Source organism: Anastrepha ludens, chromosome 3 (assembly GCF_028408465.1).
Source record: "Anastrepha ludens isolate Willacy chromosome 3, idAnaLude1.1, whole genome shotgun sequence".
NCBI lineage: Eukaryota > Metazoa > Arthropoda > Insecta > Diptera > Tephritidae > Anastrepha > Anastrepha ludens.
The window spans coordinates 27,451,794-27,523,708 of NC_071499.1; the positions used below are offsets into that span (position 1 = coordinate 27,451,794).

Genomic DNA, 71,915 nt, shown 5'->3' on the forward strand with positions numbered 1-71,915 from the left:
CACGTTTCGTGTTTTGTTTCAGTGTCAAACATCTTCAGTTTGGTCTATAATTTAACCATGAATCGTCTTACAAACTAACAACGCTTGCAAATCATTGAATTTTATTATAAAAATGGGTGTTCTGGTAAGAAAGTTTAAGATCCACTTTTTTATCGAAAAATTGTGTTCACCGACGAAGCTCATTTTTGGATCAATGGGTACGTAAATAAGCAGAATTGTCGATTTTGGAGTGAAGATCAGCCAGAAGAATTACAAGAGCTACCAATGTATCCAGAAAAGGTGACAGTTTGGTGCGGTTTATGGGCTGGAGGTATCATTGGACCGTACTTCTTCAAATATGCCGCGAATCGTAACGTAACTGTGAATGGTGAGCGCTACCGTGAAATGATATCCAACTTTTTTTTGCCCAAAATGCAAGAGCTTGACTTGCATGACATGTGGTTTCAGCAAGACGGTGCCACATGCCACACAGCACGCGTAACAATGGACTTGTTGAGAGGCGAGTTCAGTGAACATTCTATTTCACGTTCGGGACCTGTCAATTGGCCACCCAGATCGTGGGATATAACGCCCTTAGACTAGTTTTTGTGGGGCTATGTTAAAGCTCATGTCTATTCAGACAAGCCAGCTTCAATTGACGCATTGGACGACAACATTAAAGCATTTATATGTGAGATACCGGCCGAAACATTGGTAAGAGTATGCCAAAATTGGACTAAGCGGATGGACCATTTGAAGCGCAGTCGCGGTCAACATTTGCATGAAATAAACTTCAAACATTAAATTATATGGACTGTACTATCGATTTAAATAAACATTTCATGCATTTTTCTGAATTTTACGTGTGTGTTTTTTTTTAACTTTCCTATATCTCTTAAAAAATCAACCTTTACATACAACATTTTTTAATGGGGAAATCAAATATTTCATTTGATATCCTTTTACCCTGTTCGGTGTGAATTCTATCTCTCTTTTACCAAAAGCAATTTCATATAAGTAAAAAACATATCTACTGTACTTTAAACGGCAAGGGAACTCATTTGTATGCTCTGAATAAAGGACTAGTGAGAGATTTTGCTGTGTTTGTTTAATACAGATTTGAAAATTTTTCCACATGTGAAAGGAAAATTCACGCAAATATTAAATTGACAAAATTAACAAATAGATTTGAGAAAATTGCAAAAAGATGTTTCTCATCTTATTGGCACCAAATGTCTAAGGAATTATTTCGCGACTAATTTGGCTTCCTTCAGAGAATTTTTTCTCCCTGCACTTCCATGGCACGTTGCAAATGCCAGAGTGATAGCAAATGACGTGTGGCGAATGGAAGAGGGATAATAGTTTTGATTTCATTATTTACCTGTTATATTTTGAGGAAAACTCGTTCTTGACTCTCTCCTCTCTCTCTCTCTCTATATTTTCTCTTTATCAGTAAATTGTTTTGCTCATAGAAATTAAATAAATCAAAAGTGCCCTTCACAGGCTTTGAACTTGGACCGTATGAATGCCAGCAGCAATGCTAAACACACTCGGCCATCAAACTAACAGAAAATATTGTAATATTTCTCAACTTCAACACAGCAGTAAAAATCAATTTTGTGTTTGTGGTGAATTTTATGCCAATGAAAACAAAATCTCCAAGCATTAAATCGACATACAAATGGTACATGTCTTAAATCAGAAATTATCATTTTCCTCAATCGTCCTCTTCGCCGCCAGATGTCGCGTATTAACAAACGACTCTCAACACTACCGTCCGCAAAGAACGTTGATTACTAACCCAGAGAACGTACTCCAGAGAACGTAAATTCACGTTCTCTGCGTACTCTGCAGACGGTTTGACATAACTGTATTATCTGGTATAACCAACGTTCTCTGCTCTATGTGCTTGACATTTTGGATTCTACAGTTAAGCAAAAAAATTGCAAAATTATGTTTCTATTCGGCAGAATGCAGTAAAAAGTAACTATACCTGATATTTTACAGTAAAAGCAATTTTCTGTTTGCTGTATCTAATCGTTTTAATTACATTTGTGCTTTATAGGTATTTCACGTTGCATTTACTTGCAGATAAGTACTGGCTCGAACACGACGACCACTGCGACCATCGATTTGAAACATGGCGAGGCACCGCCGCAACGCTAGCGGTGCTGGCAATAGGAGGAATTCCAATACAGGCATTAATGCCGGCGGCAAGACTAATAAATCCAACGGGAACAATCCCCAAAGCCCAAATAATGCTGACAATAAAGGCCACAGCAAAGGTAGTAAAAGTTCCATAAAGCACAAAAAGAAAGATTTACATTCCACGAATAGCACCGCGGGCGGCTCTAGTTCGAGTACAATTTCTTCTTCTGGCTCTGATGCAAATAAACTAAATGACGCTCAAAGCCAGCGCATGTATTTCTCCCGTTGGCCCAAATGTATACCGGACAAATGGGCGTCGTTGATCGGTATTGTATTGTTGAGTGTGGCGTCTTACTTTGGCTACGTAGGTTACCTGGAAACGCGTGTTAATACGCCATTCGACAATGAGAAAATGGTAATACGCGCCGGATTGGATGAACCCGAGCGGTATTGGGGTTCATATAGACCTTCTGCATATTTTGGTTTGAAAACGCGCGATCCGCAATCTGCAGTAATGGGCCTGATGTGGTATAGTCCGTCCAATTTGGGTTACGCTGGCAAGGGTATACGGCATTGGTGCGAAATCAGTGACCATTTGGAAAAATACGGTTGGACACATCATGATGGGCGTACATTTGGTGTGCAAGAGATAACTGATTATCCATTCGAGCTGAAAACTTCATTTGTAAAATATCCGGATGGGCGACGATTGGGAGGCGATTGGACTGCACGTATATCTGTACGAAATCTCTCGCAAACATGGGATCGTACTATATCGTTAATTTGGTATGTGGCGCTTGATGAGCGCACCAATGGCCATATTACGTACGTATCCAACGACAATAGCCCTGAGGCGGGTGTCTCTGGTGAGACTCTTGGCCTGGGTGAGTTCAAGGTACGTTATATTAATGGTTTTTTCTTTTATTTCCATGCCAACTAGTGACATATTTCCCTATCTCAACAGGTGCGTTTTCATCCAATTAAAGGGAAGGTTCTGCATAAATCATATTTGAGCACAGTGGTACCTTCACTTAGCAAACTGAGGGAAACAGTGTTTTCGCACTTTCGTGTATTCTCCGACAACCAAGCTAGGCGTTTCATTGGTCTACCAGGTGAAATGATATCACAAAATGGTGGTCTGCCTGATGCGCCCAACTTTATTGCCATACAAATCACCACTGAAGTGAATTTCACAATGGATATCACTTATGAATCGACTTCTGCATTTTCGCATGTGGAGAATTTCTCCAAACCGCCCATAGGTAGAGAGTTTACGAATTCTATGCATGAAAAATTGCTCGAATTCGATAACCGTTTTGAGGAAACATTCCACTTGCGCGCCAAAGGCTATTCAACTGATGAAATAAAGTTTGCAAAATATGCAGTTAGCAATATGATTGGCGGTATTGGTTACTTCTATGGAGCAAGTAAAGTGAAATCAGTGCATACGAAAAAACCTGTACCTTATTGGAAGGCCCCACTTTACACCGCCGTGCCGTCGCGCTCCTTCTTTCCGCGCGGCTTCTTGTGGGATGAAGGTTTTCAAACTCTGCTCATATCATCATGGGATTTGGATATTGCACTAGATATTATGTGTCATTGGTTCGATTTACTCAACATAGAAGGTTGGATACCGCGCGAACAGATTTTAGGCGTAGAAGCGCTGGCCAAAGTACCAGACGAATTTGTCGTTCAACACAACACCAACGCTAATCCGCCCACATTTTTCCTTACACTGGACAAAATACTCACCCATCATAAGAAAGAGCTTTCGTCAAAGGGACGTCTCGACGTGTTGGAACGTCTCTACCCGCGTTTGCAAACTTGGTTTGCTTGGTACAATACCACACAACGTGGTGATGCATTAGGCACATACTATTGGCGTGGACGTAATGCTTCCAGCGAGATTGAATTGAACCCCAAAACGCTTACCTCAGGACTAGATGACTATCCACGTGCCTCTCATCCCACCAGCTACGAACGGCATGTCGATCTGCGCTGTTGGATTGCACTAGCGGCAAGAGTAATGAGTGATTTATCGGACGTACTCGGCAAGGATGGCATCAAATACTATGAAACAGCCTCTTTTCTGGCGGACAACAAACTGCTCAACGAGCAGCATTTGAGCCCACTGACTGAAACCTATGCAGATTTTGGCTTGCACACAGATGCAGTAGTACTTAAACGTCCACAGGTGACCAAGCAAAACCTGAAGAAATACCAGCAACAGCAGTTGGCTTTGGTGCGTGTCACCTTAAAACAGCCAGAACGTAAATTTGTCGACACCTCCTATGGCTATGTGAATCTATTTCCATTTATTTTACAAATACTTGACCACGATTCAGAGTATTTGGGGAAACTGCTGCGCGATCTACGTGATCCAAATGTATTGTGGACCAATTATGGTCTCCGTTCGCTATCGAAAACCTCGCCGTTTTACATGAAACGCAACACGGAGCACGATCCGCCATATTGGCGTGGTCCGATATGGATAAACATAAACTATTTAGCAATAAAAGCATTACACCACTATGGCACCGTTGAAGGGCCATACGCCGCACTTGCGCGCGAAATCTACAATGAACTGCGTGATAATGTTGTGGGAAATATATTCCGTGAATACCAAAGAACCGGTTATCTGTGGGAGCAATACGACGACACCACCGGCCAGGGCAAAGGCTGCTATCCATTCACGGGTTGGACCTCACTCGTTGTACAAATTATGGCAGAGCAATACTAAAAATTATATTTACATATATCTGTTCGTACACAAGCATTTTACGATGTAGTCATAATCGATAAGTTTTTATTGTTCTAGCGTAACTTGAAACTGCGTGAAATGTCAATTTGAAACATTGATATCTTCAATCTAAAAGCATTTTCTGCCGATTTCCATTATATTTCGAAATATGCATACAAATGGATTTGTGTTGTGCGGAAATTCAGAAATGCAGAATTAGAAAATAAAGCCAAAACAAAAAATTGTGTAACGAAAATTAAACAATAAATCAAGCCCTTGATCAAACCTTTAAGTGTGGCTAATTGCTTTTTATTATAAATAATTTGTTTATTTGATAAATGAATATTGTAGTAGAATTCGTATAAAGTTGAATATAAAGAAAATTTATGAGAATTTGTGCTGTTTTATTTATTTTTTTGGCAACAATGTTGATCGTACTAAATTATGAAATGTCGGTTGTTGTTGTTATAGCAGCATTAACATGTCCTATTACATGAACGGTGAGTGGGAAGTGCTGCTGGAGTGACGGTCCATGCTCGGCTATATAAAGGCTTTTTTAATAAGAGGTGTTATTTTGATATTCAAAGAAAAATGTTAATTTTTAACCCATTAAATCCCAACCTTATATAAAACAATTTTTTTTTAAATGCGTTTATAAAACGTTTATTGAAATAGTGTAATTAAGCTCCTTAAAAAAGAAAAACACGAAAAAAAATAAAGAAATGCATTTTTTGGGCTGTACCCAATCGAGTACAATGGGATAATATGTACAGTGGCTCAATAAAGAACTCGGACAAACCTTAGTTAAAACTTTGTATAAAAAACACTGCTAAAATAAAGGCAATTTGAAACAATATTTTTCGATTTCTAAATGCTTTATTTATATAATTTAAGAAATAACAAAAACATAAGATAAGTCGTGTACACTTCTTTTACAATAACAAAAAACTTTCAAAATGAGGAGAATTCACGCCAAAAAAGAACTCGGACATCTGGCATCACTTCGTAATTTCTGACAGATTAAATGGGGGAATCCCATTTTTTAAATTATATATAGTCAATTTAGGAACGACCGACAGTTTTGGAAGTAAATTGTGTCAATAAAATTGTGTCAAGTACGCATTTTCTTTTTTCTTTTTTGTAAAATGAGTCGACAACGTGGCCAAACTTCGGTGGAAGTGCGAAAAATAATTATTGAGCAACATAAAAATGGAAAAACCATGCGTGAAATCGGCAAACTTGTAAATCGACCGCGAACAACTGTATGTGACACCATAAAACGCTTTAAAGAAACAAAATCTGTAGAAAACGAAGTGAAATCAGGACGGCCAAAGCTTTTTACGGACGCTAACGAGCGTTGGATAGTAAACCAAGTCAGGGCAAATCCTCATTTAAGTGCTCCAAAACTTACAACACAAGTCAAAGAACATCTTGAAATTGACTGCAATGCAGAAACTTTGCGATTAGTTCTAAGAAAAAACTATCTCAATGGCAGAGTCGCAAGAAAAAAACTCTACATTAGTAAGGAAAATAAAAACAAACGAATTAATTTTGCAAAAACCTATAAAAATAAGGACATTGAACTCTGGAAAGATGTGATATTTTGCGACGAAAGCAAATACAACATATTCAGATCAGATGGGCAGTCGTGTGTATGGAGGAAGCCAAATGAGGAGCTGAAAGAGAAAAACCTGCGTGCCACTGTTAAACACGGTGGCGGTTCAGTGATGGTTTGGGGATGTATGTCCGCCTCCGGACCCGGAAATCTTTTTTTTGTTGATAGCATAATGGATCACAAGCAATATCTTTCAATTTTAAAAAGAAATTCAATTCAAAGTGCTGAAAAATTGGGTATAAAGGAACAATTTTATTTTTACCAAGACAATGACCACAAGCATAAGGCGCTTGATATTCGCTTGTGCTTGATGTATAACTGCCCGAAAGTGCTCGAAACTCCACCACAGTCCCCTGATATAAACGTAATTGAGCATTTATGGGCGCATTTGGAGAATAAACTCAAAAATCACAAAATTTCAAACAAAAAGGACCTCGAAGCTGCTAATAAGGACGAATGGCCTAAAATTGATCCTTCCGTTTGCAGAAATTTGGTGGAGTCAATGCCGAAACGACTAAATGCTGTTATTAAATCCAAAGGGTTTCCCACAAAATATTATTTTTTATTTTTATTGGCTTTTAAAGTAAAATTAATTTCCATGTCCGAGTTCTTTTTTGGCATGAATTCTCCACGCAAAGAGCTACATTCATAACTCGCAAATCCATCGAATTCTTTGGTGACACTCCCTGCACCTCACCTGATTCGATATCCTTTTGGGAAAATGGTTATATGAGGAACCAGCTATTGATGCCGTTGTCGATCGTTTTGAAGATAGGTGCCGGATATTATAATTGCGTAAATAAAATCGCACAATTTCACGTTGGTATTGCAACAAGTCGCATTGACTCTTACTTGCCATTTTATAAAGCTTCCATGCGTTTACTACGCACGAGCTTATCATTGTGGTGAAAAGAGGCCACCACCATTTCTTTCCTCTAAACTTTATATAGTAAGTATTCAAAGCTTGGTCGTGGAGGTCAACTCCACCCATTCCTGAGTTGTATTCCGCTATCAACTTCGGCTGATGGGCATTCACCTTGCGCCTCTCTTGTCTTGGCCATTGTTTGACGGTATGTAAAGGTTCAATTCTATCAAAGTTTGCTCCCACTGTCACAACGCTATTGTCATTCCACTTCACAAAAAGTATTCCTGAGTCAGAACACCTACAAAATTTGATACAAAACAACTATTCAAACAAATCATTATGATAAACTTACATAAAATCAAACTCTCCCCGTTGGTTCTTTTGTAGTTCTTTGTTCGTTTTCAGAGGACATTTTTTGGACCGCCGTTTACGAACAGTCCCAGTAGCCTTAAATCCTTGTTCCTTCAAAATTCTAAGAAGGTCATATGACGTAAAGAAGTTGTCGAAAAATACGATGTGATCGGTCGGATGTGGAATGTTTGACAAAAGATCAAGGATGACCCTTGAACCTAATGGGAGACTTTCTTTCTGATCCTCTTAAGAACCTCCTCATTGAAACAAAAATCATGCTTGTTATGCTGCAAGGCATATATTTTCGTTTGATCGATTATTAATTTTACCACCTCATCGTCAAAAATAGTTTCAAAAATTTCAACTGGGTTCTTAGTTACCAATAAAGAACACGCTTCAAGTTGGGATTGTTCGTAAAAATGCGTTTCTGGAATTTCCGCACTTGTTATTCTCTTTCTCCATTTTGGATTTAAATATTTTGACAACTTTTGCCTTTTTTGTAAGCTTGCAAGAGGAATATCATCATCACTGTCACTGTCACTGCTCAAAAATAAGTCAACTTCGCCCGGAACATCCCTTGGAATACCATCACGCAATATATTATCCTCTTCAATGTCCTCCTCATCTGTGTCCCAGTGGGTATTTGGCGGTATAATAGCGAAGTCGAAGTGACTACGGTCGCTTGATTCAATATAGTCGGTGGCCGCAGAAAGGTTGTGAAACCTCTTTCCGTAAAATTTGTTTACATCCATTACCAAATCTACATGAAATATGCACACAAAATATACATACATACATATATTAATGTTCCCACTGTACCCATGCGAGTACACTAGAATTTAAACCTACCGAAATGCACTTTTCCACAACTTTTTTCGTATTTTTGTTATAAAGTATACAAATTATATGTATTATGAATATTTCAACACTGAACTTTTTCCGTGATAACTTAGATTTTGTCAAACAGAGAGCTTATTGCAAACTAAACTATGAAAAGAAGAAAAATAGCAAACGTGCACGCAAAGACAAGTGAATAACGGATAACGGGACTCAAAAAAAAGAAGGAGAAACATGTGTATTCCTTTTCAACATTGCTCTGTATTATAAAGTGGCGAGTACATTTAAAAATTTGTAAGCGTTGGCTTTTGACGTCGTTTCGAAAAAGATGCTTTTTCTGTACTCAAGCGAGTACAATGGGATCAAATGGGTTAATATAAACTAGCTGACCCGGCGAACTTTGTTCCACCCTAGAGGCAATAAAAAAACAGATTTTTGGTTTTATTAAGTTAATTTTTTTATTAATCAAATATTTCCATGAAGCTTTAATAGATTGCACTCTTCAGTTAAGCACCTTGTGATACACGCCATTTTTTGTTTTATTATCAGGTGCAAGAACAAACAACGCAGATGGTTTTCCGACCCGTGAACATGCCACATATAATTGACCATGTGAGAAACATTGATTTTCTAGATTCAGACCACAAACTTTCAAGGATTGGCCTTGTGATTTGTTAATGGTCATGGCGAATGCACTACTAATCGGAAATTGAAGTATTTTAAACTCAAACGGTAGATCGGTTGGGATCCTCGGAATGAGAAATTCTTCACCTTCGAATTGTCCTTTAAGTATCGTCGCGTAAATCAGATTATTCATCAATTTATTTACCACCAAACGCGTACCGTCGCGGGAGGCTTATGTTTCGAAGCAAGATTACTACGGAGCCAACTTTTAGGCGTAAATTGTGCGGTGGTAAGCCAGGCATATCCAAGGAGTTTAAAAATTCAATTGGATAGTTGGTGGCTTCATCTTCATCTGTTACACAGTCAATGGATTTGAATGAATGCATTGTTCCAATGGTATCATTTTGAATTACAGTGAGTCAGTCAAAGTGAGCCACCAATTCCTTGAAGATATTTGTTTAAACAACTTTTGTAAATACTTTCAAACACCCATTATTTTTTGTCAACTTTATCAAGTGAGCATGTAACTGTGTAATCTAACTGTATTTTTTCTGTTTGTTTGCTGCCGAAGTAAGAGTAATAATGAAGAACAAAAACAAACGCACAAACTAACGTCACACTCAAAGTGAGCCACCTAACATTGTTTCTTTTAAAATAACGGGATATGTATTTTTGGATATTAATTTTCGCTTGCATCTTATTCTTAGTGTTTTAGTTGTTTATTATCAAGCGGGTTATAAAGATGGGTCGAAAAACAAGTGTTGAAATTAGACAGTTAGTAATTGATCTTTTTAAAAAAGGAAAATCCCAAAGAAAAATTGCGGAATATGTGAATAAAAGTCGAGGAACTGTCCAGCACATCATACATCGCTTTACTAGAGGAGGAAGAGTAGGAAACAAGCAGAAAGAAAGCAAAAAAAGGCGTTTTCAGAAAGGGACGAGGCATTTATTTTGCGGGAAGTGAAGAAAAATCCTCATCTTAGTGCTCCAAAATTGGCGAAGATGGTTGAGGAGTAGCTAAATATCCGCGTTAATCCCGAAACCTTACGAAGAGTTCTAAGAAAGCATAGTTATAATGATCGTACGGCCAGAAACAAGCCATTTATTAGCAGCAAAAATCGGAAAAAAGGTTGGAGTTTGCGCTGAAATATGTCTACAAGGATATGAGTTTCTGGCAAAAGGTTCATAACGGTATAATGCAACGTAGAGGCTATAATAATATTTTTGTAGGTGCTCTTTACAGCCGAAAGTAAATTTAACTTATTTGGCTCTGACGGTAAGAAGATGGTATGGCGACAAAAAAACACTGAGTTTCAGCCGAAAAACCTAACTCCCAGTATGAAGCACGGCGGTGGCTCCGTCATGGTTTGGGGCTGCATGGCAGGTGGTGGAATTGGAAATCTTCAACATATTCCACGCATAATGGATAAATACGTTTATATAGACGTCTTGAAGCAAAATCTTAAGCCAAGTGTCGAAAAACTAGGGAGCGAAGGCGACTTCTATTTTTACCAGGACAATGATCCTAAGCACAAGTCGTTTGTTGCGCGGGAATATCTATTATATAACTGCCCCCACGTATTGGAAGTACCACTGCAGTCTCCAGATATAAATATAATTGTAAACTTATGGTTCCGTCTTGACTAAAACCTGCGGAAACATAGCATTTCTTCAAAACAAAATCTTTTAGATGCCTTACAAGACGAGTGGCGTGCAATTCCTTCCACATATACCTGTAAGTTATTAGAATCAATGCCCCGACGTTTAAAAGCCGTTATTTCCGCCAAAGGTGGCCCAACAAAGTATTAATTTGTTATTTAAGTTCAGTTCAGCTAAGGTGGCTCACTTTCACTGTGAGATAGATTTGTGAATTATTTTAGTTTTTGTTCATTTTTTTATAATAAACAAAGAAAGTTCTTCATGTAAGCGATGAATTATTGAAGCTAATATTCAAACAATAAAAACACGTGAACCTTTTTTCCAATCTGTGGTATTTTTAAACAAATTTCTACTAAATCTGATGAGTAGGAAGTGTGGCTCACTTTGACTGTGACTCACTGTATGTAGTTTAGGTCATCTACATCTTTATTCTTAGCCGCTAAAATTTTTCGCTCACTCAACCATTCATTAATTTTGTAGTTATTAATGATGTTTTGGAATACTTTATTGATAAGTTCGTCTTTCGATGAGACAAAGTTACAGAAATTCTGAGGAAATGAAATTAATCCGCTCGATTCGTCGACAGGTATTCGACCATTACCGATAGTCAGTAATTGCTCAGAGAAATCTTCAGTAGATGTATCATTAAGTAATACAACTCTCATGTGTGTTGTCAGCTGATGTTTTTTTACATAGCGCCATAGATTCGATAGATTGCCTCAAGCGTTTATTTCGTCAGCAGCCGTTGATATTGGAATTACTGGCAGTGTTTGGCGGAAGTCGCCAGACAGTAAAATCATTGCGCCTCCAAAACATCGCCACTCATTGCGTATATCTTTCAATGTTCGGTCAAGTGCTTCTAACGCACGTTTATGCGCCATTGTGCATTCGTCCCAGATGATGATTTTCGATGCTGATAAAACTTTGACCATTGCTGAGTTTTTTAAAATATTACATGTTGGTTCTTCAATTTTTTGAAAATTTAACGGCAATTTTAGTGCAGAATGAGTCGTACGGCATCCTTCTAATAATGTGGCTGCTATTCCACAAGAAGCAACTGCAAACACAATGTTGGATCTCGCACGAACAGTGGCTAAAATTACTGGCATGAAGAATGTCTTACAAGTTCCACCAAGGACATCAAGGAAATATAAACCACCATTTCCATCATCAATTGCTTTCATGAATGTATCATAAACTTTTGGCGATTCAACAGTGGTACATTCGTTTGAACTACTAAATCTAATTCCTCGTGATCATATTCACGTTCCCGTTCCAACTCTCGATTAAATGCGTCATTCATTTCACGATTTGGCTCATGCATTCCTAACCTGACTAATAGACTACCGCACAAAAGGCAACACATGGGTGTGTTCCAGCCACAAATGTTGCGGCAGTGTTACTTTTTATGACAGAGCATCACGTTCTTCGATAAAATTTCGACAACACTGGCAACGTCACGCGTTAGTTTAGCGAAATGTTGATAATCTGTTGCTCATCACTAGCTAATCAAGCGCAACATACAAATTTTCAATGCGCAATCGAGTTATTTTTATGTATAAAATTAAACGTTGTGGAAACCAAATTACTGGTCAGAACTCGATTAGACATGGAAAATGCATTTGGTAGCGGGAGGAGGAAGAAATGGGTCCTTTGGGGCAAAGTACTGAACAAAATGAAAACCGATGCTCCAGATCTTAGCGCTACAAGAGATCAGTTGCAACGAACATTTTTAAACACTCTGTATACAATAAGCGTCTTATCATCTGTCTTTTCCTCCATGTTTCTTAAAAAACTATCCCCACCCCTTTCCATTAGCTCATCTGCTATCAAAAATGTTAAAAATTCCATTTTTTAAATAACACGTTCGACGCAAAATAAAGTCTGCAATATTGCTGCACATTATCAGCTGAGTATCAGCAACAGAGTATCAATAAAGCAACAGGGTTGCAGTATTGCGGTAATTATTGAGCGGCTCGAACACACCCCATGTCTTCGATCAAGAGTAAAGCCCGATTATGTATCTCCTCATTCATCACATAAAATATCTTCTGACATATTATCCTTGTATTTATGTCATAGGTTAGATGGGTTCGATGGAAAGCATGTCGAAATGATGATAGCAAATAATGTGCGTATCTGACTTGGAGATGCAGAGATAATGGCTTCAACGATTGTCGTATCCCAATGGGTATCGTTTTCTATATTAGTAAATTGAGTTCTTCACATGCAGCACGATATGTTGGAAATATTGTACCATTAACAGTCCGTAGTGACTCAAATGACGTTGGCCCACGCACATTTACCAGCAACAGCCGCAAATAGAAGCATTCATCATTCTTTGGATGAACTGTATAAATACGATCAAGAGCATCAGTAGAACACACATCCGCAATGTTTCGTATCCTTCTTGCATTACGGCTTTGTCGGGAAAGATTCGATCGTCTTGGTCGCGGCATTTATAATGATGATTCAAAGAGAATACAAATTACTGTGATTATACATATGTATATTTCTGACAAAATTTATATTATCAAATTTTCTACTTAACCATTGACAAAATTAGGTTTAGTTGTCATTTGCGTTTTGTTATTCCATATCAGATGCGTTTTTGTTATACCACATTTTATAGTGACTTCACGGAAACGCGTTCGAATGGGATAAAAAGTATCCTATGTCCGTCTCCTGGTTCTAAGCTACCTCTCCACCAATTTTCAGCCAAATCGGTTCAGCCGTTCTCAATTAATAAAACACAAACGGTTAATTATTGTTCAATTTTTATTTTATCTCCTTCAAAGTAACCACCATTGGAGGCGATACACATATGCATTTCATAATCATCATAGCATTTCTGGAAGGCCGATTTCGGTGTGGATTTCAGTTCCTTCTTCGAATTCTCTTTTATGACTTCAATTGTCTCAAAATGTTTTCCACGGAGCGGCAACTTGAACTTGGGAAACAGGAAAAAGTCACATGGAGCCATATCAGGCGAATACGGTGCTTGCGGAACGATATTACCATTATTTTTGTTCAAATAATCGCGAACAAGATGTGATGTGTGAGCTAGTGCATTATCGTGATGCAAGAACCATGACTTGTTGTCCCACAATTCCTTCCTTTTAAGACGAATGTTCTCGCGCAAACGCTTTAAAACGTCTAGCTATCTCTCTTTCGGTCACACGGCGATTTTCAAGCACAATTTCCTTTACTTTTCCGATGTTTTCGTCGTTTACTGATGTTGCTGGACGACGTTCATGAGGCAAGTTTTCAACCGATGTACGGCCCTCTTTGAACGATTTGTACCACTGGAAAACACGTGCACGCGATAGAACAGAGTCCCCATAGGTTGTCTGCAACATTTTTAAGGCGTCTGAAGCCGAAATTTTGTTGGAATAACAAACTTTCAAACAAATTTTTTGATCAACTTGAATTTCCATTGTTAAATTCGAAGAACACACTCGAGCTAGACTTGTTTACAGTAGCACAGAAAACAAACTATGTGACATATCACGCTGAAATTTGCCATGTAAGCTTATAACAGTCCTACTAAAAAACAAAAAATTTATTTTTGCCATATGTCATCCGCGGACCGTTTTATTGATAAAGTCTCGTTCATATTTGAGCAGAAGTAAATAGTGTAACTAACATGACTTTCTTTTATATATATAGATAGAGGATTTACATTCCTAGCATTTTTGCATTGCTAAATGGACTCTTGTTGTGAACTTATTTATTTTTAAAGCAACCTAGTAAGTACTTCCGCAACCTATATTTGAAAGGCATTGGACTCAGATTGTCAAAATTTCCATCTTCCACACGCATTGCCCCAACAAGAATCGCTGTGATATCCTGATTTAAGCCACATATCAGGGTGTACTCCATATTGTTTTAGTCCTGGACGTATCGAGCAAGTTCTTGCTCATAACACATCCTTTTGAAAATGAAATGCTTTTCTTATAAATTTTACTCTTCCTCCACTTTTACTCAAAATTTCTAGAGTAGCAACCCAGTGCCTTGCTAAGGGAGCCGATTTGTCAAGAGGAAACGAGAAAGCTGGTTACTGAGCAAACCTTATATTATTGAATCATGCGCTACTGCTACTACCTATTCAATGCCCCCTGACCTTTAAATCTTCAATAAAAAAATGTTTTCTTTTTTATTTCCTTTTTAAATTTTTAATTTTCACACGCCATTTAATTCCACAATAAATAAAGAATACATTTTTCATACAACACAATACATATTTTCATAATTCTAATCATTTACTCACACAAGTATTTGAATACCGTTATTTTAATGCATACATAGTAAAATGTATTCAATACAAAGGAGAAGTATGTGTACACAGAGTATCTAAACATATTCTTGGAATACTGTTTTGCTATGAAATTTAATTATTATTATTTTTTTTTTTAATAGATGAAAAATTAAGTCTATGACTTTAATAATTAGATTATTTATAAACAATTTGTTTCAGTTTACTCGCAAAAATCTTCCCATTACAACCAGAATCTACAGAAACATAGTTTCATTCATTTCATTATAAAAATATAAATGCAAAATATCAAACAAAAGCCCACTGAGCACTTGGATTTATGCTATAATCTAAGTGTTGTAATATTTATTAATAAATTAATAAAAATTGTTTAGCACTACGCACTTGGAGCTTAACACAAAGCATTCTTAAGTACACTTACGGCTAGGCAGGCAATCTCATGGAAACTTTGCTCCAATTCAAGTGCCGTCTTGCAAAATGGATGCGTGGTGATAGTGAAGGAATTTCATAATTCTATTATAATAATAATGATAATAATATGTTTTGATCTTACTTGGTTTTTAGTTTTCGGTTTTTATCAACTATTGTAAACTTTTTTGTTTGTTTTTTGTTCGTTTTGAAAGCAAAACTCTCGAGATAAACGCACACTAAACTATTTGTATAGTTAGCAGAAAGTCTTTTGCGTTTCCCTCCCCTCAAAAGAAATGAAATACGAAAAATTAACACAGTACAGTATCTAGAGTTTTTTCAACGCCAGCTGCTGAACGGGAACACCCACATTCCACGACCATTTGCAACTCATTCGGACGCTTTTCTTTTGCTACGAAATGGTGGCAAGCGATCGAGCAGCGCATGAAATATGCTGCCAGGTATGCGTTGGTGCTTATTTATCAACTCCTCCAATGCTGCGGCCACCTACAAAAAGCAACAAACCAAAAAATTAAGTGTAACTGTAAACTACTCGGCTGCTTACTTACCTTCAATTGCAGCTCCTCTGGCGTCAGCGTACCATCGTATGGTATCGGCCGACCAACAAATGTGCGAAATTTCACCGGAAACCCACCGTAAATCGGATAGACGGGTATGCGCACCGCATTGTAGAGTTTCAGGAAGAATTTGCGAAAAATGCCCAACTGTCGAAAGCCTTCGCGTAGATTCTGCGTGAAGCACGGAATAATCGGCACCTTCGCCTCCAGCGCGACTTTCGCGAAACCCACGCGATTGCGCCACAGCAACTCGTAGTATTGATCGCCGAATTGTGCCTCATACACGCCACCCGGCGAAATGGCCAGCAAATTGCCCTCCTTCAAAATGCTAACGCACGACTGCACTGTGCCGGGACTGATGTGAAATGCCTCGGATATTGTACCCCAGCCGGGCAACTTGAATAGAAATCTATCGCCGATGGAGTATATGAGTCGATCTTTTTGCAATATTATGCGCGAATTTAGGTAGTACATGTCAATGGGTATGGCCCCATGATAGTAGACAATCAATGCCGGTTCCGTCTCTGGTATATTCTCCATGCCGATTACTTCGTAGCCATGGTAAATGCGCGCGTGTGCATCCCACAAGGCGGCGACTAATTTCCGACCAAATTCCCAGAATTTGCGATCCGTACGCACAGCGCGCATGATTACCTCTCTGAAAAGATAGAAGAGTGTGTAGAAATTAAATATTCTCTCAGAGCTAACAAAGCGTTAAGAAAACTATTTTTTATGATACTCAACATTAATAGGGTACTTTTATTTTCAAAATAATACAAAGGCAAGCGTAAAAGATGGACCATTGAAATGTGTGAGAGAAGCCAGAAAACGCCGGCTTCACTTCATCATCAGCAGTAAATTTCCTTCTTTAATTAAAAAAACAAAAATGATAATATTAATAACCCCTATAAGGTTATAAATTTCGAAGTCATATTTGTTTACAGCAGCCATCCATAAGAAGGGGGATCCTGCAATCTGTGCCAATTACCGCGGGATTAGTCTTCTAAATATCGCCTATAATGTTCTTGCGAGCGTATTGTGTGAAAGGCTCACCATCAACCAACTGATTGGACCTTATAAGAGTGGCTTTAGACCTGGAAAATCCGCCATCGATCAGATATTCACAATACGCCAAGTCTTAGAAAAGACCCATGAAAGGAGAATCGACACACACCATCTTTTCGTCGACTTCAAAGCTGCATTCGGCAGTACGAAAAGGAGTTTCCTGTATGCCGCGATGTCTGAATTTGGTATCCGCACAAAACTAATACGGCTATGCAGGATGACGTTGCTTAACACCGGCAGCGCCGTCAGAATTCGGAAGGACCTCTCCGAGCCGTTTAATACCAAAGGAGGTTTCAGACAGGGTGACTCGCTGTCGTGTGACTTATTTAGCCTGATGTTGCAGAGGATCGTGTGAGCCGCAGAACTTAGTAACTCAGGCACAATATTTTATAAGAACGCACAATTGCTGGCGTATGCCGATGATATTGACATCATCGGCCTTAACAACCGCGCTGTTAGTTCTGCCTTCTCCAAACTGGCTAAAGAGGCAAAGCGAATGGGTCTGGTGGTGAACAAGGACAAAACGAAGTACCTCCTGTCTTCAAGTAAACAGTCGGCGTACTCGCGTATCCTCACCCACGTCACTGTTGACAGCTATGATTTCGAGGTTGTAAAAGACTTCGTTTATTTAGGAACCAGCATTAACACCGATAACAATGTCAGCCTTGAAATCCAACGTAGAATTTCTCTTGCCAACAAGTGCCGCTTTGAACTAAGTAGGCAATAGAGTAGTTCAGCCCAAACTAACACTCTACAAGGCTCTCATCATGTCCGTACTAACGTAAGGCGCCGAAGCTTGGACGATGACAACATCCGATGAAGCCACGCTTGGAGTGTTTGAGAGAAAGATTCTACGCAAGATTTTTGGACCTTTGCTCGTTGGCGACGGTGGATATCGCAGACGATGGAACGATGAGCTGTATGAGCTTTACGACGAAAAAGACATAGCGCAGCGAATAAAGATCCAGCGGCTACGTTGGCTGAGTCATGTCGTCCGAATGGATACAAACAGTCCGGCTCTGAAAGTATTCGTTGCGGTACCAGCTGGTGGCAGCAGAGGAAGAAGAAGGCCTCCTCTGCGTTAGAAAGTTCATGTGCAGAAGTACTTGGCTGCACTTGGTGTGTTCAACTGGCGCCGGTTAGCACGAGAAAGAAACGACTGACGCGCTTTTTTAAACTCGGCCAAAATCACGTAAGCGGTTATCGCGCCAATTAAGAAGAAGAAGAAATACCAATGAAAATGCTAAAGTTCCCTTCTCTTGCGTCCCCACGTCAGTCGGTTCTACGTAGCCGGAACGAGCCGGATTTATATCCAGCCAAGGACTGTCACTTCAGTAGCATTCCCCCTATATATGTATATGGGGAATATTTATGCTGCTAAAACAACAACAACCCCAACTCTTGAGAAGAAACTCAAGGAGTATACCTTGAACTGGTATATAGACGGCGCTGGATAGGATAATTTTGCAATAATAGGCACACCGCACGATACTAATCACCCATTCACATGCCCTCTTAAACTAACTCACCCAACAACCCTCTCTCTCTGGACCCAACCGGTCGAATCAGCACGTTTCCTGGGCCTACCATTAAATGAGTCAGACGATGACGATCGGTGACAACATTGCACTAGCAGAGCTTAGTAAACCGCTACAACAACAACATAATTCTAATTCATACATAATTCAACACAATCATATTCCAGCCGGAAGTGTATGTCATCTGCCTATGCGCATTTTGAGCGACAGTCAAAGCCCTGCTCTCAAAGCCCTGTCATCTTTTGCGTTCAAGTTCTCCTTAGTCCATAGAAAGATTAAACTTATTAAGAACATGCAATCGTATTCGGTTCATATGGGGTCTGGGTAATAAGGGCATGTTCGGTAACGATGTGGTGGATGCAGCGAGACTAGGGAAGCTGCAGCCACGAAAAGCACAATACCTGAGTTTCTCCTGGCTATGAGGCAACATACCATGAAGGAAGCTCAAAGGTGAAACGCTAAGGCTATGAAAGTTGGCACCATGCTGTGGGGCTCAGGCAAAACCATTACCGGAAGGGTATAATTCCTAAGCGCAAACTGATCATTGCAGACTGCGCAGTAATCTACATATGCTCAGGATCTGGTCTAACGACTCTTATCGATTCTGCGACCTATCTCCAGACACCCCATTACTCTTGCTTTTCGACTGCAATGCCATATCGAGGATAAAAAGTAAACATCTGGGCTTAGAACTGCAGATTTGGTTGTAGCCCCAAATTGTTAACTGGAGCCTTGCTTTCACCAGATTCAATTGAATATTTTTTGGCCAGGTGCTTAAAAATGGCTAATTTATATTCTCCAACCCAGTACTTGATTTATTAAAGAACCTGGGAAGATTGATTTCGGGCAACGAAACAAACCTCCATTTCATGGTTTCCTTATCCCCTTTGAGATATTTTAAAACCTAAAGCATGGAACATTTAAGTATATCTCATTACAGCACAGATCTTATGACGAGGAATTTTATTAAAGAACAATAATTTTTCTACCCCTCTTGGCAAAAGCTATTTTCGAAGGTAATCAGACTTTCTATGACAATATTTCAACCTCGCAGGTGCAGTGAGTAAAATTCCTAAATAGGCTAAAAAATTTTGATTATTTGGCCAACATACAAAAGAAAATCTTTACACCGCAACTAACTTAATTTGTCAATTCTTCTACGTTGTATCTAACACAAAGTAAGCTTTGAGGAGGATTCACATATTTCCATAGTTTTTGCACTTTTCAGCCGAAATATCTCGAAAACTTGACGTGCTGGAAAGGTAAGTATTCATTCGATAGAACTCACTTTTGAAGGTGAACGATCGCGAAACCAGTCGTGAATTGGAGGAAAACATGAAATGCAATCATAAAAGGATTATCAATCACCTTCATTCAATAGGATTTACCGAAAAATTGGGAGCCTGTGTGCCTAACGAGCTCAACGAAAAAAACAAAGAAAATCGCCTTCGAATTACTTCTCAGCATCTCACCCGTCATCGAGCAACACGCGGTCATAAACGGCGCTCTTTTACCGAATTGTCCCGGGAGATGAGAAATAGTGCCTGTATATCAATATGAAACAAAGAAAGGAGTGGGTGGCTCCAGAAGATACGCCAAAGCCGAATCTTCAACCAAAGAAGATCATGTGTTTGGTCGCACTGGGAGGGTGTCGTGCACTGGGAAATACTTAAAAAGAATGCCACGGTCAACAAGGAGCTCTACATTGCCCAGTTACACCGCGTAAATGAGGCTATTCGACTGAAAAGACCTGATCGACGTGGTCAAACCATACTCTTTCACGTCAATGCTTGGCCCCATGTTGCATTAGTTGTCAAAGCCGCACTCCAAGAGCTCGAATGGGAGATCCTTCAACATCCGTCGTATTTAGAGGACCTTGCACCGACCGATTACCATCTTTTTCGCTCCCTGTCAAAACATATGAAGAGATTTACCATCGATAACAAAGAGGTCCTTAAAAACTAACTCAACAACTTCTTCGACACCAGACCAGGCGATTTTTGGCGGGACGGCATCAACAAATTGGTCGAGAGGTGGGAAGAGGTTGAAAACAGCAACGGCGAATATATAATTGATTGACTTATTGATATAATATAGTTGATGTTTTTTATTCAAATAAAAGTCTTCGGTAAAAACGCTACGAACTTATTCCCCAACCCAATACATTTGGCGCTTACAACCTTTATTGGATATTTGGCCGACCTTGTATTCCTATTTGCGTCCTGATATTGTTCCATAGAAATAGACGGGCCTACAGTTTTAGATCGACTCCGAACGCCAGATGGTTTTTATGAGGAGCTTTTTCATGGCAGAAATACACTCGGAGATTTGTCATTGCCTGCCGAGGGGCGAACACGGGCACTTCCGAGTGGTAGGTAGATTGGTATGGTTGCCCAAGGAATGAGCACACTTGGACGAAGAAAAATGGATTCGTCCTTTGTGGTAGTCACGCACCAACCCATTCGGATTCAGTTCGTCAAAAGTCTACAGAAAAGTGTTGCCTGGTTCTTGGTTCAAAATTTGTATCGGTCTGTAAAATTCTTAATAAATTTTTTTTAAAACGGCTGTAGTGGGAAATGTCGTAGAATTTATTTCGACGCTATTCGTCATATAAGGCAAAATAAAATGTCGAAATCGCATGTACCGTTAATCTGTCGACAACAGTTGCTCAGCACTAAAAGTTATCGATTACTTTAAATCACATAAATAAATTGAAACGTTATAAAATTGTTTTTATTGCCCTCCTGCTAATCAACTTGCGTAATTTAAGTTATTTCAAAAAGTGCAAAATAGTTAATCTGGCGCAAAAATTAGTTCTTAATAACATTGATTTAACAGCATTTTTTTATAGCAATGCTCAGTCTAATTGAGAATCGGCGCATTGTCGTACAAGCATTAGTAATAAAATTATTTATAAGAAGTATCATTTAGGCAAATACGCCATAACTGATAATAAACAAATGAAATATTACGTATGAAGGTGGACGATACAACAACTATAGTAAATTCAAAATACGCAATTGGCGTGGATTTCTAGCAAATGAAAAGTGGTGTTGAAATATTGATGACTAATAATTTAAATTTGCTTTGGAGACTTCGAGCCGGCAACACAAATCATATGAACTGAAGTTTTGGTGCACTAGTAAAAAAAGGGGAAAGAGTGTTGGCAATTGAGAGACAAATTGTATACTTTTACACTAAGCGCACTTCAAAGTTGAGGAAGGGGAACGACGGTGGGAAACTGTTAGCAATTTAACATTAGTTGAAGTTCTCCCAGTAGTGCAATATTTACCTTCAAAATGGTATTTACTAAACTTTTTAACTTTTGCACATTTCTCGAAGTACTGCGTTTATGCACCAGCTCACACATCACATCTTGTTCGCGATTATTTGAACAAAAATAATGGTAATATCGTTCCGCAAGCACCGTATTCGCCTGATATGGCTCCATGTGACTTTTTCCTGTTTCCCAAGCTCAAGTTGCCGCTCCGTGGAAAGCATTTTGAGACAATTGAAGTCATAAAAGAGAATTCGAAGAACACACTCGAGCTTGACTTGTTTACAGTAGCACAGAAAACAAACTATGTGACATATCACGCTGAAATTTGCCATGTAAGCTTATAACAGTCCTACCAAAAAACAAAAAATTTATTTTTGCCATATGTCATCCGCGGACCGTTTTATTGAAAACGTCTCGTTCATATTTGAGCAGAAGGTATGTACTGTCAGCGTCAAAAGAAAGTGTACACCACATTTAAGGCACCTTTCTGGTCTAGAGACGTGAAAATTGAAGGCGTTGAAAATTGAAGAAAAACAATCAGTACGAGTATAATTGAAAATCGTTTTTATTTATTAAATCAATTCTTTATTTACAAAAAAAAATTTTTTTTTCAATGACAATAATAAAAAAAATTGCTTCCCCTGACGCAACACATGCCACTGGCGTAACTGATTGGGCTGCTCAGGTACGTCTGAAAACAAAATTCGGTCGATTATTCATACAAAAAATGATTTTTTCACGCTCTCGCTCTTAAAAAAAAAATAGAAAAATTTATTATAAAATTATAATTCCGCGAATTAAACTCAAATCAATCGGTTCAGTACTTTTTGAGAAATTACCAACGCCAACACGGAAAAAATATCAGGTCAGTCTATAAGTTCGTGCGTATTTTACCCATAATTTCACTTTTGTACGATTTTTGCATACAAAAAATTTTTCGCGGAATATAACGGAGGAACTATTTATATTTTCTTTGATATATTGTGCATTCAGCAAGTGATTTTAATCGCGGATAGAAAGAAGCACGTGTTGTTAAAAAATAAAATGGAATCTTCGAACGTGTATAAGAGGCATATTTTGTATTTTTTTTATAAAAGTGGTAAAAATGGAACAACTGCTGCTGCGGAAATAAACACTGTTCACGGAGAGGATACCGTGAGTGTAAGCACTGCGCAAAAGTGGTTTTCAAAATTCCGAAGTGATAACCGCGACGTGGAGGATGCCCCGCGCGCTGGTCGTCCTGAAGTCTTTAACTCCGACGTCTTGCTCGAACTCGCGGAAGCTGAGCCAAATTTGACAGTGGATATGATAGCTCAGAGGTCAAATTCATCGCATGGAATAGTTCACAGGCACCTGATTCAGTTGGGAAAGCTTTCAAAGCTGGTGAAATGGGTTCGGCATAGACTTTCCGTCGCCAACCTTCAGCAGAAAGTGAATGTGTGTTGTCAGCTGCTGCAACGGCTTGAAAATGAAAGCTTTTTGAACCGTATCGTTACTGGTGAGGAAAAATGGGTCCTTTACAATAATCCTGTTCGCAAACTCCAATGGTTAGATAAAGATGAAACACCAGAACCGACCCCTAGAGATGGTTTTCACCCCAAGAAGATTCTTCTGTCTATTTGGTGGGTTATGGCCTATATTGTTTATTATGAACTTCTGGAACCAATCCAGACGATAACTACTGATTATTATTCCCATCAGCTATCAAACCTGAATGGGGCACTTAAAAAAAATCGACCGTCTTTAGTGGATAGACGCAAAGTTTTGTTTCACCACGACAACGCAAGACCTCATACCGCAAGGCAAACATTAGGCAAGCTGAACGAACATGGATGGGAGCTTATGCTGCATCCACCATACTCTCCGGATATTGCACCTTGTGATTATCACCTTTTCCGTGGACTTCAATCCCATATGAGTAACAAGAACTACTCCTCAAAAGAAGCTATAAAAAGGGATATCGAAGCGTATTTTGGCTCCAAGGAAAAACAATTTTTTGAGCAGGGAATTAAAAATGTGCCTAAACGTTGGGAAGACATTGTAAATAATGAAGTAAAATAAATTATTGATGAATAAATACTTTAACAATCTTTTTTATTAATTTTAAAACCACCTTTAAAAAACGCGCGAACTTATGGACTGACCTGATACTACAAAAAGAACCATACAAGATTTCGGAATTTGTGTAATATTTCAAAATTTTCACTCAGAATTTTTAGCAAAATTTCGGGTATGCAGTTTTATAGATTGTTAAATTTTGGTATAATAATTTGCAAGTTTCAAGTAGTTCGAAAATCACGTTGATTTTTGACAATTTTTTCTGCTGACGGTGCTGCGGTGTTTTCTTTCACATAAAAAAATGTGGAGTAGGCGTTAAATGGAGAAAATGCACAACACCGCGACCAAAAAAAATCTCAAAAATTAGTGAGTCTTTTGACCTAAAATATGGACACGAAAAAAGTTGGTCGTACAGAAAGCGTTATAACATCAAATTCATATAAGCTATTAAAACCAATTTTATTTTATTATCTTTTTCATTAAGTGTACAATGTTAAACAAAAAACACATATAAATTCTCTTTGTTGTAAACAAAATGTCTCCTTTAATCAGGCGATGGAGATTAGTTTTCGTTACGGCATCTGCCGCTCTCTGCCAATTCATTTTAAACTGCTGCTCATTCTCAATTTCTATTTTCGTTTTCAGCAATTTCTTTCTTATAATTGCAAAATATTTTCTAATATAGTAGGTCGCTATTGTGGACAGTTTGATGGGTTGTTGTCCTTTTGAACAATATTTACTCCGTGATTTTCATACCAGTTCATGGCAAGACGGCTATAATGGCACGATGTTAAATTGGACCAGATTAGAACTGAGCCTTTTTACGTTGTTTTATGAATGGCAGCAAACGTTTTTGCAAACACTCCTTCATATAAATTTCTTGATTTTTAGTGCCCATAGTAGAGTTGGGTTTCGGGAATTTCCCGACGGGAATTCTCGAGAAATTCTCGATATTTTTCCATCCCGAATCTCGAGAATTGAAATTTTTAGCATTTCGGGAAATCCCGAATCTCGAGAATGTTTCAAGATTTCTCGAGAAATCTATTTTTTTTTTTTAAATTTTTGTTGTCAAATATTAAGAGAAAAAACAATTCTTTCAAAAGTAAAAGAATACACATACATATGATTAATACCTGGAAACACCAAACTGTAACGGCCATTATGTTACAAAGAATCGCACACTACATACTGTTTCTCAGAATCACATACAATTCACACCATAGTTTCAATTGCTATGTGAAAAGCCACAGCAGTATAACTGTTTCATTTGTTTGTTTGTTTTTTTTTTTTTTTTGTTTTAGGGTGACTACAGAGTAAATGCTAGATGCGTTGCTATGCTATGTCGAGGGAAAGCACTGTAACATCAAGCTAATGAAGTTTAGTTTTATGTGTCTCTTATATGTAGCAGCAGTTAAGCAATTAGAAACGCTTTGAAAATAGTCAAGCAATTTCAATTTGTTCGCAGACTGCACAGACGACGTTTGTAAATTTATTTTTTGTAGTGAGCGGGTGCATTTCATTTTGTGGTACCTGATTAAGTATAAATTATACACCGTATAATAAAATATTTTGTGGTCCAAATATTACTTATTTTTAAGTTTTGAATCGACGTATCGTTGACTGTGAGTACCGGTTAGTTCTTCCTTTAAAAAACAAAATTTAAAACAAATTTTGAATTTTTAGCATTAAAAATCATGAGTTCAGAATACGAATACGACCAAGTGTGGCAGCTTTTCAAGCGATTTGACGACGAAGCAAAATGTTTGAAATGCAAGTCATCGTCAACATCTGGACTTCACCGTCACATGGAGAGGATACACAACATGAAGCTAAGGGAACATGGGGTTCCAAAAGAACAGCCACCAGCCAAGAAGACCCGAACTCTTCACAACTTTTTCAATACTTCTTCCTCGCCTGAATCGCTTGAACAAATTGTTGCAAAATTGGCTGCAAAAGATGGAATTCCAATAAACGCGATAACAAAAAGTGAGTTCATTCGTAATAGTATCAGCCGCTTAGGATTTCATCTTCCAAAGTGTCACAAAGCTGTTCTGGGTTTGGTTATGAAGTACTTCACGAAAATAAAAAGCGATTTGAAGATCAAAATTGAAAATTTTAAATCTGCACAGCGTAAGTTCAGCTTGAGCATCGACGAGTGGACAAGCGTGCGCAACCGACGTTACATGAACATCCATATATATTATGACGATGGACAATCTGACAACCTTGGCCTGGTTCGCATTCAGGAATCATGTCCCGCTGAAAAAGTATATGAGCTCGTAAATGCAAAGCTTTCAGACTTCAATATAAAACTACAGTCCGACATCGTGGCTATTACAAGTGATGGTGCCAGTGTCATGATCGAATTTGGGAGACTATCACCAGCGCATCAACAGATTTGCTACAAACACGGCATACATTTGGCGGTCATGGAGGTAATGTACCAGAAACGAAAAGTCGCAAACAGGATATACGATAGTGACGTAAGCGATGGAGACGATTCGGATGATAGAGGCTCCGATGAAAATGAAAACAATGCAGCCAGTACTTCATTTTCCGACATTAATGCGGAAAACGCTTCCGATGACGAGGACGACAATATCGTATTTGTTGCTGACAAGACGGTCACTATAAAGTCTGCATTTGAAATAGTAAAAAAGGTTCGCAAGATAGTTTTGAAATTCAAGAACTCGCCTGTACGGAATGCCATCTTGCAGAATTATGTTAAAGAGGTCGAGAAGAAAGAGCTTTTTTTGCTGTTGGATTGCAAAACACGTTGGAATAGCCTGGAAACTATGCTGGCCAGATACATTTGCATCAGCAAGCATGTTCGTAAGGCGCTCGACACTCTTAATTTAAATTTTATGGCCACTACTGGCGCAGAAGAAAAGTATTTCGAGGATATCATAAATGATCTTAAACCTATACGTGTTGCTGTAGAAGCACTTAGTCGCCAAAATGTGAACTTACTTGCTGCGGATTCTATTCTCAAATTTTTGTTCACAAAATTGGAGAATCAGCACACCGAATTGGGCAATGAATTCTTATCCAGCCTAAAAAAAAACTTAACAGCTCGTAGATCTAGCCGTTTGTTATCGGCCTTTAAATATTTACACGATCCAGTTAACAGCTCTAGTGACAAATCTGAATTTTTCCACACCTGTTCTAAAACAGAATTAATAAAAGAAGCCGAAAACTACTTGGTTCGTCTATTTTCTACGAGCATTCAAGAAGACCAAGCAGTGTCTAGTTCTGACGATGATGACGTATTTGCAACCAACAACGTCGATGAAGAAGATATGGCGAAACCGCTTGAAAAATACGTTCAGCAATGCTCAAAACCGAAAGCAGACATTGCGCAACATGCGGCGAACCAGATGTTTTCGTCGCTTAGAAATGAGCTAAAACTATATGAAAAAACTGGAGAGAAAACACAAAATGTTGAAAGACTGATCGGGGCTTTTAACACTGTTAAGCCAACATCGACTCAAAATGGGAGGAATTTTTCTACAGCGGGTAATTTTGTGTCCAAAAAGCGTACGCGATTGTCAGACAAAGCCATTGACAGTCTGTGTTTTTTAAAACACCATTTTGGGAAATAATGTTTACAATCACTTTTTTCCCCTATTTTAATAAGTATAATCTTGAATTTTTTTTGTTTTGAATTTTTTTGTAATTATTTTTGTTTCACTTTTTTGTTTGCAATAATTGAAATAGTAAGTATTGTAATATTTTCAAATATTTTTTTATGTAATTTATACTTTAATAAAAATAATATTTTATGAAATTCATTGCTCTTACACTGGTTTTAGATTTTTTTTTTTTTAATTTTTTGGAATTTTTCCCGAATTTTCGAGAATTCTCGAGAAATCTCAAAAATTATTTTCGGGAAATCCCGCATCTCGAGAATTGAAATTTTCGTTATTTCGGGAAATCCCGATTCTCGAGATTGGGATTTTCTCGGGAAATACCCAACTCTAGCCCATAGTAATGGGCGTTTTGCTTTTCATACTGCACTGGCAGATTGCTTGCCAAACCAAATATTTTTTAGGAAACTTGTCCAACATTTTTAGTTTAAAGACACCTGGGACTCCTCTTCTCTGCTTAAAGTCTACTTTGACGTAGAAAAGAAGTGAGAACCAAAATGCTTAAAACTTTGTCCTGCGAGAGCGGGGCAGCTAAGAAGCAGGTGCTGAGATGATTCCACCTCATCCTCCATGCAGATGACGCAGAAAGGACTCGAAGTAATTCCGAGTCCGACGGCATGTATACCCCTCGTGAGGATACCCACAAAATTTGAGAGCTGAGATTTTGTCATCCTCCGATCTAAACGTGACCAGAAGGATTTCGCGACTTTACATGTTCGTGTACAAGGGGATCCTGATCCCCTCTTTTCGCAGGCCCACTACCTTACAGATCCCTTGTCTGTCCAGCTCGTCGGCTTCGCAGTATTTATGGATGTATTGACTGCATAATTTTCGCGCAAGTACTGTATTTTATCACTCTTATTGTGTTTATCATTTCGATTGGGTGCTACGTCTTTTTTTTTTTTTTGAACGTAAACTTTCATTTTTGCGTACTTTTTAGACCTAACCTTTCGCCCTATAGACGCGTTTTGCAGCCCTTCGAAGGTTTTTTCGAAATAATGGCACCACACTTCCTTGGCTTTTGACTGCGACAAAAATTCTTTTTCTTCCACTTTCAGGCCTTTGTTCAACCGACAAGGTTTCATTAAACTTTTTTAACACATAAGTTTCCATACTTTTCGGGCAATTTTAAGATTTTGCTTTGGATTTGTGCGTCAAATGACCATTTTCTTGCCTTTTGCGCGCAATTTTCTGCGCAAGCTCACACTTAGTCGAACACATTTTGAAGAATTCGTAGAAGATACAAAAAGTGAATAAGGCAAATTAATAATGACAACTAACACTACGAATATGTGTACTTATTTTGTATTTACAGTTCATTTTACGCAAGTGATGAGTAAACACAAGCGACTAGTTTCTTTCGTGCTCATTGAAACTTGCACTTTACTATACTAAAATTTAATGAGCTACAAAATTGGTTACATGAAATTTTTTCAGAAATTCTGATTAACGTGAAAATGTGATGAAAATTTGCTGAATTTTTGTACAAAATTAATTAAAATGAAAAAATAAATAAATAGTCAAAACTTGTCAATAAAGGGTGGTTAAATTTCAAGGCCCGTATTGAATGTGAACCACACTTAAAGGTCAAGTTTTTTTCTGCATTTCATTTGACATTTTTCAGTTTCAGACTAACTCAATTTGAAACACGGAAAGATATACAATCGAGCAACGCGTTAAAGTTATTCAGGCTTATTATGACAATGGGCGTTCAAATCAAAGTGCATATCGCGCACTTCCTGATTTTTTCGGTCAAATTAATCGTCCAAATGGGTGTCTGTAGGAGATGTGAAAACACCAGTGCATGCTCGTACAACTCGTACTGCGGAAAATATTGCTGCTGTTCGCGATAGTGTGGTTGAAGAGCCGTCCATCTCAACTCGTCGTCGTGCCCAACAATTGCACCTCTCACGCTCGTCGTTGATGAACATTATGCATAAAGGCTTGCATTTAAACACTTACAAGGTGCAATTGACTCAAGAACTAAAGCCTCTTGACCATTTCAAGCGTCGTCAATGGTCAGAATGGTGGCAGGAAATGGCAACAGTGAATGACCAATTTTCGAAGAAAATCATCTTCAGTGATGAGGCACATTTTCACCTCAGTGGATTCGTCAATAAGCAGAATTGCCGCATTTGGGCGAATGATAATCCAAGAGTGATTGTCGAAAAACCAATGCACCCACAAAGAGTGACTGTTTGATGTGGTTTATGGGCCGGCGGCATCATTTATTTATTTATAATTGGCGCGTACACCCTTTTTGGGTGTTTGGCCGAGCTCTTCCTCCTCCACAAATGGAGGGACCTACAGTTTCAAGCCGACTCCGAACGGCAGATATTTTTATGAGAAGCTTTTTCATGGCAGAATTACACTCGGAGGTTTGCCATTGCCTGCCGAGGGGCGACCGCTATTAGAAAAATGTTTTTCTTAATTTTGGTGGTTTACCGAGATTCGAACCAACGTTCTCTCTGTGAATTCCGAATGAAGGTCACGCACCAACCCATTCGGCTACGGCGGCATCATTGGGCCGTATTTTTTCCAAAGTGAGGCCGGTCAAGCAGTTACTGTGAATAGTGTTCGCTATCGTGAGATGATAACGAACTTTTTATGGCCCGAATTGGAAGATATGGATGTGGACGATATGTGGTTTCAACAGGACGGTGTCATTTGTCACACAGCTAACGAAACAATGGCTCTTTTGCGCGAAAAATTTGATGACCGAATAATCTCACGTCGCGGCGATGTCAATTGGCCGCCAATATCATGTGATTTGGCACCGTTGGACTTCTTTCTTTGGGGTTATTTGGAAGAAAAGGTATACGTCGATAAGCCAGCAACAATTCACGAGCTAAAGGATGAGATAATTCGGCACATTAACGGCATAGAACCTCAATTATGCCTTAGCGTCATCGGATGGAGGTGTGCCATTTGGCCGATATTTTGTTCCATACGTATTTGAGCCATACCAATATTATCATAATAAAGATAAATGACAATAATTTCCTAAAAAAATTGTATTTTATTCAAAATCAACACCGGCCCTTAAAACTTAACCACCCTGGTGTACATTTTCTTTTGACGTAGACTGTAGATAAGTAATTGTTTTAAACCGCGATTATCATAGAAGCAAAACGTAAACGTAAAAAATAAGTTATTTTTTTATTCTTTTTTAAGCCTATTCACTTAGCTATGCATACATACATTTATGTATTTACATTTACATATGTATATGTACGTATGTATGTACGTATGAGGCGTATATTTGCATGACCGCACTGAAGGTCGCACAGCAATACATAGTACAATTTAACTCGAGGAATTATTGAGTAAAGGGTTAACAAACGGCACATTTTAAATAGACGACGAAAAAGTACTGCTGTACAGAAACAGGGTTTTCAAAATAGAGTACAAAAATGGGTGAGAAGGATTTAATTGATTTGAATAAAATGTTATAATAATTAAACAATGGTAAACAACGATTAAATTAATAAAACAAACATTTTTTATGTTTACCTTTGCCGATATGCCAATTGAAATAGATTTGAAATCATTGAATCATGAATTGAATCAATAAACTGAATGAGCGGCGTATCGGCATTAAAGCTCCTATTATCTGTTCAATAAGCTTTACAACTTCACTATTACTACATTTTTATTTACATATGTAAATATTACGCTATTATAAAATTAACCTTGATGGAAGATTGGAACGCACATATCAAAAATAATTAGTGTAAGCGTTAATATAGGCGATAGAGAACAGATGTTCAGAAGAGAGCAATTAGATTATATTTGTTGGTGTATGTTTCATTCTATGAATACAAGTATTAATAGATTTGTTAAAGGAAACAAATGATTTGTAGCAATCGTTACAAATTATCAAGTTTTGGTGTTCACGTATCCAAAATACTTGCAAAGTAGGGGAAAGTGGGAGAGTAAAATGACATTTCATTTTGAGGGGAAGTTGCAAGTTTTGACTGGATATGTTTTTACTTGTATGAAATTGTATGTGAGAAAAACAGCTGATCTCAAAGTAAAAATAAACGCGAATTGAATCAAAGTTATACAAAAAGTTTAAATGAAGAGTTGATAAAAATGGCAAATATAAGTAAATATATTTTTATCTAAAATCTATCTTATAAAGTTTAATTGAAGTCATATATTAAATAGGCATGTACTTCTGAACCACATCCTCCAGTCATCGCCGCTGCAGTTTCCGAAATACAAATCGAAAGCATTGAAGGTATCTTTTGCATTTTTTACTTGTACTTCTTGGTTATTAATTATTTTGGCAATATATTAATAGGACTATGAATAAGTTCGTGCGGTTTTTTTTCGAAATTTGAAACTTTATTGACGTAAAATGGTTACAAATTTAATATTCAAAATATTGTCCATCGCTTACTACTACTTTTTCCCATCTTTCTGGCAATTCACGGATTCCCTTTGTGAAAAATTCGGTCGGTTTTGCCGCAATCCACGAATCGATCCATTTTTTGACTTCATCGTAATTACGGAAGTGCTGGTCAGCCAGGCCATGTTGCATCGATCGGAAGAGATAGTAATCGGATGACGCAAGGTCTGGACTATACAGCGGGTGGGGTAGGACATCCCATTTGAGCGTTTCTAAGTATGTTTTGACCACTTGTGCAACATGTGGCCGAGCATTGTCATGTTGCAAAATAACTTTGTCGTGTCTATCGGCGTATTGCGGCCGTTTTTCTCGCAGTGCTCGGCTCAAACGCATCAATTGTCGTCGGTAGACATCCCCCGTAATCGTTTCATTCGGTTTCAGTAGCTCATAATACACAACACCCAGCTGGTCCCACCAGATACACAGCATAACCTTCAGGCCATGAATATTCTGCGCCGACGTCGATGTTGAAGCATGGCCAGGGTATCCATACGTTGCCCGACGTTTTGGATTGTCGTAATGGACCCACTTTTCATCGCCAGTCACAATTCGATGCAAAAAACCCTTTCTTTTGTGCCGTTGAAGCAGTTGTTCGCATGCCATAAAACGGCGTTCAACGTCTCTTGGCTTCAATTCATACGGCACCCAATGGCCTACCTTTCGGATCATTCCCATGGCTTTTAAACGTTTGGAAATGGTTGATTGATCAACTCCCAAAGTTTTTGCAACCTCTTCTTGCGTTTGAGCCGGATCTTGATCGAGCAATTCCTCCAATTCGGTATCCATGAACTTTGGCGGCGCACCCTCGCGTTCTTCGTCTTCCAAGCCAAAATCACCACTTTTAAAGCGTGCAAACCACTTCTGGCACGTTCGCTCAGATAGAGCATGCTCACCATAAACTTCCACCAAGATACGATGACTTTCGGCTGCTTTTTTCTTCATATTAAAATAATGAAGAAGAATTCCCCGCAAAAACACATTATTTGGCACGAAATTCGACATTTTCAAGTGTGGTAAAAATATTGTTGTTTACGCTTCAAATAAAAAACTTATACCGACGTTTGTGCCTTACGACAGTAGCTCTCCAATGAATGTTTGGAAATGTGGATCGATGGAATAATAATCAAGTTACGCCATCTGTTGTAAAACCGCACGAACTTATAAATAGACCTATTATATCAGGTCAGTCCATAAGTTCGTGCGTTGTTTAAAGGTGGTTTTAAAATTAATAAAAAAGATGTTTAAAGTATTTATTAATCAATAATATATTTTCTTTCATTATTTACAATGTCTTCCCAACGTTTAGGCAAATTTTTATATTAATTAAATGCTCAAAAAATTTCTTGTGCTTGGGGTCAAAATACGCTTCGATATCTCTTTTTATAGCTTCTTTTGAGGAGTAGTTCTTGTTACTCATATGGGATTGAAGTCCACGGAGAAGGTGATAATCACAAGGTCCAATATCCGGAGAGTATGGTGGATGCGGCATTAGCTCCCATCGGAACTCGTTCAGCTTGCCTAGTGTTTGCCTTGCGGTATGAGGTCTTGCGTTGTCGTGGTGAAACAAAACTTTGGGTCTATTCACTGTAGACGGTCGATTTTTTCAAAGTGCTGATGGGAATAATAATCAGCAGTTATCGTCTGGTTTGGTTTCAGAAGTTCATAATAAACAATACCGGCCATATCTCACCAAATAGACAGGAGAATCTTCTTGGGGTGAAGGCCATCTCTAGGGGTCGGTTCTGCTGTTTCATCTTTATCTAACCATTGGCGTTTGCGAACAGGATTATTGTAAAGGACCCATTTTTCATGACCAGTAACCATACGGCTCAAAAAAACTTTCATTTTCAAGCCGTTGCAGCAGCTGAGAACACACATTCACTCTCTGCTGAAGGTTAGCGACGGAAAGTATATGCGGAACCCATTTTCCCAGCTTTGAAACCTTTCCCAACTGAACCAGGTGCCTGTGATGAATTTAATCTCTGAGCTATCATATCGACTGTCAAATTTGGCTCAGCTTCCACGAGTTCACGCAAGGCGTCGGAGTTACAGACTTCAGGACGAACAGCGCGCAGGGCATCCTCCACGTCGCAGTTACCACTTCGGAATTTTGAAAACCACTTTTACGCAGTCCTTGCACTCACGGTATCCTCTCCGTGAACAGTGTTTATTTCTGCAGCAGCAGTTGTTGCATTTTTACCACTTTTATAAAAAAATACAAAATATGCCTCTTATACACGTTCGAAGATTCCATTTTATTTTTTAACAACACGTGCTTCTTTCTATCTATCTTCTTCTATCTTCTATCACTTTATATTAGGGGTGTACGAATTCCATTCGATTCGAATCGAATCGAATCCTAGGAGTCGAATATCGAATAGTTCGAAATATTCGAATAGTTCGGAATTTCCGAATAGTTTGAAATATTCGAGTATTTCGAGCGATTTGAATTATCCGAAGAAATAAAATCCTAAACAGGTTATTCTATTATAGTAATTCTATCAACAAATATATTTAAATATTTTATCAACAAATATATTTTCACACATATTCACTAAAGTAATACATGATCAGTAGCTGTGGATACTATTCACAGACTTGATAATTCTAGTCCTTGGAGTCCGGGACAAAGTTAGGACTCCAAGTATAGTTGCCATCAACCACCAAATAGTTCGTTGATAGTGGCTGTAGATACACTTGTCATGTAAAATAATACTATATGTTTGGAAAAGCCAATTGCATTCGGCATTTTTTTGATATGAAATTAATGGTATTTTATTCATGAACTTTAGTATTATTTTTTCCTTTCCTAAGCAGATATATATAGCTTCCAAGTATAAACTTGAATGTACACTCATTAAAATTAGAAAACAGGTTTAAGAACAATACTGTAGTGGAGAATTGTAATATGCATAAGAGATTAGTGATTAACCATTCATCTAAGATAGAAATCATTTCATGTGTCGATCGATACGTACGATTAGAAGAATCGATATCATTTAAAAACCTATATCAAGTTATTTAAAACTACTAATTCTATAAAAATAATGATATCCTAACCGAAGATTAAACAATGAACTTTAAGCCATGTTAATTTTGCTTTTATTAGACCTGAAATCTTCAGAAAAATCGTTTAAAAAAATAAAAAAAAGCATGCTCTCAGTTAAATATTCGAATTATCTGAATTATTTAAACTATTCGAATTATTCGAATAGTTCGAACTATTTTAACCATTCGAATAATTCGAATAGTTCGAACTATTCGAATAGTTCGAACCATTCGAATATTTGAGTCGAATCTCGGATCGAATAATTCGGTTCGATTCGCTTCGAATAGTTCGAAATTTCGAATATTCGCACACCCCTACTTTATATATCAAAGAAAATATAAATAGTTCCATTATATTCCGCGAATAATTTTTTGTATGCAAAAATCGTACAAAAGTGAAATTATGGGTAAAATACGCACGAACTTATGGACTGACTTGATATATACATACATACATGCATACACGGAGTCAACAAAAAAAAAATTAAGAAACCGGTTAAAATGTTCTTCATCTGGCAGCCTATCAAGCAGCCAGACCAGAGCAGTATTTTCCAAGCGGAAGTTTTTGCTGTGGGGAAAGCCCCGGAGCTAGCCTACACAAGAACAGGAAAGAACTCAATAATTATTATATATGTACATGGACAGTCCAGCAGCAATAAAAGCAATTAGCTCATATTGTGTTAAGTCCAAAAATGTTCAACGGAGCAGGAAGGCCATAGAAAGGCTAGCCGCAAACAGTGCGCTGCATATCAATTAGGTACCTGGTCACAAAGATATTATGGGAAATAGTAGATGAGATAGCAAAAAGTGCTGCTAGACTACCATTTGAACCAGAGAACAACATACTAAACCGCTAAATGCAATATGCAACGAAATGGAGGACTACATGAAAAAAGCGAGTGGAAGCTAGGTGGACTAAGCTGACCACATGCAAAACAGCAAAATGTGTAGAACTAACGACAAAAAACTGACTCAATTCGTACTTACGCTCTCGAGGAGAGACTGCAGAGCTATCATAGGTATGCTGACAGGTCATAATCTATCGGCTGCACATGCGTACAAGATAGGAATTACTAACACGGACAAATGCAGGAAATGCAGAGGGGATGTTGAGGAAACTTTATAACACCTTTTGTGCGTTTGTCCGGCATTATTAAAAACGCGTTTAAAATGCCTGGGAGCCCTACCGTTTGAGGGTCTGGAGGACGTCTCAAAAGCGGATCTCTCAGCTCTGCTTAGATTCGCCAAAAGCGTTGACATCCTACATGTTGTCTGCTTTCAGTATTCATAGAGGTCAGTCTCCAACTGGTATCGCTAGGACCAAAAGGTCTATGCGTGGTTTAATGCCAAACAGGCTAACCTAACCTGACAGCGATGATGAAATAGAACAAATTATTGTGGAATTATTAAATAAAATAATTTGATGCTAAGCTCGTTATTTTGCTTTTTTTTTAATGAATACGAGGTAGCTCAACGGAAAGAAATTTGTGATTTTTCCCGCCAACAATGTAATCAGCTGTTCATAAAACCTGCAAATTGTTACTGGTTTTGCGTTCATGTACTTTTTTTATTATATTTTTTTCTCTTTGCGAGCGAATTCTCGGAAAATAAGTTACTGGATAATTTTTACATGAACAGACCTAATAATTTATGTGTGTGTTATAATTACATACATACAGTTGCGGTCAGAATCTTAGTAGGGCTTATGGCTCATTATATTTGAGTGGCCACGTTTTTTTTTTTATCACAACCATTTTTCGCCATTAACTGTAAAATCCATTAAATTAAGAAGTCCGCTTCAAGTTATGCAATCACTTATTAAACCTAACCTGTTGGTTTCGTTAATTTTGCATGAAATTTTAGTTGCAACGCTTTTTTTGTCAGTCAAAATCTTAGTACTGCGTGAAAAAGTGTGTGAGAAATTAATATTATCGAGACTATCTTTGTGAAAATTAAAAAAAAAACCGTGCGATAAGTTTATTTAATTGATATTCTGTAGCTAATGGCCAAATTTTTATTTTTCCTCATTCAGCAATGTCCAGAAGGAAAAATTGCACACCCGAGAAAAGCGCCCTTATAAAAAAATTGATTGCTGATTGAAAAACTTATGTGGAAATGCAAAATATCATTGGTTGCTCACCACCAACAATGGTACGTAATGCCATCAAGTACAAACGAAGTGGCAAAAAGTGTGGATGAAAGCTAGCAATGTCGGCAAGAGAAGTTAAGTCTATCGTCAGATACTCAAAGCAGTTTTCATTTGCGCCTGCTACTGAGATAAAAGATGCCTTAAAAGTGTCTTCGAGCGTGGAGACTGTTCGTCGGCGTTTGCGTGAGCACGATCTGGGTGCTCACTACTGAAGCACCAAGAAAAGTACCGTTGTTGACAAAAACGCATGCAGAAAAGAGACTTCGATTGGCCAAAGAACAAATAAATTGGCCTTCGACCAAATGGCGCAACATTTTATGGTCGGACGAGTCGAAGATTGTTTCTGTATGGTGGAAAGGGATCGCGCCAATATGTAAGACGACCGACCACCTAACACCGAATACCAGCCAAAGTATACAACAAAAACAATAAAGCATGGTGGTTCTAGCATTATGGTCTGGGCATGCTTTTCTTGGCTAGGCGTGGGACCCATTCATTGGGTTAAGGAAATGATGACTGGCACTTCATATGTTGATATACTCAAGGACATCATGTTGCAATATACCAAAGACGAAATGCCGCTTGTTTGGCTTGTTGCGGCAAGACAACGACCCCCAAAACATGGTCGCCACAGTCACCAGACATAAATTTGTGGGTTGATGTCAAGGAGGCAATAGCCCAACGCAAGCCAACATCTAGCACGCAACTATGGGAAGCTGTAAAGAGCGCATGGGAGTCGATTTCGATTGAAAGATGCCAAAAACTTGTTAACTCAATGCAACGCCGTTGTACTGCAATTCTAAAGAATAAGGGACATGCAGCAAAATACTAATTTAAATACTAAACAAAACCCCATGTAAAAATAAAAATAAAATCACCATCATATAAAAGTTTTCTCAAAATTTTTCTAACAATTTGTTACACTACTAAGTTTTTGACCGCTCAAAATTCGCTGCAGTTTTTCTAAATATAATTTTACTTTACTGAAATAAGATAAACGTTGGACTTTTTCTTGGGATTTGTTTTGTTTGACATTTGGGCTTTTTTGACCTATTCCATTTTACGTTTGTGCACTATTAAGATTTTGACCGCAGCTGTATATATATTTTACAAATATTTTATTAGTGGCTCACCGCTTTTCGACCTGACAAAGGTTTGCACATCAAAAAGGAAAAGGTGATGTTTTATAAATGTTTTATGCCGTACATAAAGTAAACAATAATACATATGCATACATACACACATACTAAACATGTGTAGATGCTATTATTATTATAAAAAATAGCACAAGTGCTAATTATTAAATGAGTTTCATTTTTAAATAGCTATTATTATAAAATAAAACAACATTCTTTAAAAGCTTGTAATTTATTGCCAACTAATGCGTTTGTTACTAAAAATGTGCGATAAAAAAGAGAATGTAGTAATAAACACACCATCATTGCTTTCAGTAATATAGTACGAGGAATTGTTTTAGCCACACTCGATTAGACGAGTAGACGTTGTTTTTGTTTACTATATAATTTTTCGATAAAATAATTGTATGTACACACTTGTAACTGGTGTACATTTGTGTGTGTATGTATGTATGTACTTTAAGTTGTTTTTTTATTTATTTATTTTTTTTTTTGTTTTAATTTTGCCATTTTTGTAAGAACTTTGCCTTCTGACCAAAAACCAAGTCAGCGTACTTCCTATTTTATTTTGACACAAAGTAAAAACAAAACACTTGGATAGCCATTCGGCAAAGTCTACGTGTATGTAATTGCACATGTGTGTGTATCTACCATACATATACACAAATAAAAGTTTAAATATATGTATGTTATTTGTGATGAAATCAAGTTTTTTAAGGTTATATGGTCGGGCACATGCACTCAAAATATCAGCGAAACGACTAAACTGCTTTTTGACGGGATTTTCAATGCCTGATAGCGGAATATTCAAATCCTATTACAAACTACTTTTTCAACTGGAAAACCTTAACTGTTAGGCTTAAACTGATAAGTTTAAATTGCTAGAATTAAATGATTAACCAGAGATGGATATTTAGCCAAAAGCATACATATCTCTCACAGGCATTTCGGGAGCAAATACAATACCAACGATGCATTCATTCTAATGGCAGCCGGTTCTTCGTTACCGGAATGACTCGGGGGTTTTTCCCCGACTAAGGGCTGTCTCCTCAGTAAACTATGTAGCCCTGTCTAGTGCACCATGACACCTCAACCTACGTAACAGCGATGCATTCATTCTAATGACAGCCGGTTCTTCGTTACCGGAATGACTCGGGGGTTTTTTCCCCACCAAGGGCTGTCTCCCCAGTAAACTATGTAGCCCTGTCTAGTGCACCGTGCCACCTCAACCTACGTACCAGCGATGCATTAGCAATGTAATTCATTTCGATTCAACGAGAATATGCAAAAATAAATGCATTTTTATGAACGTGGAAGGAATTTGTAGTTCCTTGTAATTCTCAAGATATACATAATATATGATGCTACTCAATGTGCGTCTGCCCCTGATTCTCTTTGGGAACATAAATCTTCCACGATTATCTAAAGAACTAAATACAAGTAGCCCGCTATAAAAACGTATTTTGATACATGGAATTAGCAATTAGCCCACCAAAGTTACTAAACAAAACTGTTTTCTTATCACTAAAAGACTGCGGCCACCGTAGCCGAATGGGTTGGTGCGCGACTATGGTTCAGAATTCAGAGAGAACGTAGGTTCGAATCTCGGTGAAACACCAAAATGAAGAAAAAGTTGTTTCTAATAGCGGTCGCCCCTCGGCAGGCATTGCCAAACCTCCAAGTGTATTTCTGTCATGAAAAAGGGAATAAAAGACTGTGAAATAAATCTGACGAATTCGTGTTTTGCGGACGGTCAGTACACAGATTTACACATTGCACATTGTGGAAGAATGAAAATAAAACTTAGATTTTTGCCGAGGTTTTGCAGAATTTTAAATTATTTTTATCTACGAAGCCCGTTTTCATCTATGAATAATTAATCTAAGATAGATATATGCATTGATTTAGCTACCGGTTGAGCATCAATTGCTAGTGAAAAAAGGTTGTCTGTAGTAGCTCTCATTTAAAGACGTTACATGCCCGAAGTAAGTATCGAACTGTCGGCCGATATGCCACGCGTTAGCACACACTGCCGGCCATATAGTCTCGCTAATTGACGACTGTTAGTTATGCAACTTTGAAGTCGAAGTATTCACTGTTTCACCACCGACAATAAGCAGAAAGGGACTCAATAGCTCATTAATATAACTGTACAAATAAAAATATTTTTTTACCCGTATATCATTTTTTGTTGGAGTATATTTGTGCACTCATTGCAAAAAATGCTTAGTAACCGAGCTAGAAATGCTTAAGTCGACACTTCAATAGTCATCACAAGCGACAGGTTTCTTGGTAGTAAACTACTATGCTAATTCCAATTAAAAATCTTACCTGTGCAATTTGTAAATAAAAAGCATCACAAATGATATGTAAATGAGTGCCACGAAGACCAATGGGAGTAGGAATGTTACAATCAACGGCCAAAGTAAACGGTAGAGCCATAATGAGTAGTCCAAGTCGATATAAGTAGCTAAATGACGAATTTAAAACAAATAAATGAAAGTTTGTTTGGATATACATATGTATGCATCTATGTATGCAAAGAAATTTTCAACTCACATAGGAAGTCCTGTAGACTTCTTGTCAAGTCTTGCAAGTAATCCATAGCGCGTTTGTATATTGCTGCCTTCAAACGTTACTTATAAGCCGCAACACAACAACAAAGAAGCAGGGAATGATGACCCGCGTCTACGTATGAGTCAACAAAACAAAAGCTATCCACTGTATACAGGCCGTAAGAGGCACAGTTGAGCCATTTACGTCCCGAGTACTTTGTAGTGCTTTGCTACACAGTTCCAAATCCCGCCAAGGTGTCAGCTTACAGCTAAATAAGCGTTGCTTTTTTATTTATCCAATAACTTTTTGCTTTTTTTCTGCTATTCTGACCCTATTTTCACTTTGAACTTGGCGTTGTTGGACTTTTAATTACTTTCTTTTTTCTTCTCGCTGTCGCGTAATTTCCTGCATTTATTACTTACTTTATGATTGTCAATATATGTATATTATATATATATTTTTTTTTTCACTTTATGAAACAAATACCTTTCGCTTCATAACTATTTTACCAATTTCTTTTCCTTTTACTTCCTCTTTCCCTTTTCATTATCATACTTTTTGCTGCAGAAATGATTGTTTACTCTTCTTTTTATTCAATCGTAACAAGAAAATTAAACATCAATGACGAAAGGCAAAACACCGACTGAATGCAAAAACAAACGCAAATGCCAGCTGTTTTACAAGCAGTGCTGTGCTTCATTGTGTCTTAACTAAAGGCAGCCACACAAAATGAAGTGGCAAAAAGATCATATTGAACATGACAAAATTTAATACAAAATAAAATTTCAGAGTTGAGTTTACATAATTGTGGTTACCAACAGTTCATATAGTCCGGGAGTTAGGGGTCGATTTTGGACTGGGTTTTTATACCGTTAAATTCTTAACTATACTTGTGATTTAGCTGTCATGAATAACGAAAGTGAACGTCAGCTGGCGCACCCGCGGTTGGTGTGATTGTAGGAGAGCACGAAACGTGTCGAAAAAACTTTCTACCATCTCATTTTATACCGACTGAAATTTTTTTCATGTATTGTTGACATTAAGTAGAATAAAAAAAAATAGCTGCGCCGTAGAGGGGGGAAAATACGTCAGCTGAACGCAATGATACATTCTTGCTTCGGCTGACGGTCTTCCCACCGCTATAAACGCAGCTGACCATCATTATTATATTTTCATATATGTCCAAAATTATGTAAAAAAATTTAAATCGGCATAAGTAGTTTTACAAGTTCGCCTGTTCAGCTGGTTGAAAGTTAACGGTTCATTGTCATTACAGAAATTTGTCATTTTGACATCTTCTACCCGGATCATTAACACTACTCATCCAAAATTAGGTCTCGGCAAAACTACTCTTCAAATTTTCACTTCAGCCTGCACAATCGTGCATGCTGCCGTTTTTGAGTCCATACAGTTTTGACAGCCATGAAGAAAGCAAATATTTTTACAAAACTATTCCTATCGGCGTTACTGATACTAACTCAGCTCAGAAAGTTTGGTAGCTGTTGTTCTTTTTGTGACAGCATAAACATTCTTCTTACATATGTATACGGGGAATGCTGCTAAGGTGATAGTCCTTGGCCGGATATAACGACGCGGATGTTCCGGTTATGTAGAACCGATTGTGGTGGGAACGAAAGTTTGGTAATTCTCAACTCACTATAATTTACAAAATAATTTCTGTAGTCAGTCTTCGTTAGATAGACCTACACCTTAGCTTAAAGTGCTTACAAGGTTATACTGCCTTGACTCGGTCGCCAGAGCCTTGTTTTGGTGGGGCCCCAAAGAATATGCATAAGAGCAGATGTAGTCTCTGTTATGTTACAATAACTTGCACGTGGGGTCAAACCCCAAATACGGAATGACACACAAGCACGACAAGCAAATGAAAAATTATGCACTGTTAGGTGGTTGAACGCTCCAATGACGACAGTGTTCCCATCTTCACCAAGCCGTTTCTGTTAAGCTGAGCCTCTTATCGTTGAGTTAACTCATAAACAGCAGGCTGAGGTATGGTTTTTAGTCGCCCCTTACGACAGGCATCCGTTATCTCGGGCAAATTCTAACCCCCTAACCGACGGATGGTGTCTTTATTCGCTTGCGTTGGAAATCAGCTGATGTAAAAACTTATTTCTCAAAGTATGTATGAATATATAATATATATATATGTAAATTGCGCTTACACCCTTTTTGGGTGTTTGGCTGAGCTCCTCCTTCTGTTTGTGGTGTGCGTCTTAATGTTATTCCACAAATGGAGGGACCTACAATTTTAAACCGACTACGAACGGCAAAGATTTTATGTGAGGAGCTTTTTCATGGCAGAAATACACTCGGAGATTTGCCATTGCCTGCCATGGGGTGATCGCTATTAGAAAAAAGTTTTCTTCATCGTGATGTTTCATGGATATTCGAACCTACGTTCTCTCTGAATTCCGAATGATAGTCACACACTAACCCGTACGGTTACGGCGGTCTAAGTATAAGCGAAATAGTTATAAGAAATAAATGATATATGAAAAAAAGGAAATTCTAAAAAAAGGTTGACATAGAAAGTTTTCCAGGCACATTCCGTAGAGTCCAACGTAGATTTACTTTCTTCTACCATATCTGAATCTTTGACCTATATTCATAGGCTATATTCGAAGACACACATTGTTAAAACCAAATTCTAACTTAAAATAAGTTTTCAAGAGATTGAAGAGAAAACAAAGCTATCCATAAGAAAAGTAAAAATCTATTTGGCAAAATAAAGAAATATGAGTATTTGACACTCAACAAACTAGCCACTCATAATAAGGACTTACTGATCTGAGTACCAGGACATGAGGGGCACGGAGGAAACGAGAAGGTCGACTTTTATGCCAAAAAAGGGGCGAACACCATTTTTCGGCTTTAACAAAAATAATATAAAACAGGAAACCAAAAGATGGATCCAAACTAAAATTAGGGAACACTGGAACGGCACAAGCTTCCTTAATCATTCCAAACAGTTTTTGAACTTCAATGCCAACAGAGCAAAATCTGCTCTAACCCTAGATAAATGGGCCTCAGATTACTCAGTGGGGCACTTACAGGTCACTTTGCCTGTAAGAAACACTTTAACACAATAGAGGTATCTAGTACAAGATCATGCAGGTTCTGCTGTGATGAAGAGGAGTCTATGAAACACTTTATTACCAACTGTGAGAGGCCACTGGAGGCACAGAATCCTGGGCTCGTACGTACTAGAGGAGGAAGACGTACAATTGCTCCCTCCTGAGGAGCTGGTTCGATTCCTCGGTATACTAAATAATTATAATTAAATAATTAGGGGCGAACAATAGATCAATCTGGTCGAAGTGCATAAAGGCCTTAGCCTAACCCGTACAACCATTTCCATTACCATGAGTCTTTTAATTACTTTTTTGCTGCTAATAGAAAGTTTTCTTGCAAAAATTCCAACTCTCCCACATTGTTATGCTCTTATATTTTAGTTCTTTCCCGTCTAGAGCTGACCTTTAAGGGAACAGATACCTGTAAAATTTCGAAAACAATTTTTTTTATGAAATGTTAATATAATGCTTTAAGAATATGCCACAAAATTTTTAGAACGTATTTAAGTATTTCTTATATTATAGATCGTCAACCGTGACGACTCTATTCTTTGCGTTCGAGCGCTGGAAGAGGTATAGTTACGTGGTATTAAACTTTAAGCGCGTTTTTCTCAAAACTATATTTTTCGAATTGGCGTACACGATAACTCGTAAAGTTATTGACCGATCTCCCTGAAATTTTCCACACATCTTTTTTATGACATTACTTTTTATGTGAATTTAAAGTTTTCAAACATTTTTCGAAAAAATAATTTTTTCGAAGCAAAAATAATAGGAAAATTCGCCCCAAAATTCATTTTTGTTAGCATTTTATTCCGTGAATTTTCTTTCTTCCATTTGTTTTTTATTCATATAGAAATTATGACATTAATATACGAAAAAAAATTTGGTTTTTTGTATTCAGGTCACTGACGCCGATGCTACAATGCCCACTGATTGAGAAGCCCCGCTGCGACCTTCCTGAAAGAATTGAGTGTACGTCCGCCATTTTAAATGATTAAAATAAAAAAAAAGAATTTTATATTATATTAATGTATAAATAAACTGTATGCCAAGTTTGAAAAAAATATATTGACTTCTTCACTTTAAATAATTTTAACGAAAATCAGAGAAAATATGGCCGTTTACAGGTATCTGTCCCCTTAAGCAGGTTTGCCAACTCGACAAATTAGTATTACTTTTTCGGCACTCGAAACATTATACAAACACTATGTGGATAGCCTTACCGAATTCGGGTTTGCCACTTTACCGAGTAAAGTCTGAATGCCCCTATTATAAACTCTCATTTAATTCTTATTTCGCAGTAGCTCTCAAAATACTCAGATTTTCCTTTTCACTGACATTCTATGCAGTTTTCGTTCTTTTTCGTTAGCCTAATACATCGGCAACACGTGTTTTTGTTTTCACAGAGCTATTTAAGAATTCTGCAAAATTAAAATTTTCAAAATTTGAATAAATGGGGAAATTTCGTTCAAAACTGAAACGCCACACAAAGGGCAAAACATGGAGCAAAGGACAATCGTCCACTTCAAATCCTGAACAAATGAAGCACCGTTTAAAAGCCAAATCGCGTTTTTTCCAGCCAAACTTGAGCTTAGGTAAGTAAATAAGTAATAAATTCGCTTAATATGCGTATTATTTAGCTTTGAATTGTATTTTGCAGCACCACCTGAGGAAACTTCCAATCCAAACGCACTCACTTTGAATGCGGTGCTGAAGCATGATCAGCGTCTGGCTTATAATGCCGAGACGACTACAGTCAACGATGTGGCCGGCAGCCTGAAGTCATTTAGTCTGCGCGACGATGGACTGGAAGATGAAAGCATGTCGGAATCGCAACAAGGCACTTTTAAAACCTTCAAAACATTTGCTTCCAACTATAGTGCCTGCAGCAATATGAGTTTTAAAAAACTGCTAGTTGGTTTTCGTGCTTCATCCGAGTTGCATAAAGAAATGTTAGCTATTTTAACGGCGCTAACGGAAATTATACGCGAACGCGGCGGCACCGAGTCATCCACTGAGTATTTCATACTGCTCATGGAGCAAATTGAGGCCAGCACGGAAGACAATGATATCATTGCTGGGATTTCGTTGCTGTCTATGGGCATCAAATCGGTGCCAGATGCGGTGTTGCGCAAACGTTTTGGCGAGACCGCACAAACGTTTTTAGCGTGCTTGCAACGCTTTATGGAGTCTAATAATCAGAATATTGTCAAATATGTAAGTAAAATTGTTTTTTATTTTGTTGAAAAAATGTAATTTTTCTTACTAATTACAGATAATTGGCTGCTTGTCCGTGTTGCTTTGCGCGCAAGACTACATGACGTGGACTTATTCTTCGAATTGGCAATATATTGACGCTATACTCTCATTTACTATATATTCGAAGCCTAAGGTATGTGCGCCTCTTAAATTTTTTATTCAAAACAAATTCAAACAATGGAATTGTATGCGTAGGTACGAAAAGCAGCTCAACATGCCATTGTGTCCATCGTACATGGCAGCTCATTCATGCGTCCTGCCAAAGATGAAGAAGAAGAAGGAGAGGACAATACTACTGTGGAGCAGCCAAAAGTGACAAGCCACCCAGCCAGCAGTCGTATAACAAAATTCTGTTTGAACCAATTTAAACCCGAGGTGTTGACCAACTCACAAACAACGGTACTGCATACGCTAACACTGCTCAAAGACATTTTGAGTGGACTTAAAACGGAAGACATTCGCTCGATTTGCGAAAATTTACTTTCTATTATGACCGCTGCTAACGTGCTCATACGCACCACTTGCTTCCAAACTCTGCACGCGCTTTTTGCCTCACGCACGACCAATTTGAATGGGCCATTATGCGCTAAGTTGCTGGCTGCCATACATGAGTATCGCCCCGATCGCGCTGATGTGCGTCAAACAATAGCTTGGATTACGGTGCTAAAAGAGGGGCACATTCATCTTGCCTCGTTGGATTTGAATTTATGTATGAATGCGTTACCGCGTTTTTTCGAAATCTGCGCCACTGATTTGTGGATGTCCGAACGCGCGGAAATCATTAATAGCGTGTCGAACTGCATTAAGGAGTTGTTATACGAATGTGTCAAGTCGGCTTGCGAGTCACCAGAAAAGGCTGAAGTTTATCGCATACCAATCATACGAATCATCGCTTCGCTTGAGAAGGTGCTAAGCGCGCCCTTCGGTGAAATGGCCAAACATGTTATACTCATATTCACAATTGTTTTTGAAGTTTGTGGCAAGTATTTTAGGTAGGTAGCTTTTACCATATTTTATTTGGAGTTTTTATTAAATGTTTGGCTAAACACGTCTCTTAATTTTGTAGCAAAGAACTCGCACCCTCACTACTCACGCTATCGAAGCGCTACGACACACAAAGCGCTTTGCGTGTACAAATAGAGCACTCCATAATAGCGGCGATACAATCCATGGGCCTGGAGAATGCTTTGAAAACGATTCCACTAACAAATAGCAAGGGTGAGGTTTTGCTAGAACGTTCATGGCTCTTACCGCTGATGCGAGAGGGCACCAAAGGCGCTTCTTTCAAGTTCTTCAAGGAGTTTGTTTTGCCCTTGGCTTTGGACTGTAACAACAAATGGCATAAGTATGCTCAAGAAAAGCAACAGTCGCTGTCACATACCTTCGAGTTGTTGTGTTGCCAACTGTGGGGTCTTTTCCCAGGTTTCTGCCGAGAGCCAGTAGATCCAGAAAACCTACGCTTAATTGCGCCTACTCTAGGCAATGCCTTGGATAATAATCCAGAGTTCCGTGCACCAATTTTCGATGGTTTGACTGAGTTGATTTTGAATGAGGAGAGTGCGGAAATCAAAGAAGTCTTGGCAAAGTACTCCAAAAATTTCCTACCCCGTTTATTCAATATATACGCGCAAAAGCCCAATGGCACATACGAGGCGGATTTGCGCAAAAAAGGATTGGATGTGATAAAGGTACTGATAATGCAGAAGGTTTATAGGAAACATCCTCGCTAATGTGTTTGTATTTTTCGCCTCCATTCGCTAGTTGTACCTGACAAGAACACCTGAAGATGTGCTGAAGGAGCTTTTCGAGACTGCAAAAACACAGCTGTCCAGCACGACTGTTGGCACATTTGAGTACGACGCTATTTTTGATATCAACGCTGTGCTGCTAATCTTCCAAACTTGCGAAGTTATACGCGTTTTCTTCGAAGCCTTTATTGTGCCCGTTTTGAAGAACGAGAAGTCTAAGCTGGTGGCTAAAGATGAACAGAAACTGAAAAAGCAGCAACGTCGGACATATGAGTAAGTCAACGCACTGATGTTACCTGTCATGTGCGACCGACTGTCGCAGTTCCTTCTGCCATTAAGCAGAGGGGACTATAGGCAGCTGGTTGAACTGATGACGGGACACTTTCTATAGGCAAAGCACTTGGAAAAGCTGGGCATCGCAGACAGTGCACTCTGCCCAGCATGTGGAGAGGAGTATGAAATGGCGGGCCACATTCTGTGCGTCTACCTAGCCTTCGCGCGAATTCAGGTTTGAGGTTGTTGTTGTTGTAGCAGCATAAACATTTCCCATACATTTACGGTGAATGCTGCTAAAGTGACAATCCTTGGCCGGATAAGACCGATCAGGCTTGATGTCTTTGGCACTGATGTGTTAAGAAGCGACCACCTTCTCAAGATCTACTCAGATTTCTTCGGAGGTCGAGATTTAAAGACAATTAAAAAGGGAACCCCTGTAACCAGAGCTGTACCTCAAGGCTCTATCCTTGGCCCTCTTTTATTGTCTTCTACATTAACGATTTGTTCGGTGTGATTAAATATAGTGATGTCCATGTATATGCTGATGACGTTCAATTATATGTTAGTTGTCCCCCTAGCTGTATTGATATTTGCATAAGTAATATGAATTCTGGCTTGAGCCTCACAAGCAAGTGGGCTTCTGACAACGGATTAATTCTGATATCTGATTCTGATAATCCTGATAAGTCCCAATGTATCGTTATTTACAAAAAATATATCAAGCTCGATGGCTATACACAAGTCAAACTAAATGACTCTGTGATTAAATATGTGGACAATGTTAAAAATTTAGGGGTTACATTTAATAGAACTTTGACATGGAGCAACCACATCTTCACTGCCATAGGCAAAGTTTATGGTATGCTCCGAAATTTATGGACAACTCAATATTTTACACCAGTAAACATTCGACTGCTACTAGCTAAAACGTATTTGTTACCAACGTTACTGTATGGTTGTGAGTTATATGCTCCTTGTGATAGTGTGTGTCGTAGTAGGCTTAATGTTTTGTATAACAACATTGCAAGATACGTGTACTGTACAAAAACGTTATGACCATATTTCTGTATTTGCTAAAAAATTTGCTTCCGTATCCTTTTACGACTTGCTTAGGTTTAAATGTTTAGTTTTACTCCACAAGATCATAAACACTCAGAAACCCAGATACCTCAAATATCGACTTATGCTTTCGAAGTCCTGCCGTTCGTTAAACTTAGTCCCGATGAAATACAGTTGTTTGGTGACTGAACGTCAATACTTTGTGTTCTCTGTCCGTCTTTGGAATACCTTACCTTACAAAATTAAACGTATAAAAGAAAGCTCGAAAAATAAATTGCTTCGCTACCTTGCCGAAAGTTTCTGAATGTACTAATGGTTTCACATTATTTAAATCTCTTCCTATTAATACCTACTCCTACTACTACAATTTTTACCTTACTTTCCTTTTAATACTTTCTCCAAGTTATGCTTCTTTCCTACTATCTGTAATTTTAATTTTGATTTTACTGTTAATCCTTTTATGTAAACTATTCTTAAGGTCAATCATTGCAAAAATAACCTATGGTTGTATGTTTGACTTTAATAATAATAAATAAATAAATAAAACCCGAGTGCAGTACAATGAACTTAACTGTGTCTGAGTGCTGTACTTGCTAGTCTCCCGGCAAAAAAAAAGAATTAAAATTAAAATTTCTCATATTTCAATTCTCTACATTTTCAGGCTTCTTCGTGATATACTCACATCAGACGCGGCTTCTTGTCAGAAATTCGCTCGTAAGAATAGCATTGCCTTGCAGAAATTGATTTTAGATGCATTTGCCACGAGTTGTGCCGTCTGCCAGGCAGCGCGTTTGAGGTTAGTCTCGCCCCATTTTCTTCATTCTCGCCTGTATTTGTAGTATTTCACTATTTCCTACGTAGATGCCTGAAAATTCTTATTGAAAGCCGCAAATCGCTAACTGTGAATGACAAAATCGTTATGAAAACGATACCAGAAGCTGTGATCTCTTATAAGGAATTCTCAACGCGCAAAGAAAATGTGTCGGAAGAACTTATAATATTTTTGGCCAATCTATACCAGGTATTATCAATTGAATTTGATGAATTTACTGATCAAATTTTAACTGTTAAATGTACTGATCCACAGGAAGCCGGTAAACTGAATGACTTTGTCGATATACTAACAGCCGGTTTTGCCGGTGACGACTCGCTAATCACAAACACAATACTGGCCTTCCGTACGGTTGTGCAGCAGCAGGGCAAAAACTTAACCATTACCACACTTGAATTCATAATGGAACAAATTCTGGTATTTCTGGTGCAGAAAGCACGCACACAAGCCGAGGCTGCGGTGGCGTTTCTGATCACATTTATAAAAGTGATGCCCTCACCTTTGGTAGCCAATCATTTGCAAACAATTGTAAGTATTTTATTGCTCATCTCGCACCTGCACAAAATTCGTATTTACATTTTCAAATTTTCCAAAAATTCAAAAAAAAAATAGATGAAATCCATGTCCGCCATGTCCAAAGACACCAAACGTTATTGTCGCATACAAATCGGCTATTTGTTGAAGAAACTCTGCAAGCGTTTCACTGCCGAGGAACTAATCAAATTTGTGCCCGGCGATGATGAAGTAACACATCGGCGTCTGAAGAAAATACGAAAGCAAATACGTCGTGAAAATAGAAAGCAATTAAACGAAAAGGACAAGAACGACGAAGATGACTCAGAAGATGACTTCGTTGCCGGGCTGGAAAAGAAAAGCGTAACGTAAGTGCTAAGCCTGTGTGTGTTTGTTGTTAATCTTAAACTTATATGTGTGTGTGCTTGGTTGCAGTATTGACGACATATTGGCTGATTCGGATTCTGATTTGCCGGAAGATATGGATACAAACGACGGTGTGCCTAATAAAGCTGAGAAAAAGAAACAAAAACGAGGCGGCTCTACGTTCATACGTGAAGATCCGGAGGATATTGTTGATTTGGCTGATATCAAATCGATTGGAAATGTGCTAAGTATGTAATGATTCCTTCATTACTTCTCTTTCACGTATTAAAATAAATTTTCACACCAGCAAATCGGCCAGATGAGTCTACAAACGTTGCCGGAGGCACAAAAACTAAGAATAAGGATCCAAATCGTGGTTTTAAAACTGCAGAAGATGGAAGACTGATTATAAGTGATAAGGCACTGCGCGGTGCTGGCGGCGGCGGCGACGATGAAAGCAGCAGCAGCGATAGCGATGATGCTGACGACGAAGCTGTTGAAAAGAAAAGAGCGCCTAAACGCGGCATGGAAGTTGACTCCAGTGATGATGGTAAGTCTGCTGTGCTTTTAAAAGCACTCATGCTGTTATCAAATAAGTCACCATTTTAAATAATCCTATATATGCAATCGATAGAAGAGGAACTACCGGCAACCAGCCGCAAACGTAAGGCTCAAGATGCAATTAGCATGCGTTCGGGTAAAAGTACAGCCTCAAAATATGTAGCCGGTGGCAAAGGTATTCATCGGCCCTTAGGCGCTGCGAGTGACGCGTTATCCATGAAATCGGGCTACTCGGCGAAGTCGGCGAAATCTGGCAAATCTGCAGCAGCATCTGCCTTTGCCGGTAGCGAGTATACAACGAAGAAAGCTAAGGGAGATATGAAGAAGAAAGGCAAGCTCGATCCTTTCGCATACATACCACTCAGTCGAAATACGCTAAACAAAAGGTATGATTTGTATTCTTTGTATGAAAGCAGTATTTATTTTAATTTTGTTTTTGATTTTTCTTTTTTTGTCTTTTTTTCCTTTGCAGAAAACGAGCAAAACATGCAGGCACATTTAAGAACATTGTAAATGGCGCACGCAAAGGTGCTCTGAAAGGTGTTAAACAAAGAGTCGCTAAGCCTTACAAACAATAAAACAATAAATCTAATGCGATAAACTTCAACTCTGTAAATGTATATAAAAAAAAATTATCGTGCAGTTAAAAACAATTGCGCTAAATGTTACAAATCAGACAGTGGCAAACAATAAAACTAAAAATCTCTATTTAAATTACTTTCGCTATAAAAGCACGACAAAAATATTTATCTAATTAAATTAAATTTTTTCATTTGTTAGTTAGTTGTTATTATATTTTACGTTAGCACGAAATACTTTAGTAATTTCACCTGAGTCTGAAGCAAGAATGCTACACAATTCGCCTAGAGTTTGAAGCAAGAATGCTACACAATTCGCCTTGAGTTTGAAGCTTAAATTATGAGGCTTTTCAGTTTTAACGTCACTACCTTAACATGCAGAATGTTTTTATGTGTTCTAGTTGCATTATTAGTATGCGCAGTCACATTACTTTAGTTCTGATTCAGAAAATATTGTTTTTCAATATGCGTTTGTCGCCAATCGCCGTCAGGATCGAGTCCACTCATCGTTTCCTCGTAGAAATGCATTTTATTATGCTCATCAATGAGTATCACTGTGTGTGTGCGACTACCGTAGCCAGCCGACGGTACGTTCACATTGAGCGCACTCAAATGCTCACCCCAATTGGGAGCGCGCCGTTCCAATTCTGCATCAGGCCAAAACTTATGTTTACATTTTAGTAGATTCTTCAAGTTTGTGACAAGTTCAGTTTGAATCTCATGCGCAGACTCCGCCGGAGATGTGGCTAACTTGCTATAAAAACGTTCAACAATGTTTTGAAAGCGTTGACGCCCATTGACAACCTTTTGAAAAGGTGTCGTAGCAAGGCTGTTACCAAATCCATAGCATTTACCCTCATCGAACTGCTCCAAGCCGGGCGGTGAATTGCTTAGCAACAAAATATTGGCTGGTGTTTTTGGTACGCTGAAATACGAAATGTGAAAGTTATTCTGATTTTTTCCATTTGCATAACCCAAACGTGACGAACTATATTTAGTACTAACCCAATTTCGATTGAAACAAAATTAAAAGCGCTGTACTTAGTACATTCGGCCAGCAGTTGACTATTGTAGCTTTGTATGTTGCAATCATCCATGGAAGTGACAAAGTCCGAAACGATCATGCCACGGCCTAACAAAAAATGTTCGTTGTGTAGTATTGAGGATGTGACTGCAGGATTGCTGTTACTTGTGATGTCAGCCTTATTGTGGTTATGATTGTAGTGCATTATGTTATGGTTTGTAGCTACATGTGTGTGTGTGTGTATGAATATTGGAATAGGTTTCGATTGGTTGGCAAATTATTTTTATCGCATTAAACATTAACGCAAATGATGTTGATAAGCGGAGTATATAATAAAATTTAATTTATTAATGAACCACAAGCAAGGGCATCATCATTGGGGTACGTCGATTTCAAGATAAGTTGGATAATGTTTGCATGCATATGAGTTGCGTTCAGTTAGAGGTAAAAGTTCAGTAGTAGGCAAAGTAACAAAAGTTAGGAACGTCTTACGGCTAAGTGGTTCAGTTGTTAGTGCTTACCTACAGCATTCCTCGGTTTGGGCTCTCCTGTCAAGTTGAGTAGTGCACCTATTTTAAAGACACCTCCATGCCCACCCACCGCCAGCCAAGTGCCACCTTCACGTCCTGGCTCCAGGTCAATACCTGAGGAAGGGATTATTAAAAAAAATCGGTAAATATTTGTTCATAAATCTATACTTACCACCGTAGACATGATCGGCGTTAGCCCATTTCGCTGCGTCCTGTGTATCACGCGCAAAGAACTCATCCCGATTGGACGCTAATATAAGTTTGTATCCACCAGAGGTGGGATTTGAATTCGCATAGAAAAATATTACACACATGTTTTTTCGATTTTGGCTATTTTATATCACTAATGCCGTCCGCTGCAGATACTTTCTGCTGTACGTGTCAATGCGACAACTAAATTGTAGTCAGCATCTCGCCAAGCTCATGCGTATGCGAAATGTAGCACCACTATAGATTGCCGATTAGCCACCTAAAAACTATACGAATTATCACCTTATTTCTTATCTAATCGTGCGAGAACAATCACGGTAGCGATAATCGTACGCTGGAGAAGTTCATTGGTTGTTTGCTTTCTTTTTTGTTTGTCTGTGAAAGTGTTGTATGTTGTGTATTTTTGAGCATTGATTGGTAAACTTCCGATTTAGTGTTGGTAAACGTTGTATTTGTGATGCCAGATAATATCGGCAAAACCAAGAATGATAGAAAGAAGGTTGCGCCCATCAGAGAGTGCGTGATGACGCATTAGCTGAGTGTGCAGTGTTGCCAACCATTTGCTCTTCGCAATAAATTTAGTGCTTTTTTGTACCCAAATTGCGAAAATTTTTAAGCTAGGTGTTGTTTCTATTTTTTTTAGCTTAAAGCTAGCGAAACTGCAATTAAAAAAAAAAAAATGGATTATTCTACAAAAGAATATTAAAAAAGGTCACTATGAGAAGATTTTAGTGTTAATGAAAATTTGCTGGTTCTTATAAAAATTAATATTATGAAAGTGAAAATTTAATTTGTTGCTCCTTTTAAGGTTATGTTAGAATATTCTAACTAAATATTCAACTCTTCTCAACATTGAACACCTTTTTACACATTTTAAAAAGCGTTTGAATGTACTGAATGCGAATTAAAACCATAGAGATGTAATCGTTTCTTCCGGTGCTCCATCCTTAGTGGGACATAGGGCATCAAGAGGTGTATTTATAGCAAAATAAGCAACAAAATAGTAGAAAATACTGAAGAAACCATAGTGACATTTTTACAAAAAGAGTACCGATATCTTGTTACATAACCTCAAATATAGCAAAAAAGTCATTCTCTTAACAAAACAGTTTCGCTTAATAAAAAACTCATACGTATATTAAATTGCACATAACTATAACACATTTATTTAAAAAACGCACATTTTAATAACAATTTCTCACGCATACAAAGTTCTTTAATTAATTCAATAAAAATTTGGTATTTAATTTTCTTTAAATGGGCATTTTAGTGCGTTTTTATATCCAAAGCTAGGCAACACTGCAGTAGCGAGAGAGAGCTTTGACTGATTGAAGGAGAAGAACATCATAACCGCAATCGCGAGCAATGTGACCAGATTAAAAAAAAAGGAAAAGCTAAATAAAACTGAATTTAAGATAATTATTGAACTAATTTTTAAAAACTGTATATTTTAAAGATTATAAACATCACATTTTAATTAGAACAGACTAGAAAAATGTCATGAAGAAAGAACTAAAACTCCGCGGCTAAATAACAAAAAAAGCGCTAAATCAAGTTGCGACTGGCCAGACTGGTGCTAATACGACGTCACTCATTATGAAATTTGTTGAGAGCAAGGTAACGGTACCACGACAGGTCTCATTATTGTTTCCATCAGAACGAGGTGGAAGAGTTCATTGATTTTCAGTGGCGTAATTGTAGCGGCCGTCATAGCCGGATGGATTTAGCGTGACTACCATTCGGTAGGGCTTGGGTTTTCCAACCCACAGTGAACACGAAACAACAAATGATAGAAAAGTTGTTTTATAATAATGGTCATCTCCCGGCAGGTAATGGCAAATCTCCCAATGTATTTCTGCCATGGAAAAAGACCCTAATAAAAATCTATCGGCCGTTCAGAGGGCGCGTGAAATTGTGGGTCCTTCCATTTTGTGTTGTGTGGTGCACATTGGAAGAGGAGCTCGGCGAAACCCCTAACGCGTTTTCATTACCATCTACTTTTTTCGTGATTGATTATAAATTAAGAGTAGTTCATCAAAATAATTCTGGATTCGATTCTAAAGATGTCACACTCAAGGAATGCTAATGAGACAAATTTTCTCCCTTGGAAAGCTTCCTCCAACAAATTGCCGTGAAAATCAGCTGACTGCTTAAAGGGTTAAGAATTGTATGTGATATGCAAAGATATATGGGTACATACTAGGGGTGTTTTTCTGTCTTTTCTCAACAACATAGAATAATTTGAATACTGTGGAAGGGTAACATTTTTTCGTAGAAACGAAAATTCCATTACTTTTTTAAATGTGGATTTAAAAATTGCAATATTATTAGTATTTACTTCATACCGTTATTCAAAAAAATAGGCTAAAATTAGTTTAGCAGCTGCCTTTCTAAATAGAAGCAGTGCTAGAAATAACCACTGGAATATCAGTTTCGATACTAAATTTTAGACGCACTTACACTTTCGCATTGCGTCAATTGCTTCCGCCCCATTTGCATTGCTGCCATAACAGCTTATAAATTAAGAACTCAAATTTTCAAGATTACGACGACATTCAGAGGGTTCACAAATAAATTTATAGGTTAATAAGAAAAGTCAGACTTGAGAAAGTAAGTAAACAGTTTATATCTTTACTCCTTTTCAATTCAAAAACTAAGTTTTCACATCAAAACATAGCAAATTTTGTTTTAAAAGGCTCAACAGCATGAAATGTCATAAACTATTTACTGCTAGGAGGTTTATCGAAAAATATCCGTGGAACTACCTTTTTTACGCATAATCTGCTGGACTTGCAAATCCGTTACAAGGTGCAAAGTTAAAGTACGTTCACATATAAATAGATGATATACTTTTTCGTGCTTAACTTCCAATTCGTTATTAAAATGCCCGATTTCCCATACAAAATTACTCTCCCAAAATCTGAGATTATAAAATAATCCTAGATAATAACGATACTTTTTGACATACAAACCTGTATTTTTTGTGTACCCGCCTTAGCCGAATGGGCTGGTGCGTGACTACCATTCGGAATTCACAGAGAGAACGTTAGTTCGAATCTCGATGACACACCAAAACTAAGAAAACAAAATGTCTAATAGCGGTCGCCCCTCGGCAGGCAATGGCAAAACAGTTTTGTAGTCATAATTCTAAAAAAAATGTGTTAGGTATTATTAACAGACTTATGTATACAACAGAAAAAAGCGTGTGTCAATATACCCTTTGGCCTTTATTGCTTATTATAATATGTAATATCGAATTTCGAAAGCGTATTTTTTGAAACCTCAGTGAACGTATTTTACGGCATTCCTCCAACTGTTTATTATTAGCAGCCAATTGCGCGAGTAAATTAGCTATTCCTTCTACTTCTATATTAACTATCGTTAATAATAGTTAAACAAACCAAAAACACCAAAATATTTTGGTGGACAAAAAACCCTTTTCCAATTCGTTGAAATCTAAATACGCATACATGTTGTATTCTGAAATAGGGCCTTTCGTATGCAACCCTGCAATTGAAGAATGTCAAACGATAGTGTATATAGAAAACTAATTACGGGTATAGGTGGTAAATGTAAAACGCTAATTCGTTTTTTGGTTCCAAGTAGTGGAATTAATGTCAAAAACTTCTTTTAAATTTAAAAAATACAGGTTTAAACTGCATATTTTTGTAGTGTCTTACAATAAAGTGCTATGAGAGATTTTGAAACATAAAACTTGGTGAAAATAAATGTGGATTAAAATCGTGGCTCGTGATAGTTAAAGAAAAAAAAAACAAGCATGAAAGTAATGGCGAACTAGCTGTGTTAGTGCTACACACACGGGTAGAGGACGTAATCAATGTGGGTATGTGAAGAAAAAAGAAGCAAAATAGAAAGAAAATGAGCATGTAAAGGAAAACGTGTAGTAGAGAAAAATTGCTAAAAATAGTTACGAATGGAGAAACAAGAAATAACTGTGCAGAAGGAAGAGCTCCAATAGTTTTGATGAATTTTCAATAAATTGTAGCTTAAATGTATGCCTTCTATATGCGGTACATTTAGAGCATTGATCAAGTTAAACTTAATAGTGTACTGGAATAAAAAGTTTCCTTTTTTACTGCTGCTTTGGTAGCTCTCGTATATTAAGTGCTCTGATTGTTCGTGGTCAAAAGTTTTTTGTTGTCAAATTCGACCATATAGTGGAGTGAATACATACATTATTTTTGGTATGACCATTGGAATTTATTGTCAAAAAATTGATCAACTGCAGTTACATACATGCATACATATGTATATGAATTCTCTGTGTGTAAGAAACTAAACTAAGGTACAATTGTGCAAAGTGCTTAATGAAAACTATATTTGACAGCAGCAAGGCGAAAATGCTTTTAAAATGCGCAAAAACCAGCGGGAGCAATGCCGCTAGCGGCTCCAGTTCTCCCGTAGCGGCTAATCCTCGTGCAACAGGTATGTTGTTTTCTTTTACCGTTGTAGAGAATAAAATAGAAAGAAATGCATAAGGAGAAATGTTACTACCCTAAATAGAACGCAATGAGTTCGTGGTTCATGATTTTGAGCGCAGATCAAAGTTAAGTCTAACCACCGAATACAATTATGTATGTATATTTTTATATGCTGATGGCATATTTTAATTTATTTTATATATATTGCTATTTTATGTTAAAATGCCTAATTTCTGCGAAGAATAAACATATATACATATATTGGTATTTGTTGACTTTGCCGACTGAAAGCGGCAGCAAAATCTTTGGATAGGTCGTCTCGTGAGTGAGGCGCTGTGTGTATCTCGTTTTTAAAGAACAAATTAAAGGTTTAAATGAATTAAAATTAATATAAATCTCAACTTATTTATATGTTTCATTAAATTATTCGCAAATATTTCACTTTATTGCAACTAATTATGTCGCCTTGCGCCAGAGCTGACAACTTTTCGTTTTCTTTTCTCAGCATATTCATGGGGTAGCATTTTCTTTACTCAGCCCGTTGTGTGCGAGGGTGAGCGTTGTGCAGCTGATTTTTGTTTATCTACATACACATGCACACACGTTTGTACATTTGAATTGTTACAAAAAAGGAAATCGTATATGTATATATTTATTTTATTAAATGATATTAAATATATAATTTGCAGTATTTTTCTTACTCTATTCTCATACCCAATATTATCATAGGGGGTACGACAATATTTTTGCAGGGCCGGCATATAATAAATGGGCATTTTTTCGAGAAAAGAAAACACAAAACTTGTCTTTTTTTGTCGAAAACATCTACTATGTATACTCAACATAAGTTTGTACGCCTACTTGGGCTCATATAAATAAATCACTAACTAGATTGTGCTTGACCGTTATTTTAAAAGTACATGTTATAAATTAAAAAGTTAATTTGGCTGGAGTTTAGAACAGTGCCGATCTTGGAATTTCTGGCAAACTATAATGTTTTTTTTAATGAAACTTGGTGGAGATGTTAGTGAGGTGTTAAGGAACACTCTTTATAACTTTAAATTAATCGGGAAATAATAATTTTTTAATTATTTACATTCAAAATGCCCTTGGGAACATCAGTATAATTTGCCACATTACACTCTATATTTTTTAACATTTCACTATAAATCACCAAATATACACTCACACGCGTGTTTTTACCGATTTTTATGCTAATATTTTAATTATATCTATTAAAATTAAATGCAAATACATTTGCCTATGCAATCACATTCCAATTTTAAGCGCGAATAAGAAGAAGATTGGAATGCCAACAGTATGGTGTTGCCGGATGCCTGCAAATGAAAACAAAAAATAAGTTCTTAAGTTTAGTCTTAATCATGGGGGTCGGGGTTATTGTGCCTCCTTATTACATACACGCATATGACGTTTTAATTTTGGGTTCAATGGTTTTAACACAGAAAGGAGTTTTACGCAAAAATACTGTGGATTGCGTAGCCGGAGTTGGACTGATGAGGGTTATTTTTTTGAAGCGCGGCCGAAGGCCGCCCACGCGAAAGGGAGTTCTACGCAAAAATACTGTGGATTGCGTAGCCGGAGTTGGACTGATGAGGGTTATTTTTTTGAAGCGCGGCCGAAGGCCGCCCACGCGAAAAGGAGTTCTACGCAAAAATACTGTGGATTGCGTAGCCGGAGTTGGACTGATGAGGGTTATTTTTTTGAAGGGCGGCCGAAGGCCGCCCACGCGAAAAGGAGTTCTACGCAAAAATACTGTGGATTGCGTAGCCGGAGTTGGACTGATGAGGGTTATTTTTTTGAAGTGCGGCCGAAGGCCGCCCACGCGAAAAGGAGTTCTACGCAAAAATACTGTGGATTGCGTAGCCGGAGTTGGACTGATGAGGGTTATTTTTTTGAAGCGCGGCCGAAGGCCGCCTACGCGATAAAGAGTTCCACGCAAAAATACTGTGTTAATCAATTTAATTATATTACTTTATTATTTTTTGTGATACGCTTAATATCATTGTTTTTAAGTTTAAATGAGTTGTATGTTTTTATTTTCAAATTCATTTCTCAACTTTAAATTACAGCAAAAAATACTGCAGTTTTACAATGAACCTTCCACTGAACATCCCTGCGTGCGAACTTCGTTTTCATTTCAGGTGTATGGCAACACCAACTTTTCGCTAAATTATAGAACTTTAACATTAAATTACTTAAAAACTATAAGCCTCCGGCAGGTTCTGTTTTCAGTTTTAAGATGAGGATACACCCCTCTATCACCCCCTTTTTACCGTTTTTTCCAAAGCGATCGGCACTATACTAAATTCTAGCCGTTAATTTTTATAAATTAAAATTTTTTTTATAAATTGAAAAGTTTTTGCTTATAAATCAAAATTGTTTTTATATGTACAATAAATTAAAAAGTTTTAGTATATAAATTTCAATTTCTGCTTATAAATAAATTTTTTTTTTACATTTAAACGATTTTTTTTATAAATTTAAAAGCTTTTGTTTATAAATTTAAAAGTTTTTGTTTATATAGTGCACTCGGGAAAACGTCAACACTAGTTTACGTCAACATCCCAAAACGTCAACCCTTAATTTTTTACATTGTCTACTCTAAAACGTCAACCAAACCACAAAGCTCTAAAACGTCAACTTTCAATAAATCAAAATTTTGAATTAAGCAACAGTTAAAATACACAGTTTTGATCACACACACACATTTATTTCATGAAACTAGTTCAGAATTCGGGTATTCTCCTTATATTTAAGGACATACATATTTATGTATGTAGAATAGAAAAAATTGGAAAGGAAAAAACAACAGAAAAAAATAACCGATTTTTTTTAGATGCATAAGTATGTATGTGAAATGTGATCTCTTTTGAAATGCGTTCCTTTAGTTTTAGTTAGGCTGAAAGCCTTTTTTGTTCTTTTTTTGTATTTGTTTATGTTTAGTTTAAGTTTATAGTCAATAAAAACGTTTAAAGCACACTATCAATATGTTTTTTTATGAAAAGTTTCTACATTTATAAACGTCAACAATTTGTTAAACGTCAACACTCGTGGTTTTAATTAGTTGACGTTTTCCCGAGCGCACTGTAAATTAACCATTTTTTTTAAATTAAACATTTTTTTTATAAACTTAAAAGTTTTTGTTTATAAATTTAAGTTTTTTGTTTATAAATAAATTTTTTTTTTATAAATTTAAAAGATTGTTTTTATAAATGAAAGTTTTTGTTTATAAATTTAAGAATTTGTTGCTAATTTTTAAATTTTTTTTTTATAAATTTAAAAGTTTTTGGTTATAAATTTAAAAGTTTTTGTTTATAAACTTAATTTTTTTTACAAATTAAAAAGTTGTTTTTATAAATTTAAAAGATTGTTTGTGTTTATAAATTAAATTTTTTTTTATTTAAAAGCTTTTTTCTAGTGTTTTTTTTATAAATTCTAAAGCTTTAAAAGTTTATGTTTATAAATTTAAAAGTTTTTTTTTAATTTAAAAGTGTTTATTATTATAAATTTAAAAGTTTTTGTTTTATAAATTTAAAAGTGTTTATTTCTATAAATTTAAAAGTTTTTTATAAATTTAAAAGTAAATCCCAATACTTAAACTTTGCCAAGAACAAAGTAGCGGTTTGCGGATGGCGCAACCTTTGTATTCGACGTATATTTCCCCCTCTACGGCGCAGCTGACTATTTTTATTTTTTATTCTACTAAATGTCAACAATACACAAAAAAATTTATTAAATGAGTTGTTAAAATTTTTTTTCGACACGTTTCGCAGCATCCCACGCACGTATCCCCCGCTACTGGACCAGCTGACGGTTGGTTTCGTCATCCATTGGATGGCGCCTGCCTTCTGTATTAAAATCAGTCGGCATGAAATGATGAGGGCAAAATAACCCCTGGCTCCCGGACTATTAAGTTCAAGTCATTACAGCTATAAGTGAATGACAATGATATCCCTTACATCAGCGATATTTTCTATATAACGGCCGCAAAAACGTGCACTGGTACTTTAGGTTTTGCGCCGATGCTATTTGGACGATTATAACGGCTGTGTTGGTAAATGCGACATGACTTGAAGTATAAGCATCAGTGGCAACACTGCAAGTTTGACATTTGATACTTCTTATATAATTTTTGACAATTTGCAAATACGTTTGTTTGCATTTTTGAACGCGTATAATACTAAAATGGAAATATTGCTGAATCTAACACTAGACGAAATTTGTGAGCAAAGAAAAGATAGATTTTCTTTAAATTTAAGAAAAAGAAGGCTTTTGAAGTCAAAGAGAAAAATGTTTAGTCAAAAATGTTTGTCTTTAAAAAGAAAAATACCAGTCTTATATTGGGATTTACATTTTTAACTTCGGTCACAACTTTCTTCTACAATAACTTTTTTTTTCCTTCTACCCGATTTAAACTAGTCCTCCATATTCAACCGTACTCTCAGCAATAACTGTGTCTCCGCATTATTTTCACTAAAAATTTAAAAATAATAATTTATACAATTATTATTAACATAATTTAACTAAATTTCAATACAAAAATTAAAATAAAACAGTTTTGCACTTACTTTTCATCAGATATCGTAGTTAAATGAAGTAAACAATTTTTTGATAGAAATTATGAGTGACAACTGATAGAATTGTTGTCTTTTTGAACGCTTGATTATTGCAGTGCTCCCATATTGGCATTTCTGAACGTTCTGTTTGTTATGCAATTGTAGTTTGCGCGTCATGTTGCATTTACGAACATAGCCAACATGAAATTATACACAACTTTGCGAAGTGTGAACATAAAATACGCACGTGTAATTATATTTGTAAGTGCCAAAAAGGCGGTTTCTTAAGCAGTGATGACAAACCGTATTTTATTGGCATAGAGATGAAGATAAAAAACAACGTTTATATATTTAGTTTCTGATAACCGGGCGCGACGACGCCCACTTTCAAGCATTCACCTACATTTATTTCAAAAACTTACCTCAAACAATTTACACGCGCTACATTTTTCTTTTTATCTTTGTAGAATCGAAAAATTATCAGAATTCGAAGTGTATGCGCATATATTTGTTTATCTATTAGTATTTACATATTTTCAGTGTCTATACATATTTGTAAATATGTATAAATTTGCATAGGTAAATATCGAAATGAACGCCGTTCACATCAAAAGCAATCTAGCATCTCCATTCATTTTTTCTCATACTACATATGCACATACATAGGTACATATGTATGTATGTACGCATGTATTCATCACATCGATCCTTCACTTAAGTGTGCGTAAATTTGTTACATTCGCTCACGATTTTGATAATCGCCGATGCTTAAGAGAACCAACCTCATATGCTTTATACACTCCCCACTTAAATAAGCTCGTCGCGTTTTAATGTTGAAATGGTTATGTATGTATGTGTATGTTGCACATACTTATGTATACCTACATACATACATATTATATGTATTCGCTATGTCTATGTAGTATAAGAGCAAACGTCACAAAGATAAGATCAAAAATAAAATGAGGATAGACATACAGTTACTTACAGAAGTAAGTATACACCGGACACGTTTTCAATTTTCCCCCAATCGATTCTTTTAAACAACCTAAGTTATAGCGAAAGTGTGTTTTATTTACATTAATGAAATACAAAAATCATATTTAATCCAAATAATGACAAAATTTCAAAAAGGAACCAAATTATAGCTTTTTATATTAAACTTCATAAAAATTCATGTCTCAAAAGTAAGTATACAGTTCATCACATTATTAATTTGTGAAATCAAAAACATAATTAAAATCAAATCCTGGTATTGGGTAGGATAACCACTAGGCTTTACAATCGCTTTAAGTCGTGATGGCATTGATTTCACCAGGCTTTCAGTTACTGCTGGTGGTATTTTATTCCATTCTTCTTCAAGGACGTTTTTCAGTTGTTCGTTATCGGATGTTTATGTATTTGCCGCTTTAAATGTTCCCATAAATGTTCGATTGGGTTGGTATCCGGGAACTGTGGCGGTGTTTTCAGCTGTTTTCGCACATTGTATAACAGCCACTCTCGTACAATGTTGGATGTGTGCTTGGGGTCATTATACTGCTGGAAGATAAACGTTCCTCCAAGGCCTAATTTCGTAGCGCTCTCTTTTAAATTATTTTTCAAAATATTAAAATAACCATACCGTTCCGTAATATTTTCGATAAATACCAAGTTTCCGACCCTGTTCGCAGCCATACATCCCGAAACCATCACAGAGCCCCCTCCATGCTTCACAGTGCCGGTCATATTGTTTGGATCCAATTCCGCGATAACTTTTCTCCAAACTTTTTCACGGCCATCAGATCCACAGATACTGCACTTACGCTATCAGAAAATATGACTTGGTTCCAAAACGTTTGGTTATATTTTTCATGATATTTTGCGAATGAAATCCGTTTACTACTCACGACACTAATCACAAAGCGCTTTTTCCTAACATTGCGCCCATGATAACTAGCATTATGAAAAACCCGGCGAAAAGTTTGGGTGCTAAATTGTTTTCCAGTCTCATTTTCAACTTCAGATTTCAATTTGGGAGCACTTATTATGCGGTTTGTCCTGATTTTCCGTACGACTAAGCTTTTTTCTCTGGGATTTAAGAGCGACGGACGCCCACAACGCTCTTTATTAGTGGTGCTTCCCGCACTTTTATATTTATTCACAATCTTTTGAACGGTAGCAAAACTCCTATCTATCAAACGACCGATTTCTCGCAATGATTTATGTTCCTTATGATATTTTATAACCAGTTTTTTTAAATCATCAGAAAGCTCTTCTTCTTGGTGTCATTACTAAAAATGTCGCAAAAATTAATACAAAACGTACTTCCCTACATTTTTATACTCACTTTAATTATTTCATTTTAATAGCTTTAACTTTTTTAATAAATACGTAAAAATAAATGTTATGCTAACTGAACAATCGTTTGCTGTATACTAACTTCTGTGACATAAATTTCGCTGGCATCAAGCAAAGCGTGGATAACGGTACCTAAAATTTACAGCTAAATTAAGGCGCATATGAAAGCTTATCCCTGTACACAATTACTATGTGTAAAATATGTTGATTACAATTCCATTAATCAGGCTCCTGTATACTTATTTATGTTACTAACTGTACATACCTTCTGCTCAAATATGAACGAGACGTTATCAATAAAACGTTCCGCGGATGACATATGGCAAAAATAAATTTTTTGTTTTTTGGTAGGACTGTTATAAGCTTACATGGCAAATTTCAGCGTGATATGTCACATAGTTTGTTTTCTGTGCTACTGTAAACAAGTCAAGCTCGAGTGTGTTCTTCGAATTCTCTTTTATGACTTCAATTGTCTCAAAATGTTTTCCACGGAGCGGCAACTTGAGCTTGGGAAACAGGAAAAAGACACATGGAGCCACATCAGGCGAATACGGTGCTTGCGGAACGATATTAACATTATTTTTGTTCAAATAATCGCGAACAAGACGTGAGGTGTGAGCTGGTGCATTATCATGATGCAAGAACCATGACTTGTTGTCCCACAATTCCTTCCTTTTAAGACGAATGTTCTCGCGCAAACGCTTTAACACGTTGGCTGCCACGTCGCACGTTTTCGTGCGACACCTAAATGTTACCCTGAGGCCACGTCGCACATTTTCGTGCGACACCTAAATGTTACCCTGAGGCCACGTCACACATTTTTGTACATTTTAATATGGAATTTTACATAGAATTTGGATTCTCTGGCCTGTGGTGAACATTTTGGTGTATTTCCCATGGCCGTTGTGTATTTTTAATGGTATTTTTTTGGATAATAAAAAAGTTGTAAATTAAAATTTGTCTTTTTATTAATTCTTTTAAAAATTAATTCATTTATGAACAAAACAAATATAAAAATATATATGTATGTAAATTCAAATGGAAATCAGTAGAAAAACAATAAACTTATAATTAAAAATTCAATTTTTTAATGGAGATCAGTGCAAAAATTAATTTTTCTGGTGGGAATATTTAGGAAAACATTCTACACATAGTTGCGGTTTATTGGGCAGTAGGTGGTGGTCCTTTTCAAGGTCTTTCTGGCTGTTACTCTCTCAGCAGATTTTTTTGACATGGCAAAACACAATACACAAGCACGCCTTATTGTTTTTCTGTTGTCGTCCTTTCGTTTTTCTATAAAATGTTTTCCTTTTGTTATGGGTTCTGGAGACATGAAGTCCAACAAAGCATTTGAAGTCTCCTGCCGGAACTTAGTTATTGAAATTTGTTTGTTTGTAGCCTTTTTATATATTATAAAAGCATTTACGACAGACATTCCTAGTAACAGTTCAAAAGCCACTTTGCGGTACCACTTAACACCTCTTCTGAGAGTGGTGGCGTAGGCGGTCATTTGATCGGATATATCAACACCTAATTTGGCTTTGTTGTAATCAATAACAGCAAGAGGTTTTTCAAAAGCTCGTTGCCTTCGCTTCCTGGTAGAAAACTAAGTAAAATAAACTAAAAATATCAAATACAACTCGAAAACTACAAAAAATTACTGTCGCACATTTTCGTGCGACGTGGCCCCACAACATGTTTTATGATCTCCCAGGCCATGTCGCACGAAAATGTGCGACACAAAAAAACCATTATAACTGCAAAATTAGCGACCAAAATAAAGTCGCGAGTAGTCAAAACTTATTTTTAGGCACTAAGAAACAAAAAAGAACATAAATAAGTTGTTGGCCTCAGGTGACCAAAATTGTTAAATGACACTGCTACTGAACGATCACAATTCTAAAAAGGCTTTGGCAGCCAACGTGTTAAAACGTCTAAATAATATTCAGCGTTAACCGATTTGTGCGATTTTCAAGCACAATTTCCTTTACTTTTCCGATGTTTTCGTCGTTTACTGATGTTGCTGGACGACGTTCAACTTGAATTTCCATCGTGAAATTCGAAGAACACAGTCCTACCAAAAAACAAAAAATGTATTTTTGCCATATGTCATCCGCGGACCGTTTTATTGATAACGTCTCGTTCATATTTGAGCAGAAGGTACATCCATTCATATTATCCATTAAATTGAATAACTCGCATGTGGATTTTTATGTATGCAAAATTCATATCTGCTAACCGAAGAAATAACAGCCTGCAGACGACGCACGCGATAATTATGAAAAGTATTTACATATCTTAAAGACAACAACTCATAACAAACATCAATTATATGTTTGACGTCAGTCGCATACTTTGTATGTGCGAATGTACCGATTGTTTCACCAACCCAGTGAATAAAAAAATCAGTTGCGATATTGAGCGATGGCTACATGGAAATGAGTTTCAAAATAAAAATATCCAAAGCACGAATTTTTCGATTAGTTTGTGATGCCATTGGAATAGAAAATAAAATCGTACCTGTTAGTATGTTCCCACGGCCATCATCAATTATTTCATTGTTTGCTCTCTCAATTACTATTGCAAGTCATCCTGTTTACACCACACACACGTAATTCAATGTAACAGTTGTCGCTTGTTCTTTCAAATTAGAGTTTGCTGCCACTGGTATCACTTTGCGCTACTTTTTCGCAACCAGGATAATAAAAACTAGATACAATTTATAAAAAAAAGTGCGTGTAGCGAAGTACACATAACAAAAGTGAAACTTTCAAGGCAGATAAAGAAAGAGGGAAAGCGACCCGAGAGAGAATGAGAGAGAGAGAGAGAGAGAGAGAACGAGCGAGAGAGCGAGAGAGCGAGAGAGAGAGAGAGAAAGAATATACATCTAAATAAATTTAAAAAATAATTGCAGAGAATACAAATAGACAAAATTTACAAAAAATGGAGAAGGGTCGACCGGTGTAGGTAAACACCAGACACAAACCGTGGCAACAACGCGCATTACTTCGAGCGTTTATCACCCGCACAAACACAGCGATTCCAGGACCACAGCAACGGCACAAATTACAAGGCAATACCAATAAATCCGACGCCGGAATGGATAGCACTTTATAGTACGCACAAGCACTAGCCAGGAAACGGAAATAAGCGCCAAAAAGTATGCACCAAAAAAATTGGGACTAAAAAACGCCCCAAACAGTAGGCACCAAGGAAGTATAACGCCAAAAAGGAGGAACCAAAAATATATTTCCTACAAGTTTGCACCAACAAACAAGCGCCAAAAAGTAGCCAGCGTTATTTCTCACTAGAAATTACAATAGCAACCACAAGGAAAAACTCAGGAAAAATAGCCTAACGTATATCTAAGATATATGTATATAAGGTATAGCTCTCTCTCTCTCTCCTTTTCCTCTACGTTGTATCTTTTTTCTCTCTCGCAGAACGAAAATGCCCAAAACGTTGCATGGTCTTGAAATTTTACTCTCCATTCTCGCTCGTCCATCGACGCCTAAGAAGTTTCACTTCAAAAAACTTTGAATTTAAAAAAAAATACTTTCGAAGAAGTGCTCATCAACCTATTAACAATCTGTTCCTAGTAGGAGTTTGTCCGTTTCTGAAAAATATAAAATCTCTCCTTTAAAAGTAACTACAGATTAATGTACTTTTAAAAAATATTTCCCCAAATCGTGTCTGATCGCGTTTTTTGTTAATTTCACTCCATTAAAAAAGAGCTGCTGTTACTTCAAGAGCTGTAACTGCTCTTTCCAGAGGCACATAATTCCTCTGAATACGTTTTCGGCTCCTCCAACAGTTTCGAAGTGCCTCGTGTCATAAAAATGTATTTGTTGGAATTATTTTTTCTACTATTATTTTTTCTTTTTGATAATTTCTTATGAATTTATTTCCGTCTTCTTTGCTGTATTTTATTTCTTTTTGTTTTGGTTTGATAGCTTAAAAAAATTGCATTCATGTCGCGAGCAGCATTTCACGATTTTGCTCACTGGGATATTTTCATAAGCCTTAAAGTGCGTGTTTATATAAATTCTTATTCTTACATATAGTCATTTAAGATTATAAACAATGTAAATATGCACACATAAATGTTTATTCATATAATTAATATTAAATTAATCCAGAGAAGCCCGTTATGAAAATCGCAATGAGCCGATTAAACGTTGAGGTCCTTATAAGGTTTCTTTTTCATTTTTGAGATTTGAGAACGGCGTTGGTGTTGCATTATAGCACATCTCGGCTATTTAAATAGTATAAAATAAAAAAATAAATAATTGGCGCGTACACTTCTGTTAGGTGTTTTGGCCGAGCTCCTCCTCCTATTTGTGGTGTGCGTCTTGATGTTGTTCCACAAATGGAGGGACCTACAGTTTCAAGCCGACTCCGAACGGCAGATATTTTTATGAGGAGCTTTTTCATGGCAGAAATACACTCGGAGGTTTGCCATTGCCTGCCGAGGGGCAACCGCTATTAGAAAAATGTTTTTATTAATTTTGCTTTCACCGAGATTCGAACCAACGACCTCTCTGTGAATTCCGAATGATAATCACGCACCAACCCATTCGGCTACGGCGGCCGCCGTATAGTATAGGCTGACAAAAAATTAGCGTACACAACATTTTTTAATGGAAAAAATTTATCATTGATAGTAGCTCAAAACAAATTGTGAAATTTTAATAGACAATGTTTGAGTAACATTATATTCAGCCAGTTCGAAATGGCCACCTTTAGTACGAATACACACGCTCGAACGTTCAAAAAATTTTGGGCTATTGACCGTAGTTCGTCTGCCGTTATGCGATCCCACTCTCGACGCAACGCTTGCTTCAGGGACTCCGAAGTTTTGAGGCGTTTTGCACTGGCCCTTGCTTCTAAAATCAACCATACGCTGTAATCTAGTGGATTCAGATCCGGTGAGTAGGGTGGCCATTCTTGGGAAGTAATGAAAGAGGGGGAAATTGGCTTTGTACCACTCTTGGGTTGTTTTTGCTCTGTGCGCGGATTTTGACGATGTTCAACAATGGACGAAGGTCCAGGGGCTTCTGTAGACCAATTTCTGTTGTTTTAATGATTGTGAGCTTGTGGAACGGTAAATAGCTTCTCATCCGTAAAGACGATTTTTTCCCAGCCCGTACCTGCGGCCCGACGTTGGAGCGAGCGACATCTTTCGCGTCTTACTTTCTTGTTTTCATCCGTGAGCAGCTGGTATTTTTGTAGTTTATAAGGCTTAAGTCCAAGTTCGTTTTTTGCTATAAGCCGAACTGATTCACGTTTGATGCCTGCCTCACGAGCAATTTTTCTCATGGAGACCATAGAATTTCGTTGAACTCTTTTTTGATGATTTTTCGGTTGTTGGAAGTGTTAACATTCGTTTGCTTCGAACTTCTACTTTTAATACTGTTGAAGTACTCCATTGATCTAAACAAGTTTGCACACTCTCAATTAAGCTTTCTGATTTAATTATACTGAAATCAAATGCACCTGGGTGAATTATTAAAAACCTATCAAAATCAAAATTTCCAACTTTTTATTCAGAATTTTTAGTCACATATTGAGGATGTAATTTTATAGCCTGTTCAATATTTGTATAACAAAGTGAAGGTTTGAGTCACCCAAAAATCGCGTTGAGTTTTGACAATTGTTTTTTTTTGCAACGATGTAGAGCGTTTTTTTCCATATAAAGCACACGTTCAGAAGTCTTATCAGCGGGGAAAAATTGTCAAAAATGGGTTACGTAGCTAAGAGTCTTTCAAAACACGCGCCCAGATGTTGTTTTAAAATAAAACGTGTAAAAATTTAGACTCTTTCTAGTTTCACTATTTTTACTCAAAATACGGCTCTTAACAGTTGAAATGTGAATATGTAAAAAAATTACATCATTTAAATGTCCACCATGGCATATGAAATCCCCCAAACAAAAGATTCATGAATGTCGAATTGTTGAGAACGTGGAGATGTCGATGTTGCAGGTTGTTCAGCAACACTTTGCACAACATCAGCAATATTCTCAACAGAACGTCAAATTTTTGGTAAGCCAGCCCTTTGGCTATCCTTGACGGAACCAGTTTCTTGAAATTTTTTCACGAACCTTTGAATTGTCGACTCATTTGGACGATTATTTCCACCAAAATTGCCATATTTTGCGATAGTAAATACAACTTTTTTTACACGAATTGTTTTGTTTTAACACGATTTTCAATATTTTATGCATTCTTCTTGAATCTAATAGAGCGAATAGAGTGAGATTTTTCGACGCATGTACGAAGCGCCTAAATTAGTCTCTGGAAAAGTCTCTGCGACTCGGTAGATTTTTCGCTCGCCGTTTAATAATTTATTTCTTATAATATATTTAATGAATTACAAAGTCGAAGCACGAAATAAATTCTTAAGTGAACACTAAAAATAATTTTTTAATATTGTTTTCACCTAATTTTCTTTTTACATGCATTTTTTTCATCACTTTTGTATCTACTTTTTGTTTTTGTAAATATTTTTTGAATACTGGCATTAAAACCCACAATTTTT

The 71,915-nt window shown here is 37.2% G+C and overlaps 5 protein-coding genes across 8 annotated transcripts; 2 read left to right on the plus strand and 3 right to left on the minus strand.

Annotated features, from left to right (window-relative positions):
* Positions 1–1,855: 1,855 nt before the first annotated feature.
* LOC128857238 (uncharacterized) lies at positions 1,856–5,159 on the plus strand. Of its 2 annotated transcripts, none has more exons than XM_054092890.1 (3): positions 1,856–1,962; positions 2,071–3,022; positions 3,092–5,159. In XM_054092890.1, the coding sequence occupies exons 2-3, from the start codon at positions 2,120–2,122 to the stop codon at positions 4,865–4,867; spliced, it is 2,679 nt and encodes an 892-aa protein (XP_053948865.1). In that variant the 5' UTR covers positions 1,856–1,962; positions 2,071–2,119; the 3' UTR covers positions 4,868–5,159. The 2 variants fall into 2 exon arrangements, with proteins under 2 accessions (XP_053948865.1, XP_053948863.1); XM_054092888.1 differs by having other exon boundaries at positions 1,858–1,962; positions 2,045–3,022.
* Positions 5,160–7,916: 2,757 nt separating this feature from the next.
* Positions 7,917–8,602, minus strand: LOC128857429 (uncharacterized). Its single transcript, XM_054093185.1, has 2 exons — positions 8,548–8,602; positions 7,917–8,458 (listed from the first exon to the last, which is right to left on the minus strand). The coding sequence occupies exon 2, from the start codon at positions 8,448–8,450 to the stop codon at positions 7,917–7,919; it is 534 nt and encodes a 177-aa protein (XP_053949160.1). The 5' UTR covers positions 8,451–8,458; positions 8,548–8,602.
* A 6,371-nt stretch (positions 8,603–14,973) lies between these two features.
* LOC128857239 (transmembrane protein 68) lies at positions 14,974–41,635 on the minus strand. Of its 2 annotated transcripts, none has more exons than XM_054092892.1 (5): positions 41,458–41,635; positions 40,975–41,376; positions 40,747–40,885; positions 16,072–16,738; positions 14,974–16,009 (listed from the first exon to the last, which is right to left on the minus strand). In XM_054092892.1, the coding sequence occupies exons 2-5, from the start codon at positions 41,018–41,020 to the stop codon at positions 15,893–15,895; spliced, it is 969 nt and encodes a 322-aa protein (XP_053948867.1). In that variant the 5' UTR covers positions 41,021–41,376; positions 41,458–41,635; the 3' UTR covers positions 14,974–15,892. The 2 variants fall into 2 exon arrangements, with proteins under 2 accessions (XP_053948867.1, XP_053948866.1); XM_054092891.1 differs by having other exon boundaries at positions 40,975–41,392.
* Positions 41,636–45,416: 3,781 nt separating this feature from the next.
* On the plus strand, positions 45,417–52,394 carry LOC128857240 (RRP12-like protein). The gene is made up of 14 exons (XM_054092893.1): positions 45,417–45,658; positions 45,724–46,280; positions 46,339–46,455; positions 46,518–47,314; positions 47,389–48,010; positions 48,084–48,343; positions 50,067–50,201; positions 50,267–50,426; positions 50,493–50,765; positions 50,850–51,118; positions 51,186–51,364; positions 51,424–51,666; positions 51,751–52,063; positions 52,150–52,394. Exons 1-14 carry the CDS (start codon positions 45,517–45,519, stop codon positions 52,253–52,255), a joined length of 4,173 nt encoding a protein of 1,390 aa, XP_053948868.1. The 5' UTR covers positions 45,417–45,516; the 3' UTR covers positions 52,256–52,394.
* On the minus strand, positions 52,393–54,471 carry LOC128857241 (transport and Golgi organization protein 2). Of its 2 annotated transcripts, none has more exons than XM_054092895.1 (4): positions 53,982–54,471; positions 53,801–53,923; positions 53,261–53,387; positions 52,393–53,180 (listed from the first exon to the last, which is right to left on the minus strand). In XM_054092895.1, the coding sequence occupies exons 1-4, from the start codon at positions 54,121–54,123 to the stop codon at positions 52,688–52,690; spliced, it is 885 nt and encodes a 294-aa protein (XP_053948870.1). In that variant the 5' UTR covers positions 54,124–54,471; the 3' UTR covers positions 52,393–52,687. The 2 variants fall into 2 exon arrangements, with proteins under 2 accessions (XP_053948870.1, XP_053948869.1); XM_054092894.1 differs by having other exon boundaries at positions 53,261–53,501; positions 53,982–54,470.
* Between the last annotated feature and the right edge of the window lie 17,444 nt (positions 54,472–71,915).

What these genes read in the sequence shown, in the direction of transcription:
- LOC128857238 (XM_054092890.1), top strand. Translation starts at nt 2,120, where the DNA reads ATGGCGAGGCACCGCCGCAACGCTAGCGGTGCTGGCAATAGGAGGAAT. An exon ending in TTGGCCTGGGTGAGTTCAAG is followed by an intron (nt 3,023 to 3,091) that starts GTACGTTATATT and finishes CTATCTCAACAG; the next exon opens with GTGCGTTTTCATCCAATTAA.
- LOC128857429 (XM_054093185.1), bottom strand. Translation starts at nt 8,450, where the DNA reads ATGGATGTAAACAAATTTTACGGAAAGAGGTTTCACAACCTTTCTGCG.
- LOC128857239 (XM_054092892.1), bottom strand. Translation starts at nt 41,020, where the DNA reads ATGGATTACTTGCAAGACTTGACAAGAAGTCTACAGGACTTCCTAT. An exon ending in AAGTCTACAGGACTTCCTAT is followed by an intron (nt 40,886 to 40,974) that starts GTGAGTTGAAAA and finishes TTCGTCATTTAG; the next exon opens with CTACTTATATCGACTTGGAC. An exon ending in TTTATTTACAAATTGCACAG is followed by an intron (nt 16,739 to 40,746) that starts GTAAGATTTTTA and finishes CTATCTTTTCAG; the next exon opens with AGAGGTAATCATGCGCGCTG.
- LOC128857240 (XM_054092893.1), top strand. Translation starts at nt 45,517, where the DNA reads ATGGGGAAATTTCGTTCAAAACTGAAACGCCACACAAAGGGCAAAACA. An exon ending in TGCCAGGCAGCGCGTTTGAG is followed by an intron (nt 50,202 to 50,266) that starts GTTAGTCTCGCC and finishes TTTCCTACGTAG; the next exon opens with ATGCCTGAAAATTCTTATTG. An exon ending in ATCGATTGGAAATGTGCTAA is followed by an intron (nt 51,365 to 51,423) that starts GTATGTAATGAT and finishes TTTTCACACCAG; the next exon opens with CAAATCGGCCAGATGAGTCT.
- LOC128857241 (XM_054092894.1), bottom strand. Translation starts at nt 54,123, where the DNA reads ATGTGTGTAATATTTTTCTATGCGAATTCAAATCCCACCTCTGGTGGA. An exon ending in CGCCGATCATGTCTACGGTG is followed by an intron (nt 53,924 to 53,981) that starts GTAAGTATAGAT and finishes TCCCTTCCTCAG; the next exon opens with GTATTGACCTGGAGCCAGGA. An exon ending in TTTGTTTCAATCGAAATTGG is followed by an intron (nt 53,181 to 53,260) that starts GTTAGTACTAAA and finishes TTCGTATTTCAG; the next exon opens with CGTACCAAAAACACCAGCCA.